Raw genomic sequence first — 70,980 nt, forward strand, 5'->3', positions numbered from 1 at the left:
AGCATTTGCTTTGGAGTCAAAAAGTAAGTTTAATCATATCACTTACCAGCAAGTCATTTCACCTTGCTGGGACTCAGTTTCCTCATCTGAAAAACAAGTCTTCTCCAGCTCCAAAAGCCTGTAAGTGGAAGTAGCCTGCTATTTTTATGCACTGCATTTAAAAGGTATTTTGAATAAATAGGCTCCTGAAAAAAAATAGTGCATAGATGTGTCTTGCAACTGAAACTTTAGTACACTCATATACAAAGTTTAAAGATGGCACACATGTTAAAGTAACTTAGCAATAAGTTGTTCTAAAATATGTTGTGGAGAAAAAATATATAAACAATTATAGACAAAATTACAAAGTGCCTGGAGTTTTAAAAGAATGTACAGTGAATACAGCAACCACTGCAGAGTCAGGAAGTCTAGTGGTAACCAACCTATGATTTGCAGTATTTGTAAAATTTTTTTAAACTGTCTAAAACTTCTCCATTTTCTTTTTATTTTACGTTTTTACTACATAAACAGTAGTACAAGATGATTCCACAATGCTTTGTCATTGTATGTACTCGGAACTTTTAAGTGATTGGTCTAATATAGCCCTTTCATAAAATACAATTCATTTTGGTCTCCTCATTGGCAGTGCCACAGAGTTGAAGATATTGGAATCAATATTATTACATATAAAATCCTGAGTATCTTAATTTTAATGTCTTTTATAACTACCTTGCTCAAATTTATGATTTACATCAATTTAAAGAAACTCTGATAGAAGCTTACATCTTCTGTTTTCCAGGTTCCCAAGCTAATGGGGCCTTGGCTATATGAAAGCTTCCTATTTTAGCCTCTTAAGATTGGATGTACATTTAGAAAAGGCTCTTAGCTCTTACTACCCTGTACACTTTAACAAAATAATGTACAGAAATAACTGTGTTTTCTTAGGTTGTTCAAGAGTTTTTTAATAAAACCATAAACTCTATGTATAATCTTACCAAAAGTCATTTGCGTGTATGTGTGTGTGTAGACAGTTTCAATCTATTGCCCAGGCTGGAGTGCAGTGGTGCAATCATGACTCATTGCAGCTGCGACCTCCCCAGGCTCAAGCTATCCTCCTACCTCAGCCTCCCAAGTAGCTGGGAGCTTAAAAAAATTGGTTAATTTTTTTTTTTTCTGTATTTTGTAGAGACAGGGTTTCACCATGTTGCTCAGGCTGGTCTCGAACTTTTGGGTTCCAGTGATCGCTCTTATCCCCCAGGCTGGAGTGCAATGGTGCAATCTCGGCTGACTGTAACCTCTGCCTCCTAGGTTCAAGCAATTCTCTTGCCTTAGCCTCCTGAGTAGCTGGAATTACAGGCGTCTGCCACCACACCTGGCTAATTATTGTATTTTTAGTAGAGACGGGGTTTTACCATGTTGGCCAGGCTGGTCTTGAACTCCTGACCTCAGGTGATCCGCCCGCCTCGGCCTCCCAAAGTGCTGAGATTACAGGTGTGAGCCATAGTGCCTGGCCTGTAGGGCCTTCTTTATGATGAGTTCCCAGTGCTGGAAGGGCCAGAACATGGGCTGCTACAACATGGCTCAAAGAATGAATGACTATGCTGGTATTCAAAGATTCATGTGTACATCCTTTTACCCAGGTCAGTTTTAAGGGCAAAAACTATTTTATTATCTTGTGTCATTTATTTCACTATGGTCATGACCATAATGAGCTAAAGATTAAACTATAATTCATGAGTATTGAAAGACTGGGGTTCCCTGTGCCTAGTATCTCAATCAAAAAAATGTTAGATTTATAATATTGACTGCTGTTAGAGGGATCACTGTGACCAATGTTTCATCCTTGGTAACTTTTGTTTTGTTTTGAGACTGAGTTTTGCTCTTCTTGCCCAGGCTAGAGTGCAGTGGCACAGTCTTGGCTCACTGGAACCTCTGCCTGCCGGGTTCAAGCAATTCTCCTGCCTCAGCCTTCCCAGTAGTTGGGATTACAGGCACCTGCCACGACACCTAGCTAATTTTTGTATTTTTAGAAGAGATGGGGTTTCACCATGTTAGGCTGGTCCCGAACTCCTGACCTCAGGTAATCTATCCGCCTCGGGCTCCCAAAGTGCTGGGATTACAGTCGTGAGCCACGGCGCCCAGCTGGTAACATTTTAAAGTCAATATACATGGCCAGCACGGTGGCTCACGCCTGTAATCCCAGCACTTTGGGAGGCCGAGGTGGGTGGATCACCTGAGATCAGGAGTTTGAGACCAGCCTAGCAAATTCTGTCTCCACTAAAAATACAAAAACTAGCCGGGCGTCGTGGCACACGCCCGTAGTCTCAGCTACTCAGGAGACTGAGGCACAAGAATCACTTGAACCTGGGAGGCCGAGGTTGCAGTAAGCAGAGGTTGCACCACTGCACATCAGCCTGGGGGATGGGGTGAGACTCCATCTCAATCAACCAATCAATAAAGTCAATATACATGATGGAAAATCAGAGTAAAAATTATCCTTGAAAATTCTTTCAGTGGGTCTCCCCAGTAATATAGCATACATGGTTGTGTACTACCTCACTATGTCTCAGAAAGCATAACGTAACTTTGCATAATTTCCACCAGAAGTTTGATGGAAACAGAGCTGTTTCCTCCATTCAGCATTGTGTAAAGCTGTCATTTTTAGGGGCCATGTACTAGAAAAAGATACTTTTTCTTTTTCCTAGTAAGTGTATATAATTGAATTAAATGAGCATTTTCTGCAACAGCACTCAACAAAGCATTGTGAAGATAATGAGCTAATTCTACAAATAAAAACTGCAGGCCTGAGGGTAGTGACAAACGCTAAAGAGTCTATCAATTCAGGAACTATCATAATACATCCTTGAATGTCAAGTCTCTAGTAACACTGGAAAACTGCCCTCAAATTTCCCAAAGTCGCCTGTCAGCTTTGCAACATCTTTCCTAGAGTATATATGTGTCTTTGATTTCTTTACATAGGAATTGTTTGCCAATAAAGCAATTTTTTCAAAAGTATTTCTCTAAAATAAGAATAAAGTCTAGATTCTGGAAAAATCCTTTCTTATATTTGGCTACAACTTATGTTAAGATTTTATGTTTTAAAATCATAAACAAATCTAGTTAAAAACACTACAAAAATATAGAGTTTCTCCTTGCCTCTCCCCTCACAGACACAAAGTCAATTCAAGTCTCAAAAAAAAAAAAAAAAAAATACTCTATGTAATTACCATATGACTCACAATTTTCACTCCTGGGCATTTGTCCCAGGAAAATGAAAGTTTATGTTCACACAGAAACCTCTACATGAATATATATAGCACTTTTATTTGTAATAATGAAATACCAGATACAACCCAGAAGTCCTAATTGATGAGTGATGTGGTACACGCATACCATAGAATATTATTGAACTAAAAAAAGGGAACAAACTATTGACACATATAAGCTGAATCTCCAGAAAATGATGCTGGGTTTGAGTCAAACCCCAAAAGGTTACACACTTTAATTGCAATTATATAACATTCCTATAAAGACAAATTTATAGAAATGGAGAATAGGCTAGCGGTTGCCCGGGTTAAGGGAGGAGTGAGATGGTCTGGAAGTAGGGGTGGCTATAAAAGGGCAGTAATGAGGGATCCTCCTGGTTATAGAAATGTTCTCTATCTTGACTGCATCAATGTCAATATCCAAGTTGTGATGCTGTACTATACAGTATATTGCAAGAAGTTACTATTAGGAGAAACGGGGTAGTGTTCAAAGATTTCTGTATGATTTTGTACAGCTGCATGTGAACTTATAAATCTGAAAAAATAAAGTTAGATCAAAAACAAAAAAGGAAATCTCTCTAGCCTAATAAATTTACTTTATGACTCTGAGATCTAAGCTTAGAATTCATCCTAGCCCTTGGATTCTTTGTCATCATCAGCCTTTGTGGACCTTCCCAGTTCCTTCCCTAAGCACTCCTTCCCACCAGACGTACCCCTTCACAGTGTCCACACCAAAGAGGCTGGAGACCTGTCTGTACAGAAGAATTCTTCCATCTGCCTGTAGCTGCTACAAAGGCCACAACAAGGTATTTCCCAATGGCAAGGTAATCTGTCATTACTCAATTACCCAGATGCAGGGATTCTGTGAAGGAGGTGGATGTCAGCCTTCTTTACAGAGATGAAACTCTGCCAGTTAGGGCAAATTTTTCTCATATATGAAATGAGCCAATAGATTTGTTTGAGGAAGAGACATTCTATTCCAGAGGGACTACTACTACAGAGAATTAAAATACACACAGGAGTATCTTTCAAGTCTTTTTCCTCCCATAAATGTAAGAGTCATATTAGAAAATTATTTTAAACCGAGTCTAATAATAACTGATTGTCAAAAGAATGACTATGATGGTAAAAGGAATTTTTTGAACCTTTTTTTTTCAGGCATAAACATTCATTCAATCCAATAAAGACATTTTTAGAAAAAAGACATTTTTAGAAAAAAGTCAACCTACACAATTTATTTTTCCTATTCTTTGGCTAAACAAAATATATTCAGTGATACTGTAAAATACTAAGCATTTTCAGTAAAATTGGCAATCAAGTAGAGCTTAACCTTCTTCTGCATGACAACTGAGGATTTTAATTGGAAAAGTATTATAGTCTATAAACAGGAACATCCAAAACATATTTAAACCACTCGAGCACTTTGATTTTTCCATGTCCTTTGCATCTAGATTGAAACTCATCACAGGAAATTTCAAAGACCGATGGCTGAATCTAAAATTAAAAAAAAAAAAAATCCATTTAGTTACCATGATCATTGTCACCATCAATCCTTAATATCTTATACTTCACTGGCCATACTTAACTCTGCTATGCTGTTTTATGCTTGGGAGAAGACAAATTACTAATCAATTATGTATACTAATTTAAAATGCTACTTTAGGAGGCATTTTAATAACTTAGTCATAGGGGTGAAGTGCTTCCTCTAACTGCTTACGTGAAAACACCTTCAATAACACATTAGCCAGGATGCACTGAACATTTGGGAACAATTAATGCTATAGTCTACATAAACTATCAAATTGCCCCCCAAAAGTGGTGGTACAATTCTGCAACTGGTTGAGGTCACATGGAAAATAGAATTATATGCTAATTTGTTCCCATATTAAGTTATCATAAAAGGTCAGACTAAACACAGTAAAACGAATTCTGGAAAAAAATTAACTAAGTAGATTGGTATGTACCGTATCAAAGCAAACTGTTTATCTTAATAGATACAAATACAAGACAATCTTAAAGCAGGGGCATTTTCTCCTTTTTAAAAACAAATGTTTAGCTAATCCTAGGCAATGACTTACATGATTTAAAAATACTTTATAGGAATAGATTTTCCCTAAAGGACAACAGGGGCAGGGTACTTTTTTTGCTTTCAAGCAGAGAAAAGCAATGGAAAAGGGCATAATATCCAAAAAGGAAAAATTTCCCCAGAAAACTATTTCCTCTACTTTACATGTTTCTTAAATTTAATTTACATAGTTCTACATATGAACTATAAAATGAACACACAAACACACATGCTTAGTTTAGTTGAAATTAAAAAGGGGTCAGGAGACGGTGACTATAATACATTTATGATTTTACTCCAAAATAAACTAAACAATAATATAGGTGTTTTTCTTAGCATACATTTGTGTTTATGCTTTATTTTCCATATCTAACTTTATTAAGAAACTATTGAGGAAAAAAATTTGTATCTTTTCTTTTTTTTTCCTAGAAGGCGTAAGTAATTCTATGGTTACCATGTTGACTTAAAAAACTGTAAATCAAATTAATGGTTGATGAATTTGGGCTACTAGTTTCACATATGATGATCCCTCATATTTCTATATTTCAAAGGTCCTTTTAAAGAAAAGGGGAAATAATTTGGAGGGGAGATGGAGAAATGAAATATTACAGCATATGAAATCACAGGTCTAGTATTTTATAAAGCATCCAGTTTATTATAGGACACAACTAAGTGACAGAGATCATCTGTCACACCCTTAGGCAAACTCCTAAGAAAAAAAATAAAACAATAATTTTGTGTTCTAGAGACTATCCTTTTTTCCATCAAAAGATACACTTGTATTTTTCATTTCAACATTTCCAGTGGCATCCTACAAGAGAACTAGCACTCACAATGAGTCATCTGAATTTTCTTTAAATCATAACTCATTTTTAATTTCTAAACAGGTTTTACTATTGATTTAAATAAGATTACTATTAGTTACCATAAAATGAGTTAGGTTTCCATGAAATATCAGTTTGACATCTTGTTCAAATACTTACTTTTCTGCTATATATTACCAGCATTGTTTATCCTATTTTCCTTCCTTAACGAGTTAGATATGGAGATACCTAGGCATAAAATCTTCAGATACCTTGATGGACTAAAAATAAATTTATTTTTATGAAAAATACAAAATTTATTATTCTTGTTTTGAAGGATTTTATGTATTGGAAATAAATCCATAAAAAGTTGAGAATTATATCAAAAGGGGGTAAAAGTCTGACAAAAATGAAAACATGCATTGATGCCTAAAAAATCAGGACTGAAGTAAATTAATCTTCATTCCCACTGAAAGCAATCTGATGTCCAGAGACTGAAAATTATTCTACCATAAAATACGGCACATTAAATACCACAACAGCCCATTTGAAATGTCTTAATATAATTATGATATCATCTACAAATGATTGTACATATATTTTAATATTCATTACTTGAGATTCCAATGCAAAATATATTGAAATTGTAAAAATATTAAGTCAGTTAAAGACCACATCAAATCAGTAACTATTCTATGACTAAAAGTAAGACTGAAAATAAGAAATGAAAAAAAACACTAAAAGCAGGGTCAACATATTTGGATGTTGCTTATCAGAAACAACACTATCATTCCTGATGGTTTGCTTATAAAATTCTATAATCCTACCAGCTAGCTGAAAAGAATGAAAAGCTTCTTATAACCAGCTAAAAAGAAAGACTTTACCATGCCCCTTGAAAAAGCTCATTTTCACATTACTCAGGCTTCATTATGCTAAATCAATATTCGTTTAGTCACTGGGGTTATTGACATATTTTAAAATAAAAGTATACCCTTCAGCTACTGCACTCATTACAGGTAATTTGTCTTGTCAGAGAGCAGGGAATATTATCCTAGTCTTTCAGGGGCTGACAGCCCATGGAAATACCTCCCCATGGTTACAACTGTAAATAATTTTAAGGTAAAATATTGAAAAATCAATGACTGTTTCCTGCAATCTGTCACAAACAAATCAATCATAATCTGTACTGCCAGAGAGTATGATTTGAAGGAGATGGGAGCAGATGTAATTCTTGGCTGGAATCTCTCATTTCAAAATCACTTCACATAATGGTGTCATCATTTAAACACTTAACAGTCAGTGCAACTGCCACTGTAACATCTAGTTGGACAAAACCACAAGGAGGGGGAGGAGAAAATGCCATCATTATTATGTTAACAAACATTTAATTTAAATGGTTGCTGCATTAGTAAATTTCAGCGGAAAACAGTTTTACCTGCCCCCTTTCACAGTTCCAAATTAATCAAGGCTGCTTTTCTATAATCTGATGCTTAGTAAATTAGCTCATGATTCAAATTTTGCCCTCTGAAGCACATACACCTTTTATTTTAAAAGTCCATTATAGAGAATAAAATTTGGAATTAATATATAAGATATCTGAATTGTAGAACACCCCTCTAATTCTGTTAATATAGCAAAGACAAAACAGTATCATATATGTAAACATCATACTTTTAAAGTAAGTTTAAAGGTCTCAATTGGCCAGATATTAAATTTATATTTTCCTTCTATTAAAAAATATTACATTTCAACTTTGTAATATTGCAACATATTTTAAGATGACCAGCAAGACCTAGTCAATTCAAAAATACCCTTGCATTCCATACACAAGCTATCCCATAATCACCCAAGTATATGATGTGTAAAAGTTGGTGAAGGTCACAATACTGAATTTTTTTGCAAATGTAAACTGCTTTCCAAGTAGTAATCACTTTGATATCACCATTTTTTACTAGACTACATTTTAATTGCTTCCTTAGCTGCTTATAACCCCTACTTAGGCATGAATAAAAGAATCTGAAATTGGTATATTTCCCCTTCCTGCTGTGTTAACCAAAAATACTATTTGACTTAAAGATTAAAGAATCTTTTTTCCTGAAAGTTTTTGTTTTTAAATGTACACTAGTTCTTTTAATGAAAGAAACTGGTTTTAGCCATGTTTCTAACCAATTTCCTAATTATATAACTAGACACCATGAAGTCCTTCATTGTTTTATTAATAATATTCCTCCCCAGATATAGTTCAGGGGGCAGATTTTTTTAAGCCAGTTAAATTTAGCGTTGGGGGTTGGGGGAAGGTGGTATGTCAACATTAGTGAAAGGGGCAGATATTTTTGATGCCTAGAAAAGTATATTATTTCCCTTAAAAAGGAAAACAGATATAAATACCATTACAAAATTTCAGCCTGTATAAACATTCCTAGATATAGTAATTGGCCTATTATAAAAAGGTTTTTCTCTGTTTTTAATTTAGCCTGCATATTCAATGTGGCTACATAGCATCAGAGGATTGAATCTTTTCTCACAGATACAAATTGAGCCCAACTTTTGTTCTTCAAGAATCTTTGATTATTAAACACCACTGGGTTTTTGAAAATGAAAAAGCACATGGGTAAATTATCAAATAAATAATCCACAATAAAAGAGAGCCCTCCATTCCATGTGAATCCCTGCAACAGCTACAAAGCAAGCAGCAAGCCAACCTAGGAAAAGATTACATGAAAAATGGAAAGGCACCTAAGGCTCTGAACCAGGAAAAGACCCTGTGCAGGAGCTCCTGGCCTCCAGGACACTACAGTGCTCCACGCTGGGCCCAACTAACTTCTCAGCAGAGCACTGGAACCAGTTGCCAACCACCAAGTCTTCTACTCAGAGTTTGGTCGTGTCTGGCAGTAAATCATCCAGCAGAAAACACATTCCCCCCAAAATGAAGGCAACAAAGAACTGGGAGGCAAATGAGGATGGTTAAGCAACATGCTAAATGCATGCACGTCAACCACAAACTAAAATGACATCTACAAGAACTGTGCAGGACACCTTCGCAGATCTAATTCTCAGAAAGAAGCTATTTTAAGGGTGCTGAGTATGGCAAAATGGTATTTCTCAGCTCTACCAATGCAGTCCATAGCACTAGAAGAGGCAGGCTCAAAAACTCAGCAGAGGAAAATAAAATTGTTTTCATATACCAAATTTAAAGAAATTGCTGTCTACTGCACAAAGTTCTTACATGTAATAAAGGTTCAGGATTACAGAGGACAGTATTCTTTTAAAAGAGATAACATTACCTCCTTATCTTCAGAATCTCCTCTTTCCAATAGCCAGTACAGTAGCTCCATTATGAATTGTAGACTCTTAAAAAGAAAAACAGGAATAGTTAGCTTCATCTTTTGCACCACTTCCTTCCTTCATGGAATTACAATTTAATTACCAATACTCCAATTGATTTTATTCCTAGATGATACATTTCTCAAAAAGCATGCTCTTTAGCCATTTCCACTAGAGAACATTTAATACAACCTTCTCAATTAATCAACCAAAACCCATTACTGCTGAAAGGACATGTTTTCTTCATATTTTCAAGAGTGGGAACCCCCTACATCTATTTTACATAGAAAGAATATAAGAATTTTAATACATTTGAATACCTTTAATATACATGAAATATGAATCTTAATAAATGTGGCCGATAACAGATATAAAACTCAACCAATCTGCATATGTGTTTAGATTTTCCCTACATTTACCCTTAGGAGGAAAAAAAAAATCACTCAATCCTCTTATGTTTTAAATTCAACAATTTTATACATGGTTTAAAACAAAGTAAAACAAAAAACTAAGCTTAAAGGCAAACAAAAAGGAATCAAATTGCTCACCGCCTAACACTTTCTTTATATTTGTGTTTTGTTTTCCAACTCACTGTAATGCTTTAGCTCTCAGTCATACATGAAACCCAATTTCCATAAGCAATCAGTAATAGGAAAACACGAGGATGTTATTTTAAAATTATTATATATCACTTCATATTAGTTAAAAATCACTGTAATGCCTCGGAAAGTATTCAGAGAAACATTTATTTTATTGGAGGCTATATTAACTACTGCCTTCTGTAAAATTAACTTTTTATTTTTCCGATTATAAGAAGCCATTTTTTTTATTTAAAGTGTTCTGAGTCAATAAATTCAGTTCCTAGATCTGACCACTAGACAAATATTCTGCAAAACAATTCTTTCTCATAGCTTTTCTTATCTGCCTATATTCAGCAGTCTCTATTTGATGAGAAATGACAAGTTTTACATACCTGTGTGTACTCTGTCACTAAAAAAGTTTGGTACCCCTGACTGGAACTGATATTCCCACTAAATTTGTTCTTAAAGGAACTAGGTAATTGAAACGATTAAAAACTCTAATTAGGCATAAACAGGTTATTTCTCTTAAATAATAATTCTATTTGTATAAAATATCACAACCTTCCCTTTGATTTTCATGAAAAGCACTGAGTTTGTAAATTTTACTGTCCAATTATACCATTAAAAAAATTATTCAAAGTAATTCCATGATAAATAGTAAGTAAAAATGAATTATTCAGTTTTATTTCATGAATCTAAAATTTTTCTATTTATGGTACCCTTGTTTAATGAATTAATAAAAATTTTTAATGATCAAAGGCCTCAAGTAATTGACATTCTCTACATTTTGTACTTAGCCTCTATTATCAATATAAATACTTTGGTAAAACCAACATTGATGCCATTTTGGACTGACTCCACGTACAAGCAAACTGTGTGCAGACACTCACTTGCAGACGAGCCTTGGGATGTGCAAGGACAAATTTCAGCCAACATGTGGAGGAACCCCTTAGTTCAGAAGTGAACTTAGCTGACAACATCCAAATGTATTACGGAAACATCACACTTATCACCTGCACAGAAAATGGAAATGATTCTGTTTAAGGAAACACAGAAAACTAAGTGATACTTTTGGGATATTAGATTCGAATATCCAATTTTCTCCAAGGTATCACTCCATATTATGGCAAATAAACAAATAAAAGCTGTATCAAGGTGTGGAATATCATTAGCCTGAGAAAAGACTAGAAAAATGGATTATATAAATGACAACTGCAGGAGAAAATTACATTCTCTTCTCCCGAACAAATGTTAAGTGCATGCTTACTAATAAAGACTTAAACTCAAAGTACATTAGAATATACTGGTTTTCAATTTTGAAGCATCTAAGTTAATTTGCTAAGCTAAATTGGTGTTTAGGTATACTACAGCTATAAAAACACTGCAGATTTATGCAGAAATAAGTCTTCAGCATCACACTTTGGAGTAGTGCTATGAAAGCAAACCAGTCATTGAAAAAGGAAAAAAGAATTCCTAGATTTGACATGTTCTTAGAGTTGCACCAGCTGCTATTCTATTAAGAAAAATTATTCCCTATACACAGCTAACAAATACACCAAAAAGATGTTAAAATACAGGAGTCAACACAAAAGAGATATTGAAGAGAAATATACAAAGATAATGAGATACTACCACTAAAAACAGGCTGTACTATTCCAAAGTTAAAACATTATTCCAAAGTATGATGCTATGTTCATAATCTATTGTGAAGTGCATATTTAATTCACTCAGGATTACATGATTTAATTTACTTTCCTGTTATCAACTAAAGAACATTTTTTCCTAAGATTTCTAGAATGTATACATATAGTAATAATTATTGAGTTATTCGTTAAAATGGACAATTAGTTCATATTCCTATTTCATCTCTTTTAATGCAATATATCAAATTTGAAAATAACACATGGATAACACCATAAGAATGCTCATCATAGCTGCCAGAGGGGAAAAAACTTTTTGATTGGGGGTGCTATGGGAGATAAATAAAGCAATTATCTCAAAATTAATGGTCTTGTTTTAGTTTTAGCAAACAAATCTACATAAGTCTTTCTTTTAGTTTACTATGTAATTCTAACCAGCTAATTATCCTTGGAGTCAAGAATGAGCTGTGACTACACCTGGCTTTTCCGATCATATGCCTATGGTCTCCTCCACTTTCACTTCCTCTTTCTACAATGAGTTTTAATATTAAAGAAAAACATACACACTTCTTACATACACACTGATAGACAGCCAGCTTCCAGGAAATCATGAGTTACAAAGAGAGGGGGAAATCTTAATGCAATACTTATGTTAAAAGGTATTAGGTGCTGGGTAAGCCAAGGGTAATATAATTAACAGCATCCATCTTGCCAGTATTTTTGCATTCCAAGATTTGGAGTAAAGAACAATAATATTATTTTAGTGGTCACCCAGGTTATGACTCAGATCCTTAAACGAATAAGAGACTAAATGCACTATCTTCACTTACTCATCAATTCAAATGCACAGAACAATATTTTGGAAGAAACAAAACAGTTTTCTTCTATTTTTAGAAATAAAAACAAGGCTTTCCATAAACATTGTAGCTAGGTACTTGATATGAAAAAGAAATTGTTTTAGATCATTAAGGCACCCCAGGAGACTGTTTCTTTTCCAAAAAAACGAAATAGCATAAATTTCTCAAATATTTACTTCTTATTACATTCCTGTTCCTGCACATTAAGCATGCCTTCCTCTACAGATTTATTCTGAACTCTAATAAGTGTTTGCTTAATAAAATACTGCTCTATTTTATGCTTTTCTTTCAAAATTAGAAACCATTATTCCACAAAGATAGAGCACAAAGAAAGCCGACACAGGCATTACCAAAAAGCCACAAGTAGTATTAGTACATGCCAGAACACTTAACATTAAACTATCATTTCTCTCTAAAACTTCTGTTGCCAAAGTGCTCACAAAATCTGGAAGCTCAAAGACAGGTTTCAAGTGCAATTAAATTCTCCAAAAGCAAAACTGTACAAAAATATGCCGCCCTTCTTATGTCACCATTTATAGACAACATTTTCTCAGGATCTTAATTAAGATAACGATGCACACCTGTGTCAACATTCTCTGGCAAGACAGCCTTATCAATCATAATCCTTTAAGTACACTCCAAAACAGCAAAGCGATATGACAGAAGCAATCTGTTGCCTTTCCTAGTGTTGGTGTTGTGTCTGTCCCACAAGAATGATGAGATCTTTAAAATACAGCAGACCTACTTTTATGAGTCTTTAAAGTTTTAACTGTAAATAGCTATTACACTAAATAAACAGGAATAACCTCTTTTGCACTTGACTGAAACAATGACAACTGTACAGCCAAAACTTGAAGAACAAGCTCTAGGGCCATGTCTTGGCAATACAACTGCGAATCCTACTTTAAAGCTTTAAATTTTAAGAGTTATGCGAAACTGGATCCGTGCAGACATGACAAACCAATAAACCTTTAGGAAGTTTTAAAATGAGAATATTTAATAGTCCTACGTTAAAAACAACCCGAGCAAACTTATCCCTAGTGTAAGTTTAAATGTTTGGAAAGATACAAATGCAATAGAAAGCAAGGGGAGAAAAAGTCTTCTTGGTAACCTGGGATGGGAGGGATACAGATCCCACCTCTGCTGGAAGAGAAAGCTTCAGAGTCAAGGCACCAATTAAACTACCGCTACCAAGTATGCAGCTTTCCAAACGGAAAAGCTGATGAATAGGAAGTAAGAAGGAGGGAACAGTGAAACAAATGGTCTCCAGTATCCAGACAAAAAGTTAAAACCTCGTGTTTACCAGCAAAAAAACGAACGCTTTCATATAAAAACGGAGAAAACCCGCCAGATGCTATCTGCATGCAGTCTGCCTGCTAATCATGATCCGCCCTTCCCTTTCTCATATTAAGACAATTCTATCTCAGACGCCGGGTGGCCGTGGCCAGCTGAGCAGCAGAGCCATCAATGTGCAAATAAAGCAGAAAATAGAGACATCCTTAAGAAATGAGTCTTAAATTTGACATAGAGCGGAGGTGACAACCACGGCAACAGAACCATACATTTTAAATGCCTCAATATCTTGCAGGAGTCTCTCCAGTCCTTGACACCAAAAATAAGACAGTACAAGAAAAGGGGTTAAAAAAATTAAAAAACCAACCAACAAACAAGCCACCGGGCGGGGATGGGGGGAGAAAGAGCGGGACGGCCGGAGTGGCAGGATGATGTAATGAGGATGTCTGTGTGACAGACTCGGGTTCTCGGTGGCACAAACCTCCAGGGCTCTACTCCGGAAAGCCGCGTCCCGGACGAGAGCCGCGGCGACTGAGTGGCCACGCGTGGACTGAGGGGCCACGCCCACGCGCGCCCGCCGCGGAACGCCGACACCCAGAGAGGCTCGTTCGGCGCCTACGCGGCCCGAGGCCCAGGCCCTCGCCCACGGGACCTCTGGTCGCGCGCTGGGCACCGCCGCGTCCGTCCGGCCCACCAGGGGACGCGGCTCGAGGGGCGGACTGCACGGCCAGGGGGCCTGGCCCGGGCGGGGGCTCACCTCTCCTCTGCCGCACGGGCGCGCGGGCCGCGGACGCTCCCTCGTGGCTGGCGCGAGCCCCCGGCGGGCGGCGCGCGCGGGCCGTTATCGACCGTTAGCGCCAGGGGCTGCGGCTGCGGCGGGCGGAGCCGGGGGCGGGCGCTGAGGGGCCGTGGGGCTGCAAGAGGCGGGAGCGAGGGCAGCAGGGCGGGGACGCTGCTCCCGGGAGCTCCCAGCGAAGACTCGGGCCTACTGCGAGCCCGGGAAGAGGCCACCGGCGAGGCCACCACTGGCCGGCTCCACGCTGCCCCAGGCTCGGGCCGCCCGGGGCGTTCCGCCTCGCTTAGGCATTGGCCGGCTGGAAGCCACCTCGGCCCAGCTGTACCCGCTGCCGCTGCCGCCAGCTTCCCGTCTCCATGACAATAGCGCGATCGAGGCCCCGCCTCGCCCCGCCCCTTTGGCGCCGAGACTAGCAGGAAGGCGGCATTACGTCACCTGGGGGGCGGAGCCCAGAGAGGCCAGGGCCCAATCATAGGTGAAGGAGGTGTCAGGCACTGGGCTGGGCGGACCCAGGGTTTCTCGGAGAATGTAGTCTGAACCGGTCAGTCCTCTTGGTGGGCGGTGTCTGGGGGAGGGGAGCGGAGGGAGGGGAGGAGACAACGCGTGTGCACGAGGGTGCACTGCCGAGAGGGTGCCGGTGCGGCGGGTGGGTTAGCGTGAGCTAGCGAAATAAAGTACATCTCGCCCGTCAAAGTCAATGCGAGAAACTTTGTATATAGTTATGCTTGGGCTTGCGTGTGGCCCCATTATGCGAAGTTCCCGAAATCCCGAGCTTCCGCGGCGTGCCCAAACCTGTGCCATCCTCTGTCCTGGTTCACCAGCGCCCCTGTCTGTCCCAGAGTTCGAGTGCGTCCGTGGCTTGTGGCGGCGGAAGGAGGAGAGGAGAGGGTCTGTTTTGTATTCTAACTGTGTGGCCGTCGTGGGCAAGGGCTCTGCCTCTGACTCAGTTGTGTGTGTTTGCCTCGCCAGCGCCTCGCTGAACAAACAGTGGTTGGGTTGGGCACTGCTCTGCCCAGTGTTTGCAGTGGAGCGTGGGCGGGTGCGAGAGTGCGTGCGAAGGGGAAGGCGACTTAGTTGAACAAAAGGGAAGGGGACCTGCTCCCTCCACCACCACTGACTTGGCGGTGCGAGCTGCGTGCGATTGGAAAGCCGGGAGAAAGAGGCGGAGAGGCGTGGGAGTGGAGCTGGGGACAGTCCCGAGACCTCCTCGGGTGTAGCTGATTTTCTGGCAGTTCTTGCCCACCACCCATACTCTAGAAAAAGGCTACCCCGGTAATTCCAGGCACCAGTGTCTTTTCCCTCGCCGTCCGGCGGCGTGTCGGTAGAAGGAAGGCTAGACGGAGACGTGCAGACGTCTGAGGCCTGTCTCTCGCCCACCTGCTGCTGCCGGCGCAGAGGGGCAGTCATCCCGGACTTCCAGCGCCCTGGGCGCGGGCCATCCATCGGCTCTCCCAGAGACTTTCATTCCGGATCTCCAGCTGGCTCTCGACCTCCCTGTCTTGGGGAAGACGCCAGAGAGAGGTGGGCAACGAACGGCCTCGGAGCCCAGCCTGCCGGAGAACAAGAAATCCGCTAAGTCCGCAATCTACTGTGGCTAGGAGAGCGCAGAGCGTTCGCCGGCGCACAGCCCGCGGCCTTCTTCCCTTTGTGCTTCGGGGCGGCGGGACCCGCTGCAGGGCCGGCCGTGCGTCGGGACTGCCACTCCGCCCCAAGTTAGCAGAAGAGGAAAGTTGGAAGAGATCGGCGCTCCTGGGATGTGATTGTCATCCTGGGGCCGGCGCTCGAGAGTCTGAGAGAAAGCGAGAGAGAGGGAGAGACCGGGGAGGGGAAAAGGGGAGGCAAAGAGGAGGGGTGAGAGGGGGGCCGCGGAGGGGAGGCGGGCGCTAGGGAGGGGCGAGAGGAACGCCAGCGAGCGGGAGAGGGAGCCGGGGAGGAAGAGGGAGAGGGCGAGGCGCGCCTGGCGGCCGGGTTGGCTGCGGCCGCCCAGAAGCTCCTGCCAGTCCTCCCACCTACTACACCCCGGGAAGGAGGAGCTTCGGACGCGCACAAGGCGTCAGAATCCTCAATTTCCAACTTAGCATCTTGGCAGGACCTTTGCAAAGCCAAAAGCAGAGCCCCCCGGTGCAAAGAGCGAGGGGAAAAAAGAGAAAGCAAGGGAGGGGAGGGGAAAAAAGCCCAGCTGGGGCGAGCGAGGCGCGCAGAGGAGCGGGCGCGGCGGTCGCAGCCGGAGGCGCGCGGGAAGCCAACGAGGAGGCGCCGCGGGCCGGAGCCCCGGAGCCGGGGCCAGAAGAGCTGCGGCCCAGGGCAGCCAGAGGCCAGGTGCCCGCCCGCTCGCCCTCGCAGGGCGCCGCCCGGCTCGTTGGCGGCCGCGGCGCGGCGCGCCCCATGCCCGTGTGTGGCCATGTCCTATCCGCAGGGCTACTTGTACCAGCCGTCCGCCTCGCTGGCGCTCTACTCGTGCCCGGCGTACAGCACCAGCGTCATTTCGGGGCCCCGCACGGATGAACTCGGCCGCTCTTCTTCGGGCTCCGCATTCTCGCCCTACGCTGGCTCGACTGCCTTCACGGCGCCCTCGCCGGGCTACAACTCGCACCTCCAGTACGGCGCAGACCCCGCGGCCGCAGCCGCCGCCGCCTTCTCCTCGTACGTGGTAAGTGAGCGGGATCCGCGGCTGGCGAGGGGCAGCAGGGGCCCGGCGGGAGGACGGGGGCGGAGGGGGACACGGGCCTAGGCGCCAACACCGACCTCCCCCGCCAAGCTTCGCGACCCCTTCAGACTTGGGCGATTGTCTCCCCCGGCTTCGTCCAGGCCTCGGACTCAAGAGTTGCTCGGAAAAGAGAGCCGCGTCTTGCTCGAATCGCTGAGCTTGCGGGAAGGGGTTCTGTGGGGAGAGGTAGCTGCAATTAAAGAGCAGCATTTGGTGTAAACGTAAGCTCCGGGCTGCCCTGCAAATTTTATATTTTTGGTTTTGCCATTTTGGAAAAGTAGTTCAAAAGAAATAGACCCGAAATTTGAGCAGAAGCGTGCTAAGTTAATGTAAATGTGTTTGGCCTAGCCTTTAATTAGTCCTCCAAAATGTTGCAAATCCGTAATCCTATCTTCGCAATCCGATTTGCGGGTATTAAATTTCAGAAAAGTCGGTCGAGTTGCGGTGCATCCGGGATTTTTCGGTCGGGTTGTAACTTCGGTCTGGGTTAGTATTTTTGGAGGGTGGGAGTGCTTGGGCATGGCTCAGCTTTTTGTTTGCATTTCTTAGCGTGTTGGAAAAAAAAAAAGAGCAAGAGCCTTTACTTCCCTTGTTTTCCCCCCTTGCGCCCAACGTGCGGCCGCTCCCGCGCGGGACCGCGGAGTCGCCTCAGTTGCCCAGGCCTCTATCTGGATGGAGGCCGGGCCGCCCTGGCCAGATCTACGCACGGGGTACGGACGTGCCCGGGCAGATGGGGGCCTATGGGAGGCACCGAGGCCAGGACAGCTTCAGGGGCCCCAGAAGGACCTGACCCAGGAATTGAGGTCCCCGCTGCCTTCTGAGGAGGGGGAGGAGTTGCTCCTAGGTCTGAACCCCGCCAGCGTTGCCCCAGAGGAAGCTGGAGTGCGGGCCTCGTCCACCCACAGACCCCGGGGAGCGCAGGGTGCTTCCGTCGTTCCGATGGCAGTGGAGACCAAGGCCCACACTCACCTCTGCGTCTCCACCGCAGGGCTCTCCCTACGACCACACACCCGGCATGGCGGGCTCCTTGGGGTACCATCCCTACGCGGCGCCCCTGGGCTCGTACCCTTACGGGGATCCAGCGTACCGGAAGAACGCCACAAGGGACGCCACGGCTACGCTCAAGGCCTGGCTCAACGAGCACCGCAAGAACCCCTACCCCACCAAGGGCGAAAAGATCATGCTGGCCATCATCACCAAGATGACCCTCACCCAGGTGTCCACCTGGTTCGCCAACGCGCGCCGGCGCCTCAAGAAAGAGAATAAAATGACGTGGACGCCGCGGAACCGCAGCGAGGACGAAGAAGAGGAGGAGAACATTGACCTGGAAAAGAACGACGAGGACGAGCCCCAGAAGCCCGAGGACAAGGGCGACCCCGAGGGCCCTGAAGCAGGTTGGTGGACACGGGAAAGGGCGTGTTGGGCGGGAGTAAAAAGGAAAAGAGAGACCTAGAGGGGGCGCGCACGGGGCCTGGAGGTTGGGGGCAGGGGTCTCTACCTTTGCGGGCTGGAACCGGGTCCCGCCGCGTGGCCACTGCGCCTCTGACAGCCTGGATTTCACCCGCAGGAGGAGCTGAGCAGAAGGCGGCTTCGGGCTGCGAACGGCTTCAGGGACCACCCACCCCTGCCGGCAAGGAGACCGAGGGCAGCCTCAGCGACTCGGATTTTAAGGAGCCGCCCTCAGAGGGCCGCCTCGACGCGTTGCAGGGCGCCCCCCGCACCGGCGGGCCCTCCCCGGCTGGGCCAGCGGCGGCGCGGCTGGCGGAGGACCCGGCCCCTCACTACCCGGCGGGCGCGCCGGCGCCGGGCCCGCATCCAGCCGCGGGAGAGCTGCCCCCGGGTCCCGGCGGGCCCTCGGTTATCCATTCGCCGCCTCCGCCGCCGCCTCCGGCGGTGCTCGCCAAGCCCAAATTGTGGTCTCTGGCAGAGATCGCCACATCCTCGGACAAGGTCAAGGACGGGGGTGGCGGGAGCGAGGGCTCTCCATGCCCACCGTGTCCCGGGCCCATAGCTGGGCAAGCCCTAGGAGGCAGCCGTGCGTCGCCGGCCCCAGCGCCGTCGCGCTCGCCCTCGGCGCAGTGTCCTTTTCCAGGCGGGACGGTGCTGTCCCGGCCTCTCTACTACACCGCGCCCTTCTATCCCGGCTACACGAACTATGGCTCCTTCGGACACCTTCATGGCCACCCAGGGCCCGGGCCAGGGCCCACAACCGGTCCGGGGTCTCATTTCAATGGATTAAACCAGACCGTGTTGAACCGAGCGGACGCTTTGGCTAAAGACCCGAAAATATTGCGGAGCCAGTCTCAGCTAGACCTGTGCAAAGACTCTCCCTATGAATTGAAGAAAGGTATGTCCGACATTTAACGCGGGCTGCGTCGGTCCCGGACTTTTCTAATTTATTAAAAACATGGCCTTGGCAGTTATTTTTCCATCACTGAGAAAGAGAGAGAAAAAAATAAACTACTCCTCCTATTCAAAAGTTTATAGTTTATGGAGATGGATGACATAAAAATGTAAACATCTCCACACACACACACAAAAGTCTTAACCAACCGAAAAGAAAAATTAAAAAAGGATTTGTATTAAATCTTATTCTGTATATTTAATGTAGCATTTTTGTATTTAAATTGATAATTCATTATCTTTGAAGTAAATTATGAAATCAAGACACCTGTACAGGCATTTAATGTTTTTTTGTAATATAAATATATACATTTGTGTTTCCCCAAAACTGTTTCATAGTTTAAAAATACAAGTTTAATTTAATTTTTTACACCTATTGATTCTGCTGGGTATGAGCTAAAGTATTATTACAGAAAGGAAACAGGTTATACTCTTAGATTTAAAAAGTGAAAGAAACTGCAGGAGCCTTTGTAAAATGCAAAATATTTAATTAAAAGAGATTTTAACATAATGAGAGCCACTCATTACTTTTTAGAAGCCTCAATAAACTGTCCATTGCCTTGGTCAAAAGGTGCAAACTGCAACTTTTTTCAAAGTGGGGATTGAAAGGTTCCACAGACCTTCAAGTGTGCCAGGGGAAAAACATAATTAGGTTGCAAGCCCCGGGGAACATGGCCCTGCCCAGAAAGCAGATCTGGATCACTGATGCGGGCTGTATGGGAGAGACTGGACCCTGGAGGAAGGAGAAGAGAGACCCAAGTGTGTGCCCAGAAGGGAGAAAAGATGGCAAAGCCAGTTAGGGACACACACCACCCGAGCGCCATCGCTTAACCTAATTACTTCCAATCAGTGTCGTGTTTTATGCAAAGCAATCAGCTGGTGAACTTTGCTAATGAGTTCGATTTTATGCCGGATTTAGCCCTTATTACTATTTCAAGGGTGCTTCGGGCTAATGCGGGCGGGAGTATTCAGGATTGCCAAGAGGAAGGCTTTCCCAAGTCACCGTCTTCTTCTCTGCCCCTTCAAATTTGGGCATTGATCTCTTTGGATTTGATTAAATTATGAACGTTCCATCCCAGACGGTGCGGGTGGCGGGCGGCGCAGGAGTGCCCACTCAGCTACGGGGCTGGGGTCGAGCGGGACGGGCGAGGGGACGGTTTCCCCCTTTCACAGGTAGGTGTCACACTTGTCCTGAATTTCAAGCCTGCACTTTGCAGAGTCGGAAATTGCAGAGTGGGCGGAGGGGGAGGAGGGAGCGCCACAGCCACTTGGGGGAAGCGAGGGGAGCCCCTGAAAGGATCCCTCCCCCTCACAACGGGTCTCTTTTTGGACAAGTGGCCTTCAAAAGTTCGAGGCCATTTGCCTAGATAACGAGGCCGTTGTGGACTCCATCAGGCTTGTCGTCGCTTTAGCACTTTTCCCAGCTTAGATGCAAGAGTCCGAGCAGCTACAAAAATATTTTTGGGGTTTTATTTTCTCGTTTTAATCCCGCATACTTCATCTCAAAATGAAAAGTCGGGATGCATCTGAATCTCTAATGAGGAAGACTCAACGCCCTGCGCCGGAGGCCGGCCAACGATGTGGGTTCGGGCTTGGCTGCAGTGCTGGCGGCTCCATTTTGCAGCCGAGATCTGGAGCCCGGACGCGTTTTACTTCGTGGGAAATTTTCAGTGGTTGGGGGAGGGAGTTGGGATGGGTGTTATAGCAAAAACATACCCCAGTGAGGGTAATTAATTTGCTCTATTAAACCCAAGCCTGAGTGTAGAGAGGGAATGTGTTTGCACATAACACCGGCTTAATTAGGCTAAATCAAAATGCACATATTTGCATTTCTACTGAAGATGACTTTAACCTTAACTCGGTGTTTTAAACCCACCCCGAAGTTTCACTGGAGTTACTTTTGCTGTTTCTTTTTTTTAACCTGCCACGGGGCTCCTTTAAGCTTATTCGAATTTAAACAAGTTTGAAAGCTGCATTGTCCAGATGTTTTAGCAAACAGCGGTGGACTTCAGGGTTTAAATTAGTGAGAAAATTCACGCAGGGAAAATGGTTTCAAAGCTGGAAGTGTGAATGATTAAATATGCATGAGACGATCGCATTTTATTTTGTCCCTTTAATTATAAATGATTTTTTTAAACAATTGAATTCCAGAGATGACTTGCCCTCCCTCCTTCCTCCCCCACCCACCCCGCGCCTCATCCCCCTCTACTCTCCCCTCCCTCCCCCACAGCCTGGTTCACAATCAGCTTTCCCCCCTGTTGAATATGCAGCCCCAGGAGTCACCTTTTCTAAAAAAGTCAGAAGAATAGGCCAGTCCCCTTCTCTTAAGGGAGAGTTTAAGGACATCAACTCGGCGGGGTTTTGGAAGCATTGGCCCTAAACCCTGCCCAACGATTTTAAAAAGAAAATTACAGGCCTCCCAGTGTTCCCGGGAATATGCAAATGGCAGGGCGCAGGCCTCCCAAATCAGACCGCGAAGGCTCGGGGCTGGGAGCCGAATGCCCGCCGAGCTGCCTGGGAACGGGAACCGCGCACCCGGGAGCGCCAGGCGTTTCTCTTCATCCAGGGGCTGCGCGGGGAGCCTCCCGGCTGAGGAGCTAAACCGCTGGGGGCTCGGCGGCTGCTTCCTGAGTCGCTGACCCCTGCCCGCATCCTCCCGGCCTGGGCCTCCGCAGGGTCTGCGGTTTTCTATGCGCACTTGGTCTTCAGTACTAGCACCCAATTACGTCTGGGTTTTTCTTCTTTACAGAGCTGGGTTTCAGCGGTCACCAGCTTTTCTGGTGTTTAGCGACTTTGAGTTTGGAGGTGGCCTACCAGGCAAATGGGGGGTTCAGGGCATTTAGGAAATGTCTTCCTCGCTTAACCCCAGAAGTGGTTTCGTGTCTGTAGATCCCAAGTTCCTCCCGGAGCCTCTCCTTTGCGTCTCGGGCCCTCCAGCAGGCGAAGCCTCCTAGACGCTCTGGGGAAAATTTCCAGCGTGTACGGGGTTCAGGGTTTGTTATCAGGCATGGATTGGGGCGCAGACGTTGCGTGAGGCAGAGCCTAAGGTCCCGAGGTGCTGCGACTGTGCTGGCGTTTGCCACCTGCGCCTAGCTAGACCGTTTCTGGGCCTCAAGAAACGCCTACCTTGGCATTTAGGGACCAGAAGCCGCTGGATGTCTAGCAACAGGGGTCACGGGATCACTGCATGGGGTCTCTGTAAGCAGTCCCCTGAGGCAGTGCAAAAACGGGAACCTGCTCTGTGCGGGGCCGAATCAGTTTATGGCATTTGGGAGTCAGGAGAGACGTCTTTCTTCTTCCCGCTCCTACACTCCGGGTACCAAGGCCTGAAATGCTGTTCCCCCAACCCGGGTGCGGGGTCTGCAGCAAGGCCTCCTGGTTTGCAAACCCGTCCAGGCCGCTTATTCCGGGTGCCATGCGCAGCCCTTGGGACCTAGAAGATTGAGGGTCAGGGAGGGTCGCGCGTAAGGTTTTGGAACCGGCCGTGCCTCCTGGTCCACCTGTCCCGCACAGTTAGCTGCCGACTCGGACAGAAGCGCGGAACAGCGCAATGCAAACCGCCCAAAGTGAAAGGAATGTAATTGCGCTCCCATGACGGAGCCAGACGCTGATGCAGTTTAGGAAGGGCGCCGCCTACCGGTCCCCGGGAACCATGCGATTCGCAGGGAGGGGGACCTAGAGGAGACCCCCGCTATCCCCGCACCCACCGTGGGGCCTTAGCTTTGAACTCTGGCCCGGAGAAACTTAAACTGCTTCTCCACCCCAACGCGCCACAGCCCTGGACCTAAGACCCAGTTAGCATTCGGGATTTGGGGAGCAGGGCCCATGACTAGAACAGTGTTAACCCTACCGGTTCCCGCCACAGCTTCGGCACATTTCAAAAAAACAGGCGTAGGCAATTGAGAAATATGCCACCGGCTGAAACAGCCTGCGGGTGGGGGCTGCAACCCTGAGCGCCCGGCAGCTCCCGCCCTGCATCAGGTGTACTCTCTTGCACTCCTGCGGGCCCTTACACGTTCAAACTGTGGACCCCGCGCAGTTTTAATTTGCGGTTTGGAAAATGGAGGTGCTACCGTGCAACCGCGCCCCAAAGACCGTTTTGGTCTTTAGAGCTTTTGGCCTGTGGGTGAACATCTGTAGAAAAAGGAAAAACAAAACAAAAGTACCCTCCCATTGCGTCGAACCCTCCTATTTCGAAAAGAACTTTCATGAGGTCAGCGTGGCAAGGCCTGCGGTGCTCACCTCGGCTTCGCCCTACCCCGCCAGAAGCCCTCATAGGTTGTGTTCACTGTTCTCCCTCAGGTGCAGGGTTGTTGGGGAAAGCCGGGCGCGCCCTCAAGGCTGGATCTTTGTTTCCCTCGTCGCCCGGCCATCGAACAGGAGGGAAATCGGGCCCGACTGGGACCTTGGCGCCCCCCTTCCCCTTAAACTGGCTAAAACTTCAGGACTGTCCCTAGACCCACCCCGCGGGTCTTCCTTTGTGTCCAGCGCAGAGCGGATCTCCTTTTCGTTTTCAAGACTACTGCGACTTGGGCCCCGGGCACTAGTCGAGCCCAGGTTGTGGCCTAACAGCAGATCGCCTCGGGGGCTTGGCTGCAGCTCTGGCCGCACCTCCAGCGCTGGGCGGCCTCGCGGGGCCAATGGGGGTCTCTGGCCTCGTGTCAGCCGCGGGCCCCAGCCCTGGGTCCCCAAGGCCGCTCGCCGGGCAGCTCTCGTTTCCGGCACCGGGAAGAGCCCAGCGCGCCCAGACACCACTTTCCCAGTGAAATCTGCTTTTATTTGCTCGGAGCAAACCCCGGGCTCTCAGCGCTCCCGCCTGATGGATGCAAATGTAAATGTGCACTTATTTAATTGGATCAGGCCCCAAGATAAAAGAGATAAACGGCTCCCCGTTTGCTAACTTATTTTCCGAGGCATGCAGCGCCGCGTGGAGGGGAAGCTAATGAAGGAGCAGCGCAGCGCTTGGCACTCGAGCTCTCCGAAGCGGTGGCACGCCTGCCGGCCGGCTCCGCGTGGGCTGCAACTCCTTGTCGACCTGCTTTGCACTGGACCTGCCCGCTAGATAGGGTCCCCGCGGGACCTTCTGTGCGCCAGGCTGGGAAAGTGAGAAGGCGTGATGTTGGCATCTCGCTTGCAAATACCTCACCCTCGCCACAACTTCCTCTTTTCTCCACCTCGGTTTGTCCCCCTTCCTTTCTTACCCAAGTCCCCACGCTTGGGTCGTACTGGCTGGGCCCATTCCATAGAAAATCCTTCCTAACTTCTTTCCCAGGCATCTTCTTAATTCCCCAGGCGTCATCTTCCACCCCAATTGGAGGTTTCAGAAAAAGACACGAGGGCCATGAAAAAGACCAGGTGCGACCCTCCAGCCTCCAGGGTCCTGCGGAGCCGCACTCGAGAAGGAAGGACCCCCTTCTCTGTTCACACAAGGCCCTTTTTTGGAGCATGAGATTTCTTTCAGAATCAGCTGGAAGACATGGATTAACCCCTTTTCTCCCAAATAATGTAGGAACACAATACACAGAGCACTTAAGTCGTTGCAAGGGGTCGCGGAACCCCGAAAACCAGACATTAGGAGAAAGGAGTGCCTGGCTCTTGCCTCCCCGGGGCGGGAGTTCGAACCTCAAGGCTGGCGCATCCTCCTTCCCAACAAGTTTGTTTTCCAATTTGGGGTCTTGGTTTTTCGTTCCCGCAGTTTCTTTCATGTTCAGAAGGGCTGCGAGGAGGTCGGGATGGGCTTGGGAGAGAGACCTGATGAGACAACCTGCCAAGAATGGGTGCACAACAGTCGGTGGTGAGGGGCGCCCTAGGCTGAGACACTGTGGGCGGGAGGGCTGGACTGGCGAGGTTGCGAAGGGCTGGGTAGGAGGGAGGCCAGGTCGGGCAGGGCGTCCCGGCCACGCCCCGTCCCCAACGCGCTGATGGATCGGCTTGTCAGGAGAGCTCTGTGCACGGAGCCCATCAGAAAGCACTTACCGCGCTAAACTGAAATTACTGTCTTTTCAGGGGCTAATTTGTGTAACTCCCATGGTGGGGCTTGGAGGGGTTTGATGAGGCATAAAATGATGATTAATGAATTTATTGGCCGCTGCTCATCAAACAAGGACTGGAGAGTTCGCGTCTGTACCGGCGGCCTGGCGGCGGCGCTCAACACAACTGGGGTTCAGCCTCCAGGGGCTCAGCGCCTGCTCAGGTTTCCCCAAGTGCCCGGTCCTGAGGGGTTTCCTTAGCTGCTTCCTGCTGGCGGTCTCCCCTACGACCCCAACCTAATTCGGGGCACAGGCTCTAGCTGCCGCCATCGCCCCCTGCGAACCAGCTGCCCAGGCCTGAGGGGAGGTCCGCTGCAGACCCATGGGGGCAATGGCTTCTCCAGGACTGAGTGTGACTGTGGCACCCGAGGCAGCCTGGAGCTGGGGGACTGGAGTTGTCTTCCAAAAATGTTACAGTTTACTGGGTTGGTACATGGGCTTTGGTGGCTCAGCCCTGCCTCTGCAACTTACTAGCTATGTGTCCTTGGACAGATCCAATACCCAATCTGAGCCTCAGTGTCCTCATCTGTGGAATGGGGCTTTACCACTCCTGGCTTTGTGAGGATTCAAGTGCATGACGTATGGCTACCCTTCAATACAGTTAATAAGTCATGCTATTTTAAGACTTCAGTTCACTGAAGATGCTAGCTAAGGCCTGGGAACAAACAGAGGGTGGGAGACAAAGGCTTGGGTTGTGACTTGAGGGAGAGAGAATCCTGCCTGAATGCCTGATCTTTCTCAGCACTTGCCTCAACCTCCCCACCTTTCCTGGCTCTGGCTTGATAGCCGGGACAGTGAGGGAGACCTGAAGGCAGTTCAACCAGGGAGTGACCTGCTCAGAGTTGAGCTTTCTGGAGCTGAGTGGAGATGCCACGTGGCTTGTTTACATGGCAGAATCTACTTTCAGGTTAGTCTGCTGGATGGTTCAGAACTTCTTCTTCTCATAACCCACCCTTTGTCTGTAGACTCCTGTCTTTTGGAATCTGTCCACAAGGACCTTTTGGCTATTTCTGCTGGTTTTAATCAAGAACCTGCAGCCCATGAATTTATCATTTCAACTTGGATTATTTTCTCTGATTGAATCACCTCCCCTGCCTATCTCATACCACCTCACGCTGTCTGTCCCAGATCTCCCAACAGTGGACTTCTCCCTTGCCTTCCCAGGACATCCCGTGTTCCTGCAACAGAAGACAGGAAAGACCTTGACATTGACCTCTCTATCCTAGTGAGGAATGCCTAGTGATAGTGGAATGCCTATCCTAGTCTCTGTGTTAATACAGCCCCACTTAAACTGTTCCCTTCCTTTCTTCTAACCACTGTCAATTAAGCACCTGTGATATACCAGATGTACTGTTCTAGTCATTGATGATGCAGCAATGAACAAAACAAAGTCCCTGCCTTCCTACACTTGAGAGAATACGACAGAAAATAAACAAATGAGTGAGGTAATGACTTATTACCATGTCCAGGTGATGAGAGTTATGAGAAAAATTTAGTAGGGTAAGGGGTTAGTGAGGGCAGTCTGGGAACCCTCCCTTAGGAAGCTTTCTTAGGTGTTTGCACAAAGACCTGGAACAAGTTAGAGAAAAGGCCATGCCGATATTCGCAGGACGAGAGTGCCAGGCAGAAGGAAAGACAAATGCAAGGATCCTACAGTGGGAGCAGGTTTGAGCAGCAGGGAGATCTTTGTGGAAGGGGAAGAAGCCTAGGTAAAGCTAGGGTCAGGTTATATGGGACCTTGTAGGTCCTGGTGGGATATTTGGGATTTATGAGAGAGGGAGAAAAGGAGAAGGTGTGGGAGGATTTTGAGGGGAGTAACAAAATCTAACTTATGGGTTTTTTTTTTTTTTTAATGGTGGGTTTTTTTGTTTGTTTTGGTTTTTTTTGACAGTCTCACTCTGTTGCCCAGGCTGGAGTACAGGGCGTGATATCGGTCACTGCAACCTCTGCCTCCCAGGTTCCAGTGATTCTCCTGCTTCAGCCTCCTGAGAAGCTGAGACTACAGGCACATGCCACCATGCCCGGCTAATTTTTTGTATTTTTAGTAGAGACGGAGTTTCACCATGTTACCCAGGATAGTCTCCTGACCTCGTGATCTGCCCGCCTCGGCCTCCCAAAGTGCTGGGATTACAGGTCTGAGCCACCAGGTCCAGCCCAACAAGATCTAATTTATGTTTTAAATGCATCCCCTGGGTGTGAGGAGCTGAAAGTCTGATAGGGCAAGAGTGCAAGTAGGAAACAGTTAGAAGGCCGATGGAGAATTCAGGGGGAGGGAATGTTGCTTTGCACCAACCTCTACTTGGTGGTACCCAGAGAGGCAGGGAGAAGTGCTCACATTTGGGCTATATTTTGAAGGCAGAGTCAGCAGGCTTTACTGATGACGGATTGTATATGGGCAAAGAGAGAAGAGCGGGGAATGCTAGATGCCTCTAAGGATTTGGGCCTGAGTCCCCAGGATAATAGGGGGTGTCATTTGCTGAGATGCCTAACATTAAGGGAGGTACAGGGATTTTTTTTTTCCTCCAGAAAGAGGGTAGGTAAAATACTCTTTGCCCTGACCCTCAAGCCATTGGGCCAAAAGGAGCTGCTTTTGTGGACACATGAGGCATCTAATGACAAAGCACTCAAATGCCCAAGGCAGACACACAAGTCCAGGGAAAACTCAACAGATCCTCTCTCCTGAAACCATAGACCTTACAGTTCTTTGACCACATCTCCTATTTCTTTTCTTTTTTTTTCCTTTAAAAAATAATCTCTCTATCCATCCCCTTTCTCTCTCTCTCTCTCTCTCTCTCTCTCTCTCTCTGTCTGTCTCTCTCTGTCTAGTAAAGATGGGGTTTCACTATGTTGCCCAGGCTGGTCTTGAACTCCTGAACTCAAGCAATCCTCCTGCCTCAGCCTCTCAAAGTGCTAGGATTATAGGTGTGAGACACCAGACCCTGGCCTCCCTGTTTATTTCTTTTTTCCTTACCAGTGGAGAAACTGAGACTGAGGAAATGAAAATGACTTCTCCAAGCTCATGCCATGGGTTTAGAGACAGGGATGGATCCAAAACCCAAGTCTCCTAACTCCTAGGCCTGCATTCTTCCCTGCCTCATCCAAGCTAAATTCTCTGGGATATCTGTATTTTAACGGAGAACTCCTGGAAACAAAATGCTTTAACAGAGAGGAATGAATTTATAATGGCAGAATCTCAGACACTGTGACAGGCTGTCAAGGGAGATATACTTAGGCTGGGCCGGGAAACATCTTAGCCCTCCTCAGACACTGCTGGAGGATGACTGCCTCCTCAGGACTCCGTGTGTGAAGTACAGATGAAGAAAAAGCTCGGGATGTGCTGTCTCTCCCAGAGACTCAACAACAAGGAGGAACTGGGGCCTTTTCGCCTACCAGGGAATGTTTTCTTTCCTAAACAATTGCTGTTTGAAAGGATTTACTCATTTCTTCTGTTTGAAGTGACGTCTGCCCACCCACAATTATCCCATGTGATGCCAGCAAAAATTAATGTTCCTTTGCCCATCATTTCACAGCAACTCCTATCAAAGACAGATTGGAGTTGGGGGCAAGGCCCCTCATCATGGGTCCTTCATGCATTTATTTTGATTTTTTTTTTCTGACATTTCAGCTTCACTGTTTTTTTTTTTTTTTTTTTTTTTCAGTTCTTTACTTGACTTGGGGATTTTGTTTTGTTTTATTTTTTTCTGTAAATGATCGATAGCTTTGTCCCCAAGGGAATCCACAGGCCCTTAGGAACAGCATCTCAACATCTTTCAAGCAGAGTGAGATATCTGTCATCCCTAGATTCCAAATCCCCTCACCATTCCAGAATGTTCCAGACACCTTCCCGACTAACATGGTTTGACATCAGACATCACATAGTTGTTTCTGAGACTGTTTTTTTAGATCCAAACCACAAGATTTTTTGTTTGTTTGTTTGTTTTGTTTGCCCTCTATTTGTATCCAGTATCTGAGTCCAAACCCTGTGTAATAGGTGTCTTTTTTCCAAATACTCATCTGTGCAAAGATATTCATTGGTCGCTGAGGGCCAATTTTCCTGGATCACATAAAAGAGAAGATTAGTGGCAACGTGGAGAAAAGGGCTCATTTGGAATAAATACCACCTCTTTGCTCTCATGAAGAGTGTGGCAGAAAAGTCATTGGCCTGGTTTATTTTGGTTGGTGGAGTTATTTTTCTTTCTGGGTTGTTTTTTTCTTTTTAATTTTCCCTTTCAATCTGGCTAAGGCCTGACAAGTTCTAGAGCATGTAGGAGGAACATCTGGGGCTCCATAGGGCTGGAGACTAAAAGGAACCAGAGCCCTGTACTCCATGCTCTTCAAACTCACTCACTCCGGGGCTGGAATGAGTGCAATTTCTATTGTGATTACTATTTAGAAAATAATTTCCTTCCAAGTTTTTCATGATTTACTTATTTAGGAACATTTATAATGCTACTGAAACTGAAACAGAAGACACTTATAAAAAAATTAATTCAATGAAATTCTTGACCCAATGGGTTTGAAAGTGACTGAGGTTTCTCAGGGCCTCTGATTGCTTCTAGAGGCTTCCCCTGACCCTGTTCTTTCTCCTTTGCAGGCTGCCCTCAAAGTTATATGGGCTGCATGAGTATCTCTTCATCCCCACCTAAAGTCATGTCATGTCTTTCCAGAGATGTGCTTACCACACTTTGGAAAATAGCAACTGCTTATTTTACAGATATGGAAACTGAAGTCCTGAGAGGTAAAGCAACTTACTCAAGATCAGTCAGCTGGTTGGGGACAGAGCCAGGGGTGTCTGCCTTCCCTTCCCCACCCTGCTCCCCCCACTTCCTCACCGGTTCCCTCTGGGAGCTCTTTCTTATCAAATCCCTTGCACTCAAATTCTCATCTCAAATGTGGTTCTATGGCGCGGGATTCAAATGGGAGCGGCCTTGCAAACCCTTGAGATTTCAATGCTTCTGTCCCACTGGTCCTGCAATACCTGAACCCTTTTTTCCCATCTGTGGGTCACTCTTTGGGGGTAAAAAGCCAAGACCAATAACCAAATATGCTCTTTGACATCATAAAAATCCCTGCCCTTCTTTTCTTCTGCAGGGACAGGAGAGGTGGCCAGAGTTTGCACCTGTGAGAAAACACAGCGGGGCAGGGCGTTGGGGTTCTCAGGTAACGTCGCAGTGAAGGGGTAGATGTCATCTTCCATCCAGAAGTTTCTGCCCCAGGAGCCCCTCATGTCCTCTTTCTCCAGTTACCCACAAATGGTTTCCCATCCCAGTCCCCTCCTTCCTAAAGCCAACCACAGTGACATGTGGTAATTGTTGAGTGTCAACAAGTGGGGGCTTTGGGCTGTAATGTCACTCAAAGTCAACTCCCCCTAGCTTGTCCCTTTTCCCTTCTTTTCTTCTCGGGTGGGGGATCAGATAGGCCCTCCCCTACCTGCCCTGGAAGGTCAGCCATGCCCCTCAGTGCTGCTACTGCCCACCTGGCTTAGCACTCAGCCCTGCCTCTCACCCTTGCTCTAAGCCACACATCGACTAGCTGAATTATATACAGGTTGGGCATCCTTAACCTGAAAATCTGAAATCCAAAATGCTCCAAATTTCAAAAATTTTTGAGTGCTAACACGATACGGGGAGTGAAATATTTCACACCTGACCTCATGAGACAGGTCACAGTCAAAATGTGGGTAAACAACACATGGTGTATTCAGTGTCCCCAAGGGGAAAATAAAATGACCTTCAGGATATATATATATATGTAAGGTGTATATTAAATATAAGCAAATTACATGTTTAGATGTGGGTCCCATCCCCAATATATCTAATGATATATTTTGCAGTATTCCAAAATCCCCCCCAAAATGCAAAATACAAAATACTGCTGGTCTCAAGCGTTTTGGATAAGGGATACTCAACCTGTATCTCCAACTAGAGGGACCACATGCAACTCAATTTCAAAATGCTGCAAACTGAAGTTATGCCCTCCCCATTCCTCCCCTTAGCCCTAGCTTCATATCAGCTTCTCCCCCTGTCCTGCACCCAGGGGTGAAGGGAATGTAGAAACCTCCTGGCACCTCTCTTTCCCTCCCTTCCATACTCTAATTGGAGCCTTTGTCCTCTGTTGCATGGACTGTCACATATCCCTGGAGCATCTACCTGCCCTTACCAGCTTTGTACCACTTACACCAAGCCTAAAGCTTGATGTGTCCTGGGTATTCAATAAATGCAGATGGAAATGAAAACAAATGAATGAATCCTAGGCCAATGTATTTGTACTTTCCTATGCAATTTCCCTATGAATTTTGAAAGCGAGCTGGTGTCAGACAGGTGTGGGTTCAAATCCTGATGGCCCTCTGTTATTTGGAGTATATTAGTGAGCTAGATTAAATGCTCACGGAATCTAGACAGAGATGCCCAGGACACGTGGGGAGTGAGAAGGTGAGCTCCAGAGTGTGCCTGCCTGTGTTCCATTCCGGTTTGTGACATGTGCCAGCTGTGGAATCCCAGGTAAGTTCTTTCACCCTCTAAGCTTCAGTGTTCTCATATGTAAGATGGAGATAACAGTATACAGTTCATAGGGCAAATGAGATAGTGCCTGCAAAGCCCACCAAAGCACATGATCAACAATCAATAAATGGAAGCTGGGCCAGGCATGGTGGCTCACGCCTGTAATCCCAGCACTTTGCAAGGTCGAGGTGGGTGGATGGCTTGAGCTCAGGAGTTTGAGACCAGCCTGAGCAACATGATAAAACCCTGTCTCTACTAAAACTACAAGAATTAGCCAGGCGTGGTGGCGCACGCCTGTAATTCCAGCCACCCAGGAGGCTGAGGCACGAGAATCGCTTGAACCAGGGAGGCGGAGGTTGCAGTGAGCCGAGACCACATCATTGTCAGCCTGGGCGACAGAGCGAGACTGTCTCAAAACAAAACACAAAAAAACAGAAAATCAACAACAAACAAAATTAATGGAAGCTGTAGCCATTATTAACTGATAAATATTGCTTCATGTTATTGAAGATGTCTTCATCTGAGAATTTCTAAAATTGTATAGTGTGTTTTCTTCAGTTCTTAACTACTTCACATCTTTTTGCTGACCAGCAATGTTTAAGGTGTCTAGAGTTAAAAAAAAAAAAAAAAAAAAAAAAAAAAAAAAAAAAAGCTTATTTTAAGAATCATGCCTTGGAACATTATTTCATTACTTAAACTTGCTGCTGACTCATCTGTCCCTTGGTAACTGAGTCTTTCTTTACCAATAACTTTAATTACATCAATCACTCATTTCAAAAACTGCTGAATAATGAGAACTCCTAGAGGTGACACCATGAACTTCTGTCACACAAGCAGGGACTTGGGGAAGGAGAACAGGTTTTTCTTTTCTTTTTTAATAGCATTCAGTACTTCAAACAGGGAAAATACATTCAGTCTTCATGATTTACTTTCTGTCTATCTATAATTAGCAATCTTCATAGCAGGGGAAAATGACAATTCATAACTTCTTGAACTGAATTGAATTTGTTTCATCTTCTGACATTTCTGAGTCATAAGGCCCAAGTCTCTGCCTCTGGGGTAAAATAAATGTTTGATAATTCTAGCACCGATTCCTTTGCTAAAAGCTGCTAATTACATAGTTCATGATTTAACATATTACCTAAATAATTATCTTGTCATTAATAACAATAGCTACCTTATTAAGCTCTTAGTATATGCCAGTTATTGCACTGAAGCTTTTATGTACATGATCTCAGCAGAATCTCATCAAACCCTACAGAATAGGTGCAATTATTATCCCCATTTTACAGATGAAGAAACTAAGGCATTGCAAGATTAACTTGCCTGAGTAGGTGTCAAAGTAAGATATGTGTGTAGGAATGTCTGTCTCTCTTTCTGTGCCTAGACACAACCACGAGAGAGCTGCTGGCTGTTCTTTGCTGCTATAGGCATTAAATGCTTCTCTGGCTATTCATGGCTCGGTTCTACTGTGAGTTGAATAAGGTACCTGCTATTTGCTGAGCTTGAAATGCTATCAGACTACAGGGAAGCAGTAATCCTCAATGTGGTGAGAGGAGTAGGTGGATGCCTAGGCTAGGCATCTCTCAAAACCCTGCCCCAGAGCACACAGTCTTCCTTCCTCCTCTCCAAGCCCTTGTCCCCTGGCTCCCAGACTGTGACATCAGCCTCCTAATAGGTCTCTCTGACTCCAGATTCTCCCTGCATCTTTTCATCTGCAACCTCTTCCCTTGTTAGCCAGGAGACAATGGAGCTATGGAAGGTTGTGGAGCAGGAGAGTGACAAAATCAAAGCTGCGCTTCAAAAAGAGTAAAGCCAGGCCAGCCGCAGTGGCTCACATCTCTAATCCAAGCACTTTGGGTGGTCGAGGTGGGCAGATCTCTTGAGGTCAGGAGTTCAAGACTAGCCTGGCTAACATGGTGAAACCCTTTGATAAAAAAAAAAACAGGCCGGGCGCAGTGGCTCAAGCCTGTAATCCCAGCACTTTGGGAGGCCGAGACGGGCGGATCACGAGGTCAGGAGATCGAGACCATCCTGGCTAATATGGTGAAACCCCGTCTCTACTAAAAAATACAAAAAACTAGCCGGGCGACGAGGCGGGCGCCTGTAGTCCCAGCTACTCGGGAGGCTGAGACAGGAGAATGGCTTGAACCCGGGAGGCGGAGCTTGCAGTGAGCTGAGAGCCGGCCACTGCAATCCAGCCTGGGCGGCAGAGCAAGACTCCGTCTCAAAAAAAAAAAAAAAAAAAAAAAAAAAAAAAAAAAAAAAAGTTAGCCGGGTGTGGTGCCGGGTGCCTGTAATCCTGGCTACTTGGGAGGCTGAGGTGGGAGAATCACTTGAACCCAGGAGGTGGAGGTTGTAGTGAGCCGAGATCATGCCACTGCACTCCAGCCTGGGCGACAGAGTGAGACCTTGTCTCAAAAAACAAAAACAAAACCAACCAAACAAACAAACAACAACAAAAAAAGGAGTAAAGTCTCAGCTCCTGTATCTGTCATTCAAAGCCCTTCTTCAGTCTGACCCTTCTCTCCTTGTAGCCTCATGTCCCAAGACTCTTAATGGGTATCTTGTGGTGAACAGTCCCTGCCCACACCCTTTTCCCAGGCTCTTCCTCTGCTTCAGTGCCCTTCATCCAGGTCATCTGTCTAAATCCACCTGCCCTTTTGAGATTCATCTCAAGCCCATCTAGAGGTCTTCCTCAATGGTTGTAGCCCATAGTGCTTCTGCCGAGCCAGAGGCAATGGAGTTCACAGGCTCTGGGGTCAGGGGAATCTGGGTTTGCATCTCACCTCTGCCACGTATCAGCTGTACGACCTTGGGTAAGGGCTCAACCTCTCAAAGCCTCAATTCCACAATAGTAAAGACATGAATCTCTCTGTCCTGGAGCTGTTAGGATGAGTGTGGGCACTTCTGGGGAATGTCTTACGAACTCACTCATTCTAGCACTGCCTACAGAGCCAGGTGTGTTCGTTGGCCACATATTGAGTGCCCAGGTAGAAGACTGGAAACAAGATGATTCCAAAATGCACACACTCCAGTGAGCTCTGAGCTGGCTACTGTGATCTTTTCATGTATGTTCCCTTGAACACATAGATCTGGCTCTGGGCTTTCCTGCTCTGTTTGTCCTGAGCCAGTACCATACTGTTTGTCTTAACTATGGCTTTGTAATATGCTTTAATATCTGGTAGGGCAGTCCTTATATCTTGTTTTTCTTCGTCAAAACTATTTGACTTGACTATTTGGGGGCATTTAGTCTTCCACATAAATTTCAAGATGAGTTTATTAAGTGTTCAAATCATTATATTTGTACCCTTTCTGCGCCTGACACAAAGTTTTAGCTTCAAGACTATGGGCGTGAGAATATCCAGGTGATTCTCTGAGGGCACAGGTTGAGAAAGTAATAAAGTGTTCTGACAGGACCTGTCTCGTGCACCCTGATGGTTCTCAGGTGAACTGGAGGGCCCAGGTGCCTTGCCTTGGGTAGGTAGAGGGGAAAAGCAAAGGCCCTTTGTTGCTCTGAGGCAGTATGACAGAGGAGTGCATGCCCTGGCCCTGGAAGGCAGCACTCCCCTGTGCCTGCTGCTCTGGGCAGGGTGCAGAGCTGGCTTCCTGAGTACTTGGGCCTTCTGGTGCACCCATACCCAATGAAGGAGGTTTCCTTATTTCAATCAGGTCTCCTTTAAATACCCTTGGCCCAGTCCTGACTCTTTCCTATCAAATGACAAGTACCAGGGATCCAGGTTATATGGTGACTAATAGCATGGGCCCCAGAGTCAGGCTGCCTGGGTTCCTGTCCCTCTATGATAGATCCCTCCTCCGCCTATCCGTGCCCCCACCACCCCCACCCTTAGCAAGTGGCAACACTGCCATCTAAAAACCCAGGAGTCAGCCAGCTCTTCTCATTTTCTCCAAATTGTCACATCCAGTAACCAAATCTGGTTGATTCAACATTCTCGACTTTTTGCTTGAATCTCTCTTGTTCTCGATTCCCATGGCCACCACTAATCCAGGCCATGGTCACCTCTCACTTCCTCAGTGACCTCCCAGCTCCAGTACTGCTCCCTGCAGCTGAAATTCCCCACTGAGGATGGCTGCAGATGTAATGATATGATTCCGCTGCCTAGAATAGTCAATGGCTCCCTATTGCCCTCATACAAGGCCCAGAGACTCCTAAGTATGATGCTGCTTCAAACTTTAAGCTCTGAACCTGTAAAACAGTTTGTCATATCTGTACTCTACCTTGCCTCTGAGGCTTTGCACACGCTGTTCCCTTTGCTTGGCATGCTCTGTCTTTCCCCCTTTCCTGCTACCTTCCTACAGTCAGCCCCTGCATAGTGAAACATCTATATTTGAAGCCTCCCCTCCCTTAGTGTCCTGCCTCTCTCTATGCTAAACACTGAAAATAATGGATAAGCATGAGTTAAAAACCCCACTTCTACCCTTTACTAGTTGCATGCTCCTGGATACTTAATTCACCTCTGAGATTCAGTTTTTCCATCTGTAAAATGAGGCACAATCATAATGTTAGGAGTCCATCCCGGGCAGACACTTTAAAAGTCAGTGTCTGCTTTCCTGGCTCGTAGGATTGTTGTGAGAATTAAAGGAGATTGCTGCAGGCAAACTTTCTAGGCCTGTGGATTGTTGCAGGCAAACTTTGTAAACAGATGCATAAGGCTCAGTCTTACCCTAAGGAAATTTCATTAAGGTCAGACTCATAGCACAATGATTAATAGCTTCTTGAGAACCATTTTTTCTTTTTGTTCCCAAGGGGACCCCAGTCTTGTTTGGGGTGGCAATGTGCCCTGCCCTAGGGGAGGAACCGATTATATCTAGGCCTGTTGTAAGAATTCCATTTCGCTTTTGCATGATGGTCCTTTTCCAGCCTTCCTTGCAGCTACATGGTCATGTGACCAATTCTGGCCAATAAGATATGAAAAAAAATCTACTAACCTTTCTGAATCTCAGCTTCTTATTTTATAAAATCAACGTGCAGTGATGTTTAATCTCCCCTTTTCTTTTTTTTTCTTTTTGAGATGCAGTCTTGCTCTGTTGCCCAGGCTGGAGTGCAATGGCATGATCTCGGCTCACTGCAACCTCCGCCTCCCAGGTTCAAGTGATTCTCCCACCTCAGCCTCCTGAGTAGCTGAGATTACTGGCATGCACCACCATGCTCAGCTAATTTTTGTATTTTTAGTAAAGACAAGGTTTCACCATGTTGCCTAGGCTCATCTCAGACTCCTGACCTCAAGCGATCCACCCACTTCGGCCCCCCAAAATGCTGGGATTATAGTCGTGAGCTACCGTGCCCAGCCTTTTTTTTTCTTCTTCTTCTTTTTAATGCAGAAAATCCTCTTTTTGTTGTTCCAAAGAAATCTTACATGGAATCCTAATATATAACCAACAAAACACAATTGCTGTAATTGAAATGGAAATTGGAGAGTGCAGGAGTCCTCTCCCAGTCTTTCTGGGAAGTCCCTGTGGATGTCTACAAAACAACACTTAGAAATCCTCTGGGTTGGAGAATATCTGTATTCTATAGTGGATATGTGTTATCTAGTTTAATTTTTGGGACACCCAGATTCCATTCCTGCATCCTGAATTTCTCCCTGAGAACAACCATTCCATTCCCCCAGGTCCATATGCTTTTAATGAAGTTAATTCAATTTGGTTCCAGGGCTGGACATATGATTTTGGCATGCCCAACATTTCATCCCACTGGACACAGTGATTGGTTCAGGAATGTGCACATGACCCAATTTAGCCCAGTGAGATTAGATCTGCGATTTTTATTAAAATTGAAGAGAGGTGGAATTTTTTTCCCCATTAAACTTGAACCCTGGGACTATGAAACCTGAAAATAAAGTCTACATGGAAGCAAACAGAGCTGAAAGATGGAAAGAGACCAGATCTCAGAGGTGTTAAGCCATTGGATTAAGATTTGCCTGAAGACAGAGAGATCTGCCACTGGACCTTTGGTTTTGTGAGCCAATATTTTCTTTTATTTAAGTGGCTGGAGTTTCACCTTCTATTATTTGCAACCTAGAGTCCCAACTAGTACAGATTCCTTCCAGATCCAGAATCCCAGCATCCTCAGGGAGGTAGATTTTGGGGCTGTTCACCAACTTTCCACTTTTTCTTCTCCTGGGCACATGGTAGGATTGCACTTCCTCACTCATTCTGAGTGGGGCATGACATATGACTATGGTGTATGACTTTCCTTGTCAACAAAATGTGAGTAGACGTGATATGTGTCACTTCCAGGTGGGCTCTTTAAAGTCAGCACGTGATTCACTCCTCTCTCTTTCCTTCCCATAATAATGTTCCAGATGTTGGAGACTCCATCATCCTGGGTGCCAGATTGAAGACAACGAGGAGCACAGATCTCTGCTGACCCTTGATGGATTTGTACTGTGAGCAAGAAATAAACTGTTATTATTTTAAGCTATTGAGATACTGGATCAGTTGCTAGAGTAATATACCTTAGCCTACCCCAAAGGATAAATGAATAATTCTTTTTCACCTCCTACTCCTTCTCTTCTTCATCTTCTCTTCCTCCTCCTCTTTTTCCTCTTCTCTTCCTCTCTCCTCCCTTTCTCCGTCTCTTTTTTCTTGCAGCCTTGTTCTGGCCAGCAGTCTTATAACTCTATTTCTTAGTTTACCTTCTGGCAACAGACCATTAAAAGGGTTCCATGATTGCTCTTCTCCAGCCTTCCCAGTGACATCCAAGTGGACACTGGCAGGAGATAATCCGTTTACCTCAACAAAGTCATGCTGGTGGCATCCCCACTAGTGCCAATCAATTACAGCTGTCAGTCATTCATTCTTCCTAATACTGGTCTCAGTAGGGGCCAACTTCCTGATTGCATTGTTGGACACACAGGGCTCTGAGTTCTGGAATAAAACTTTCTCCAGAAATTTCCATTCATTATCTTATGAAAATTAAAAAGATTCTGAAGTCTGTGGCATGGTATTCACAACATAATGCTCTGCCAAGATAAAAAAAAATGGACAGGCTAGGCACAGTGGCTCACGCCTGTAATCCCAGTTCTTTGGGAGACCAAGGTGGGAGGACTGATTGAGCTCAGGACTTCAAGACCATCCTGGGCAACAAAGGGAGACCTCGTCTCTACACAAAATTTAAAAATTAGTTGGGCATGGTGGTGCACACCTGTAGTCCCAGCTACTTGGGAGGCTTAGGTAGGAGGATCACTTGGACCCTTATAGTTGAGGCTACAGTGAGCTGTGATCTTACCATTGCACTCCAGCCTAGGCGACAGAGTGAGACTGTCTCAAACAACAACAACAACAACAAAATGGACAATTAAAAAATTGTATGAATCAGCTTTAGTTATTAATAAGTAATTTTTAGGGCTGATCAGCTAATTAAGCCAATGCACAAGATTCTGCATCTAGGGTGGAGGTTTGGAAATGACTAAGTTCTTCCGAATGAAAAAGTAGAAGTAAATCATTCCTGAAGTTTGAGTGTGATCATCATCATTAACATATGAGATACTGTACAGCTCAGGAGTCTCAGATGCATCTGCTAATAGGGACCAGACAGACCATGGCATTATTAGAGCAGGCCAGTGGGAGTAGTTGGGACCATGGGGACCTTCACAGAGATGCTTCTTCTACATTCAGCTCTGGCTGATTGTCCCCATGTAGGAATGTAGGCCCAATGTTGCTAGTTCTTCCTTTTTTTTTTTTTTCCAGGAGACTTGAAATCCATCTGGTTGTCAACTAGATTTTTTTCTAAAATACTGTGAAGTTCAAACTTTGTCGGCGACCACAAGTAGAACATTTGATAGTGTATAACACATAGTCACCCTTATTACATCTTGCCATCCTACATTGTCTCCATTCTACAGATTAGGAAACAAAGGAGTAGTGACTCCCCCAGTTGGACATAGCCAGGTTCTGAAACTTGAACCTACACCATTTGGCTCCACGTCAACTGTCAATGGCTTTCTCTTCCTCCTCTATCATAGCTGTCTCCTCGTGACTGAATATGTAATGGAGAGACTGATTGTGCACCAAAGATTCATGCTTCCATTTCCATAGCACAGGTGGTGAGTGGGAAGTGGCTATGAGCTAGTGACTGCAGTTCCTAGCCTCTCTTCTTTTTTATTTTTTATCGTTTTCTTTTCTTTTTAATTTTTTCTGCAGCCTCTCTTCTAGATCAAGTCATGTGACAGGTTCTTGCCAATGAATGGAACATGACAGGAAGTGATATGTGTTATTTCCGGGCAACAGCAATTAAGAAATGGGTGCGTCTTCTCCACCCTCTCTTTCCCCTCCCACAGCTTACTGCAGAGCAACACAGCAAACTTGGAAGCCATGTGTTGGAGATGAAAGGACCACAAGATGGAATACATCCGGGTTCCTGATGTATTTTCCTCCAAGTATGTCATTTGGAGGAAAGCCAACTCCAATGCGTAGCACTCATTTTGGACTTAATAAATAAACTTTCGTTGTCTTTAAGTCATTATGTATTTTTGGTTTTGTTATAGCAATTAGCGTTACCTTAATTGATACGAATACGAATGGACTTTAAAACATTTTTCCTTTTTCCCTTCCATTGTAACAGGAGGATTCATAATGGACAGGGTTATCCACTTGAATCCAGTAGGTCTTGGATGAGAAAATGACTCAAATTAGGTTTGATTTCTAGGGATGGGAATGTAGACACTGAGAGTCCCAGTGTCACTGCCTCTTGACCCTCTGCTCTCTTCCCAACCTGGCTTAAAGGGGGCCTCTTCATGCTTCAGCCTGGGGTGAACATATTATCATTGCTCTCTTCTGGAGGAAGGCAACAGACAAAACAAGCATTCGGCCTGTCTGGGCTGCACACCCTCAACCAAGATAGGAGTCAACATGTTTGGGAACATCAAAGACAGTGTGGTATCTTAAGCATAAGGAGATTAACATTTACAAAGGTTTGCCCCTCGGCCTATTCCCAGGAATCCAGCAGACAGAGCCAGAAGGGACAATTAACATCGCCCATCCACAATGGGGTCTTCTGGCATCTCAGAAGATTTTCTTTTGAGCTTTCTGCTAGATCTGGGATGGAGGAGGCAAAGTCTAGTCTCATATTTGAGCAAGAACCCTCTGCACTCAAAAGCGATGTTAAAACATGCTGGGCATGACAGCATAGGTGTGAAGTCCCGTGGGAGAATTTTGCCCCTCTAAGTACTGTGCACTGGCACTCAAAGGGAGAGAGTTTTTACTCAGAAAGTCAGTACCCTCCTAAGCCAGCCAGTCAGTACAAAGGGACTGAGGTGGGCTGTGTGGCCAGAGGAGGGGTGAGGCACTGGTTTGCCTCTTTGAAGCAAGAGGTCAAGAATATCCCAACACTCTCCAAGCACCAGGAACAGTAGGCAATAGATGGGGGAACTAAATCCCTTACAGCTGTTGGAAACCATACCCTATTCAGAGATAATTGGCAATTAGTTAAACAACTCCTGTTTAAAACACTCCTCCTCACCATCCTTAAAGACAGCTGTGTTTAAAAAGGGAAGGGGAGCGACTTCTCAGGAAACCTAATCTTCAAGTCGATAAAAACATAACAGAGCTCTGGGAATCAATGAGTTAGAGAATTTAAAACTATGTCCAGGCAATAGAACATCTTTCTAAGACCTATTGCTCCATTTTTCTCTTGCAGTACAACATAGCGACCAAGAGCACAAACTTAGGCATTAGAAAGGCCTAGGTTTGAGACCTACTCTGCCACTTACAAGCTATGGGAACTTGGGCAAGTTGCTTAAACTTTCTAAATCTCAATTTTTTCATCTGTAAAATGGGCATGATAGTAATTGCACTGTGAAGATAAAATGAGATGGTGCCTGGCACAGAGTCAGTACTCAGAAGTGTCAGCTCATAGGCATACAGGCATATTCAAACCCAAATTCCTTAGCCTGGTATTCAAGGTCTTTTATGGTTTATCTCTAATCAACTCTTCCTAACTCTGCCCCATCTCATGTCCCCTATTATCTAGCCAAAAAGAACCAACCCACCAGGCTTTAGTTTCCTCTTCTGTGAAATGAGATCAATGAATTAGATTCTCTCTGAGGTTTCTACCAATTCTACTCTTCTAGGCCTTGGGAAAGCCCCACCCCATGCCTTTGACCACACCGTTCCCTCTGCCTAGGACTCCTTTCTTCTCATCTTCATTTGTCAGTCTTACCAAGCCTTCAAGAAACCTTCCCTGGGAAGGGATTTGTTTCTTCTTATAAATCAGCTCAAACCAAAGTTGTCAATTGGTGCCTTTTGTTTGTCCTGGACGGTTTTTTTTTTTTTTTTTTTTTTTTAATTTTTTTTAATTTTTTTTGGATGGAGTCTTTCTCTGTCATCCAGGCTGGAGTGCAGTGGCGCAATATTGGTTCACTGCAACCTTACCTCCCGGATTCATGCAATTCTCCCTGCCTTATCCTCCCAAGTAGCTGGGATTGCAGGTGCACATCATCACACCCTGCTAATTTTTTTGTATTTTTAGTAGTGATGAGGGTTCACCATGTCGGCCAGGCAGGTCTTGAACTCCTTACCTCGGGTGATCCACCCACCTCAGCCTCCTAAAGTGCAGGGATTATAGGCGTGAGCCACCATGCCCGGTCCTGTGCTGTAGTTTTTAAAAGCAGAAATTATTACATTATTTTAAATTTTCAACTTACTTTATTTTTATTTTTATTTTACTATTATTATTTTGAGACACAGGCTTGCTCTGTTACCCAGGCTTCAGTGCAGTGGCACCATCATGACTCTCACTGCAGCCTCAAACTCCCAGGTTCAAGGGATCCTCCCACCTCAGCCTCCTGAGTAGCTGGCATGCACCACCACGCCCAGCTAATTTTTTGGTAGAGTCTGTGTCTTGCTATGTTGCCCAGGCTGGTATTGAACTCCTGGCCTCAAGTGATCCTCCCATCTTAGCCTTCCAAAGTGTTGGGATTACAGGCGTGAGCCACCACACCCAGCCACAACCTCTTTTAAAAAGTCAGGCTGGACACGATGGCTCACGCCTGTAATCCCAGCACTTTGGATCACCCGAGGTCAAGAGTTCAAGACCAGCCTGACCAACATGGTGAAACCCCATCTCTACTAAAAATACAAAATTAGCCAGTCACGGTGGTTCATGCCTGTAATCCCAGCAACTTGGGAGGCTGAGGCAGGAGAATAGCTTGAACCCAGGAGGTGGAGGTGGCAGTGAGCCAAGATAGCACAATTGCACTCCAGCCTGGGCAACAAGAATGAAACTCAGTCTCAAAAAAAAAAAAAAAAAAAAAGGAAAAAGAAAAAAGAAAAAGAAAAGTCAGAAGACTTGGCAATCTGGGAGCTGGACCGTTGTCTGGAGATGGCAAACTGCTGCCCCCTACAGGTGGGGCAGGTGTTCCTGAATTGTTTTTCACCTCTGATGCTTTCCTAATTGACTGATTTTCTGCCTGGGACCGGAAGGCAATTTGCCTCCTCCTCTGCTCCTCCTCCTCTCCCTCCTCCTCCTCCTTCCCCTCCCTCTCCTCCTCCCCTTCCTCCTCCCCCTCCCCCTCTCCTCCTCCTCCTCCTTCTTCTTTGTCTGGTCCTCCTATTCCTTTGTGTGTGTGTTGGAGTGGGTTATTATTTTTTGTCTCCCAATTTATGTTGGAATATTGATGTTTATAGGCACCCTCATCTCCTCTACTGGCCTGTGAGATCCTTGAGGACTGCACTCTTATTCATTCATGAAGCCCAAAGGACCTGGCCTGGAGTCTGACTGCAAAGAGGGAATGAGCAGGGCCCCTGCATGCCTGTGAATGGAATCCCTGCAGTTGTACAACCCAGCCAAGTGAGTGAGTGAGCTCGTGAGTGAGTGAATAAGCTAATGAATGATGAAGATGTGCACTTACATAGCACCTTTTATGTGCCAGGCACTGAACTAGTTACAGATGTTAACTTATTATAAAATGAATGGACATGGGAGCAAATATTGAATGAATGGGTCCCTGTGCTTGGTTCTCGGTTTAGGGCTGATGACCTCTTTTCTCTGGGAGATATGAACATACGTTCTCGGTTCTGAGGCCCAGTTGGCTTGGGAGATCTGTCCATATTCTAGACCTTGGTTCAACAAGCTTTACTCACATCAGTGGAATGGGGATGAGGAGATTGTGATTGTCCCAACCTGATAAAGTCGTTGATTTTCCAAAGAACTGCCCCATCCCCTAGTGGAATTCTAAACAATAGACAGAGGTCACTATAGTTGCAATCTAGACAGTCTGCTTGGTTTCGCTTTCAATGCTGAGTCTCATTCCCTGAGAGTAGGGCATTCTTTGTGTTGGCACAAATGTTTGCATCAATCTGTTTCATGTATATGACATTTTAGAGCTTAGTATTTCTTAATTCATTATCTACTTTGATCCTGAAGAGTTACTTATTTCTCCCTCTTCCCTACCTCCATTATAAGGTACGGAAAACACGCATTCCTTTATACTCATTTTACAGATGAGGAAACACAGGTCAAAATGGAGAAAAAGGATTTGCTCTAGGTCTTACTGCAAGGTAGAGATTCTAACTTGCACTTCTGGCTCAACTCTTTTTCTGCTTCATTGCAAAAATGTATGATACTTAGATGGAAAAACATCCCAATCCATTGGTCACCATTGTGATATCAACAGAGATGAGGACATGCTGGTTCTGTCGATTGAGGGTGGTGGAGGGAAAGTGCAGGAAGGAGAGGCCTGATTGGAGGTGGCTGGGGAAGATGTTGAGAAAAGGCTTGGGGACAGGGACAGACGAAGCGAGAGTGGTAGCAGGGGAGATGAGGGTGCAAAGGCCATGGAGACAGATCCTAAGAGAACTGAAGAGGTGAAGAGCAGGGGTCTCGGGAACAACAAAAATAGTTAGCAAGGTGGAACCACTAGGAGCATGGCCTCTGGAGCCAGATAGGCCTTGGTTCAAATCTTGCTCACTTCTAGCCGTGCAACCCTGGGCAACCAACTTAACCTTTCTGGCCTCAGTTTGCTCATCTGTAAATTGGGAGTGGGATTGCCCATGCCTAAAGGTTGTTATAAGGATGACCTGAGACAGTATATAGCGAGTGCTCAATAATTGGTCACCGTTGTAAGTATGAGCTACTTTGATCTCCTGGCTATACATTTGAGGGAAGAGAACAAGCTTGTTTCTAGTTACACAGTAACTGGGGCACAGGGATTGGGCCTCCTGCATTCCTGCCTACTATTCTTTTAACACATCATTCAGGATGGGTGTTCAGGAGGCCCCTAAGTGAGGAAACCCACTCCCCAGCACACCCACTGTTTCCACATCCATGACTTGACCCAGCCTCAGCAAAGTTCCCTGTTGGTCCAAAAGTCAGAGTAGAACACCCAGCAGGAGATGCTATTGTATGCCACCTTAATCTCTCCCTCTCCCCCCAGAAATATGTGTCTTCTTCCTGGGCTGGGAGGGGGGTTTCTGATCCAGCCCTGTCCCACTGAGAAGGTCCCAGGACCACAGGAAGCAGTTTAGCTCTCCTGAGCCCATTTTCGTGGTCTGCAGCTAATGCCTTCTCTTCTTTCTCCGCTGCCCCCATGGCCCCTCTTCCTAAACCTGCTGCCCCTTCTCCATGTCCTCACTAAAGTTCAACTGCACCCTGCCTCTGAGCCTGAGCAAAGTCAACCATCGCAGAGCCATCAACAAACGCAGTAAAAATTAGAGCGAGAGAGAGAGAGATACATAATTTATGATATGGTGGAGTGTGAGTGACAGGCAGCCGCAGGAGGCCTCGGCACCTTATCGATCCTTTCAAAAAACCCGAGAAAGGGCCCCGTGCTGAGGGCCAGGGGAGGCATTGAAGGTGCAGGCAGGGGCAAGGCCATTAAGGACACAGCGCGACAGGGCGGCCACCAGGGGGGATGGGCAGGGGGCTTGGGCAGGTGGGGCACACACATGCGTGCCTCCGATCAATGACACCATGTCAAAACATAAAATGCATGCTTTGGCTCTTAAGCTAAATGTGGGTGAGATTTTTTAAAAGCATTGATTCAGGATGGATCGATGAAAATTGAGGCATATATATTCTTTTCCCCTGTGCAAAAACGGGGTAAGAACACTGCAGAGAGATGCCTGGCAGGGGTGGCAAGGATAAACGTTCCAGGAGGGTGCCTTCTCCTCTGCTGGCCACCAGAAAGCTCTGGAAGGAGGTTCAGGTGTTAGCTTCCCTGCCTTTGCTTCCAAAGCAGAGGCACCCATGGGAGCTGTGAAGGTCTCACCCCCCGGGGAGAGCTGCAGACCATTCACTCATACTCACCTTGTCATCACCCAAGGATGACACTAACTTTCTCCATTTCCTAAGCAAATCCAACTCTACCTTCAAAATACATCCAGGATCCCCCAGCCTTACTGTCTCCACTGCTTCCACTCTGCCAGTCTCCCACCCGGAACATTGCATCAGCCTTCCTGCCTCCGTCTTGGCCCCTCTACCCGTGGCCACCACAGCTGGAGGGATCATGCTGATCCTCTGCCCTAGCTCCCAACTCACCCAAGGAAAATCTAAAATCATGTCCTGTAGGATCCCATATCACTCCCCATCCTCCATCCTGACATTTCCTTTTACTACTTTTCCCCTCATTCACAGACAGCATCGGGGCACCTTTCCTCACTGTCCAACCTAATATGGATACCCCCACTGCCACTTCTCCAGCCAACACGATGACACTCCTGCCTTACCCCATGACACTCCTGCATTTTTTTCTTCATAGCACTTAACACTATTTAGAGTATTGTTAGTGGTGAGTCTGTAGTTGATTGTTGATTGCCTGTAGTTTCTTTATTGAATGTAAATCACATGAGGCCAGGGACCTTGTCTGCCTACCTTGCTGCTGTACTCCCAGAATGTAGAACAGAGTTTGACATAGAGTAGGTGCTCAATGAATGTGTGTTGAAGAAAGGGAGGGAGGGAGGCAAGGAGGAAGGGAGGAAGGGAAGGAAGGAAGAGAGGGAAGGAAGGAAGGAAGGAGAAGGAAGGAAGGAAGGAAGGAAGGAAGGAAGGAAGGTAGGAAGGAAGGAGGGAAGGAAGGAAATGAAGGGAAAGGGAAGGAAAGGAAGGGAAAGGAAAGGAAAGGAGAAAGGAAGAAGGAAGAAGGAAGAAGGAAGGGAGGGAGGAAGGGAGGGAGAGAAGGAAGGAAGAAGGGAGTGGGAAGGGAGGGAAGGAAGGAAGGAAAAAGGAAAGAAGAAAAGAATGGAAGTAAGGAAGGATGGAAAGGAGGATGGAAGGAAAGAGGGAAGAAAGGAAGGAAGGAAAGAAGGATGGAAGGAAGGGGGGAAGCAGGGAAGGAAAGAAGGAAGGAAGGGAAAGAAGGGAAGGTAGAAAACAAAGCAAGGAAGAAAGGAGGGAAAAAAGGGAGGGAGAGAGGGATGAAAGAAGGGAAGAACAAAAGTGTTACACGTAAGTAGGAGACAACACCACACCGTGAAGCTACCATCAACACTGTAAAATATAAACAAAAAGAAAACCACCTGTTACGATCTGCAAAGACTTCCACAGAAGCTGTCCATCCTTAGCTAGGAGCTCTAACCAGGAGCTCTGAATATAGGCCTCGGAGTCATCAAGGGAAATGTACCTCTTCTTGGGAGGAACAAGTTTATCTTTCTGCCTGAGTCAAATGAAACACATTCCCCCTCCCAGCTCTTTTGGGGTGGGGGTGGCATTTGGGGGTGAGTTTTGCTTTTCCTGGAGTGCAGGAGGGTGACAGGCTCTTCTGCCCTAAAACCATGGGGCAGAGGACTGCAGATTTTGCTGGAGTCTCAGGGGAGGCCTGGGCTCCCTGTCATTCTGGGTGCTGGCATCTGGGTTCTACTTAGGGATGGAGGCTGCGGCCTGCTTTATGTCTCTAGTTTTCATTATCTTGAACACTTACCAGGCTGGGATAGTCAGACATGACAATGAAATACATCTTCACTTGTGAAAGAGACAGAAACAGAGACGGGGAGACAGAGCAACAGAGAGGCAATTCCACCAGCAGGTCTGTGACCTGCTCCCCACCTCTCCCTCTCTGGCCCCATCTTGGAAAAAAAAAGGAACCAGAATCGTTGTCTTTGGCCAGTGCTATGAAGACAATTATTTATTTCCTGAAATCATTTTTCAACAAGCCAGTTCCATTTTATTTGTTATTTATATGATAACTTAATCACCAACTTAGAGGTGGGAGGCAAAAAGGAATGGAGTCAAGGGTGTGGGGGTTGGGAGATGAAAAAGAGCCTGCTGAAAATTATGCTGTCTTCTTTGACTTTTTTCCGTTTGCTTCAATATGTCTCCCTTCTCTTCCCCTTCTCTCTCAATCGCACTCCCACTCCCTCCCCATCCCATCTCCCCTCCTCTCTGTCTTATTAATAGCCATCTCCTCTCATCTCCCCACTAGCTCTGCCCTGGCTCCCAGCCTGGCTCACAGACAAACTTGACCCCTAATAGTTTCTGACACTGGGATCTCCTCTGTGCAAAGCAAGGGGCCGGCCTTCCCAATCAGCAACATCCTTTACTGGGCATATCCTGTGGGCTTCCATTAATGAGAACCCAATGAATTCCCCAGGCTGCCAAGCCTCTGGGGAGCATCTCGTTGTCTCATTCTTGGGTTCTCAGCATCTCAGCTAAGGGTGCCTCCCAAACCCTGGACTGGGCTGTACCAGAGAACATCAGCTTTTATTCTGCTGCTTTTCAGAGTGGAGGAGGCTGATGTTTCCCTGGATACAACTCTCCCTTACCTACATACTGTTTCTGCACAGTGTTTCATGTCCCTCAAGCCTAAAATGGGCCTTTGTCTAGCACACAAGGCAGAAAAGAAGAAGGGCTCTGGAGTCAGACTGTATCTGTACCACCTACCTGCTGTGTGATGCTGGGCAAGCTACTTAACTTCCCTGGACCTCGGTTTCCTCATCTGTATAATGGGGATAAGTTGTATGTACTTCATAAGGCCCATGTAAGGGTTGCATGTGTGAATACTCACAAAACACTTAGAACAGCAGCTGACACATTATGCATACACATTCAACGCTAACTAGGGTCAGAATCTATCATCTCCACTCCTGGGGTATGCACGTGAAGGAGGTGCTGTCTGGCCTGGATTCAAACAGAACAAGGCTGTTAGTTTACCGCTTGGGCAAATCACCTTTTCTCCTTGAATCCCTGTCTTATTATCTCTACAACGCAGGCACTGATAGTACCCTTATCACAGGAGCATGGGCAAGATGAAATAAGCTAATACATGTTAAGAGCAAAGACTCTAAATCCAGGCCTTGTGAGTTCAAATCCCAGCTCTGCCACTTATTAGCTGTGTGACCTGGCACAGGTCACTAAACTTCTCTGATATCGCATGTTATAATCTTGTCTCTCTTCCATATGGCTATTAAGGTTTTGAAATAAGTTAATTCATGTAAAGCCCTTACCACACAGTGTCTGTCACAGGGGAATATCCTGTCGGGTATTAGTCACTACCATCAACCAAGTAACATAGTCCCTGAAAACTGTTTTCTCACCTGCCTTCTGTCTCTGAGGGATTTCTTTTCTCCTTACTCTCTTCCCATTTGGTGGCTTGGGGCAGAAATTCCTAGTTTTTAACTAAAACCCAAATCATTCTGGCAGACTCTGTCAAGCAAGTCTTACCTCTGGAGGCAGAAAGGGGAAGGTGAGCCATTAGGAGGGGAATTAATGTCAGTAAAACCTGGAGAAGGTGATGAGAAACTGAAACTCCTAAAGTCAGGCCTTGGATTCTGGTCCTGGCTAGGGCAGTATCTCACAGCATGACCTTGGACAAGCCCCTGAACTCTTTTTGGCCTCAGTTTTTTCATCTGTCAAATGGGGAGGACTCCTTGCTTCCTTCCCACATGATCACAAAACTCAAATAAGATAATCAGCAAGATGGCCTGAGACGGGGAACAGTACCACGAAATCCAAGTTGCCTGTTCCATTTTGTTCTATTGGCAGCAAGGCTACTCAGGGACCTCATGGAATAGAGGGCAGGGGACAGGACCTAGAGGAAGAAGGACAGCTGGCCTCCAGAGGGCAGGGATGGGAGGGTGGCTCTGGCCCTAAGGCAGGAGTATGTGGATTACCTGCCTACATGGGCTTTACCAAGCTCAGTGGTTTGTGGGTGGTGGGGGTGATTGGCTTCGTCAGCTGCCCCAGGAGTACCTTGTTCCTCTACTTTCACACCTCTTGCTTCCTTAGAGTTTTGCTCCCTTAAAACATGAACTTGCATGTGGTCTTGCTTGGGTTCCAGGTCCTCTGTCAACATCATGGATCAGAAATGTGCCTGCCCACGGGCCCAGGGAGCTAACACATATGGGTATAGTGGGTCAGGTGACACAAGGGACAGCATCTGTGCTATCTGAAGGATAGTGGTCATCCACCTGTTTGTTCTCAGGTCCATCCCCTTCCCATTTCTTGCTGCGCTCTGCATGGCAAGGGACAGACGCCCCCATATCACGTTTCCCATGCTCTTTTAACAACTGGCTTCCAGCTAGGTTCAGCCAATAGGAGGTGCAGGTTGCAGACTGGGGCGAGCAGGAAGAAGGGAGAAGTCAGGATATTTCTCCCCACCTTGCTGTTGTGGGTAGTGTGGCTCCTCTGTAACTTCTCTTCCCACCACTCGGCTCCTCCCTCTGTGGTTCCAGCTTTGGCAGGGTTGGCCCTCCATGGCTCCAGCCTCTGCTGTTGGCCTCCAACAACACCATCTCTACTCTTTGTCCCTGTAGTCCCAGTCACTAATGTCTGGTTTGCCTCACCTCCTCATTGCTTTTTCAGCTCCTCTGACATCTTTGTGGACAACTGTCTGAATTCACTTCCCTCTGTTGAGTTCCTGGAGTGGGTTTTGTTTGCCTGGATGCATTCTGAGTGACAGATTCAAGGGGCAGTCACTATTCAGTGCTACCCAGCTATTGCTCATCAAGAGCAGCCTCGTGGGCCTAGCATGGCCTGCTCTTCTAATCTCTCAAGCAAAGCCAGGTGTCTGGATTTTTATACAATGCCTCATTTTTACAGGTTAACACCAATTCAAGCTTTAAAACAACATTCCGAAGGCTGAATACAACCAGTCCATGGGTCCCAGTTTGCAATTCTGCTCCTTATCATGACTCAATGTTTTTTGTCACTGTTTCCTTCTCTCAGTACTTCTTGGGTCAGGTCCTAAGGAGGGGAGTAGGTTTGGTCAGCTCACGCCTTAGGGCTAGGTCAGTCACTGACCACTCAATGAATTCTCTGCTTTTGAGTTGGGTGCCCTCCCTTGGCCAAGCACCTAAGGTTAAGGGATGATCTCATGGGACAAAATCACATTGATTAACGCTGTCTATTTGGCAAGATGGCTTGCCTTTTAATCCAGTGTTCTTTCCATCTTACCACTTAGATGTCCTTTAGTTATTCAGTACTTTGTTTTATTTTGTTGAGAATCAAAGCCAGGACTATAACCTAGATCTCCAGGTTCGGATGAATCTATTAGGACTTCAGCTTATTTTTATGAAAGACGAGAGGCTCAGACCTTCTTTCTAATGATCCTTCTAGGCCTCGTGGTCTGCAGTTCTAGAGATGTCCTTTCTGTGGCATCCATTCATCCGTTCATCCATCTGGCCATCCATCCATCCATCCATTGATCCTTTTATCCCATCTATCCATCCATTCATACATGCATGCACTCATCTATCCCTTCACCCATCTATCCATTTATCCATCCATCCATCCATCCAACCATCCATCCATCCATCTATCCATCCACTCATCAATTGATCTGTGTATCCCATCCATCCATCCATGCATGCACTCATCCATCCATTCATCCCTCCATCCATCCATTCATCCATCCATTGATCCATTCATTCATCCATTATCCATCCATCCAGCAAATATTTATTAATTATCTACTATGCACCATACCAGGCACTCTACTGTGTTGTATAAAGTAGTAAATGACACAGATAAACACTGTCCCCATAGAACAACATTCTAGTCAGAAGAAAGAGACAATAACTAAGCAAATAAATACACATATCAAGTAATTCTAGATAGTGATAAGTGCTATAAGATAAAGAAAACCAAATAGAAAAATAGGACCAAGGGTGAAGGGATACTGTGGGGTGGCTGGTTAGGAAAAGCCTGTTTGAGGATGACATTGGAGTTTAGATTTGAAAGTAGATCTGAGGAGAGAATATTCTAGATAGACAATATTCTAGATAGAGGGTCAGTGAGTGTAAAGACACTGAGAGTGAAAGGAGGAGCAGGATGAAGGCCAGAGTCGTTGGATCCACAAGGGAGAGAGTGATAGGAGATAAAGATGGAGATACAGCTGGGCCCAGATCTTCCAGAGCTTTTTAGGCCATGAAAAGAACTTGAAGCTTGATTCTGAGTACCTGGGAAGCCATCTCTGACCAGGGGAGCTCCTTTGCCTGTCATCTAGCTGTGACCACTGCTTGGGTATTGTGGCCAGGCCAGGTCCCAGAAGTGAGCCTGTGTCATGAATGTGGGAGGCTGGACATCCCACTTGGCCTGGATGAAGCTCTGAGACCTGTGCTGTTAGCTGCACCTGTGCTTCAGGATTCGGGTGGGGAGAAAAGTCATGAGGTCAGGCAATTCATGCTGGCGGCTAGGGGTCGGCTAAGCTGGGGTTAGATCCTGACTCTGCAGCTTGCTACCTGATGACCTTGCACAAGTTACCTACCTCCTTGAGCCCCAGTTTTCCCATCTGTTAAAAGGACACAATCACAATGTCCTCCTGTGGCTGTTGAAATGATTAAGTGAGATAATGTACAGAAGAACTGAGCACATGGAGCTCAAAATATTTTAGTTATTTTTTTCCCCATCATCACACTATATCCAGAGCAGAACTCTCTGAAGTTTGGGTTCTTGAGGAAGGAGGCAGGGCAGGGATCCTGGGTACCATTTGTTTTAGTCCAGGGCTCTACTAGAGGCAGAACTACTGTCTGAGACAGCTGTCTCTGCCCCCAGCTTAGAGTGTAACCTCGGGATCCTCATCTGTAACATGAGGGAAGTGGGCTCAGTACCCTCTTTGACCTTCCCCTCTGACATTCCGAGGCTCAACTCTGGCCACTCCCAGAGGTGGGACTGAGTCTGTCTTGTACTGTGGGGAAGTTGATCAGCCCTTGAGGCTCAAGGTTGGCTGAGGGTCATCTGCGGGCTTGAAGTGATCGAAGGTAGGATCCTCAACTCCTAGTCAGCTGAGATAAAGGTCCTTGGCAACCAACTGAGAAGAAGCTGGTTAAGAGCAAATAATGCTTCCCATTGTGCTTAGACTATATTTCAACCAGCCAACCCAGCGTCCATCCATCTGCAAAAAACCCAAACTTCTAGCACACACTATGTTCCCAGCATGGTGCATAATTACTTTCTGACAACTATTTGAAATAGATTTCTTCATTTTATAGATGAGGAAACCAAGAATCTAAGAGGACAAATGGATTAGCAAAGGTCACACAGCGAATGCATGTCAGGATTTCAACTCTATCCTGTTCTCCACGCCTTCACTGCTTCCCAACCAAAGTCACCACTGTCTCTCATCTGGAAGACATCAATAGCCTCCCTATTGGCCTTTGGGCTTCCACTCTGCCTCCCTCCAGTCCATTTTCTACCATAAAGACAGAATGATTTTTTTTTTTTTAAGTAGAAACATCATACCTTATATGTATCAGGCACTATCCTAGGTGCTGGGGATATAGCAGTGCAAGCTGTTTTCATGCTACTCTGGCTTCCTGTTGCTCACAGGATAAAATTCAACAAACCAAGTGTCTTGACTGTGGTAGGGGCAATGGGAGTGGCCTGCCCTAGGGTCAGGCAATAGGGATTTTCTCTAGAGAATGTAAATGCAATAATAAAACCAACTGAAAACTGATCTTTCTTTATGATCATACTGCACCAGCAATTCTATACAATGTTAGGAATAAAATACTCCTCTCTGATTGACTTGTAAGTGGGTAGCCATATAATTGATCACTACTAATAATTACATCAAGACAATAGGCATAAACAGGGACATCTAAGGCCCTACCTATAAGGCCCTATAGAATTTGGTCCCTTCCTACCTCTTTAACCTGATATCTTTAAAGTTTTTACCTCATTTAAGCAAAAAGGCCCACTTTTGACTCTATACACATTTCCAACTTCTCCTTACCTTAGGGCTCTGCCAAAGACCTAAAGGATGGCACTTGTCCAGACAAGGTGACTGGCACTGCAGCCAGAGGGAGGGACAAAGCTCAGGGTTTTGCAGCAGCTCCCTTGGTTCTCATCCAGGATCTGCAGGCCATGGGAACTAATTAGGGTCTTGGCTGAAATATTGCATCCTCAGAGAAGACCTCTCTAAGTCTAGAAAACCAGGAAGTCTCTAGTGCATGGTTCTTTCCCTTTATGTCTTTTATGACAATGGTGATTGTTTTGTTACTGTTGTGGTTACTATTTTATGACCCTCTCTTCTAGCCGTCTCTAAGTGCCATGACATTGGAGACCATGCCTGATTTGCTCATGGTTATACTCCCAACACCTAACACAGTGCCTGGCACATGGTAGACACTCACTAAGCATTGCTAGAATGGATGGATGGATGGATGGACAGATGGATGGATGAATGGTGAAGCTGAGCTCCAAATCTAGACTGACTCAAAAGCCCATGATCTTCCCACCACCTTAATTCCAAGGCTGCCAGAATGGTTGAAAAAGCAGATTATATCCAGGCAGGAGGGCCTTCGTGTCAAAGTCAAGGCCAAGATCGGTGGGAAAGGATCAGGTAAAAGCAAAGGATCCAGATGTGCAAATTCCCTTCAATGAGGCAGATGTGACCCAGTGATTCCATGCCAGGCGTAACCGTTGCATCTGGTTGCTCATTTCCATTAAAGGAATTGTAGCAGGTGCAAAAACCGGAGATTATCCCAAGAATTAAGATATGAAAAGCATGTTAGATCACTAAATTCCAATTAGGGAAATTAAATTGTGCACACTCCCTTCCTGACGCAATATTGGGAGCTTGCATTAGCTCTGGGCTCCGGTTCTAATAAAATTAGAGAATAACACTTTAATTGAATTGTGCTTAAAAGGATCATGCTGACAAATGTGATTGTATCTGGCTGGGATGCACACCTTCTCCAGCAATCATTAAATCCAATGAAATGCAAGTCTCAGGATCTTGACAGTTTTCTGAAACAATCTGTGAACCGTGCTGTATCTTGGAGTATCTAATCAATTTAGAGCCGCCTCATTAGGACTTGGCTGCTAACGGATACTTAAAAATCAAAGCAAATTACTGCACTCCATGGATAACTAGCTAATCATATCGATACAACATGGCTGGATTGTGTTGCAACAATTCATTTCCTCTTTAAGAAGCCACTGTCACCTATAATTTAGGGATTGAGATTCATAAGCCTGATGCAGACAGCTCCGATGTCAAGGATTTTCCTGAGCACAGGGTCAAGGGGTGCACATCACCCCGGCTAATTAGGGTAAGCTAAAGCCAGCCTCTGACTCCCATCATTCACACCCTACCTCATTCCCAGATATTGAGCCCAAGACTCTGTTGTACAAAAAAAGAATCAGAGGTTCCGAGATGGGTAGCATCTTTCCCAAGATCACACAGCAAATGAGCGGCAGGGCCAAGATTTGGCCCTTCTTCACATCACATCAGACTTTCCAATATAGTTTCAACAGCAAATTAGAACAGTGATTTCTCTTTCACTGATAATTTACATAGGTCTCATTTTAATGATCTTACTAATAATGAACATCATTATAATACCAATGGCCTATCCTTATATGGAACTTATTAGAAATAGAATTCATTTAATCCTCTCAACAGTCCTAGAAGTATGTTCTGTGATTACTGTGATAGGTGTTAATGCAGTCTACTAAATATGTCTGGCTCTCCTGCTCCAGGACACATGGTAGGTCTGTACTTCTTGGCTTCCTGGGATCAAACTGGCCAGGAGGCTGGTTCTAGCCAAAGGGTTGTGAATCAGAGGACTGTGTGTTATTTACAGGCAGAGCATTTAATTGCTGTTTCAAGATCTCTACCATTCTTTTTCCTTCTGCTTCATCAGGCTAAAGTATTTGAGTCAGTGGCTGCCCTGAATACAGTAAGCAGAAACTCATAGCTAACCAACAATGGTGATGTAGCATGAAAGTAAACCTGTACTTTTGGAAGCCTCTGAGATTTGAGGGTTGTTTGTTACTGCAGCATAATCCAGCTTGTCCCTACTGATGGAATCATCATCCCCATTTTACACATGAGGAAACAAAAGCACACAGACATGAAGTGGCTAGAACTAGGTCATATTCAGACACTGTCGGTCGATTTCTCTACAGCCCAGATGTCTCTTTGGGCCCACAGAGTCACAGTGAGTGGTGGGTGCTGGGAGCTGCTTTTCAGAGACTCGGGTCAGGCATGTTGAGAGCACTTGCCCCTGCCACTCAGCTCATGCTTGGGCAGATGTACTTTTTAATCTGCTTCTTTTTAGGCATGTGAACCACTGGCTGCTCTGAAAAAAGTCCTTTTGATATCTTCAGAGATAAACTCATCTCATCTTCAAAGATGTGAGTCCATGCTATACCAAAAGGACTGGCTCTTTGATGGAGAAATTCCAGGCACAGGGAAGGCCTAAGCAGGAAGCTACATTCCACAGGGACCTTTCTGCGTCCACCCTCTGAGCCTGACTATACTGGCAGCCATGGGTTTTAGTTATGGATGAGGAAGACTCTGCAGCTATGCTCTCCTGAGCATGCTGTTCCATTGGCCTTGCAGAACCTCTGAGGTGTTGGCTGCTTGGAGTCTCAGGAGCAGTTTGAGGGGTGGGGTTGGGGGAGGGAACCCGAGACCCCAGAGCTTGAAGAGGGAGTGGAGGAGAAAGTTTGTAGAAATTGTATACAGCTTCAGGAAATGTATACCCTTGGCGAGCCATATCTGAGTCGGTTAAGACAATAATTGCAGGCCTTCCCAACACAGAGAGAGGGCAGGATGGCAGGGCCTGCTATTATCATGTTCTCTCAGGCACAACAGCTTGTTTACAGGAGGGCTGTGGACTGCAAAGTGATTGTCTGGTGGCTCCGGAGGCAAAGGCTGCTCCCCACACCCCCTGCTTGGGTCCAAGCTTGGCCATCAACCTCAGTGCTTAATCCTGGGGTGCCCATTGCCAGGATGCTCAAGGGAGCAGCCGCTGGGGTGCAGATGGTTAACCAGGTGCCATTTTCAGTGCCCATCCATACCTCAAGTCTTCTCCACCTGCCAGAGGCCCAGAGAAAGCCAGCACTGCCCTGGCCGGGATGTTTAGTTGGAAGGCACTTAGGACCTAAAGGCAAGAAATCCAAATTCTGGTCTGAACTCACTGCTCACCCACTGTGGGACCCTGGCTGGGTTCTTCTCTATCACATCCTCCATCTTCTCATTCTAAAATAAAAGAGTCCCAGCAGATCAGCGTTTTTCAAATTCAGATTATATTTTCAACTCTTTGAGGGTGTGGGTGTGTGTGTGTGTGTGTGTGTGTGTGTGTGTGTGTGTGTGTGCATTTCTTGTGGATGCCAAGGTTTGACACGGACTATTTTTAGTTTAATGTTACTTCCATACTTATACGTATGTCACAAACAACAACAGAAAACAATGGTGGCTAATTTAAGCAGAAAACATATTAATGAAAGGATATAGGGTTGATTATAGATGATCCCTGAAGATCACAGAAAAAGAATGGAGGCTTCAGCACATCAAACCACGTGGCAGAATGGGTCCTGCAGAGCCTGGTGTGGGGCTGCCGCTGCTGTCGATACCAGTGCTATCTCTACAGATACTACTCAGGCTGCACCCTAGATACTGCTGCTGGAGTAGCGGTAGCAGCCACCCTGGCAACCAACCTTCCCTAAAAGGTTTTCACATAGCCCTGCTCCTTTTTCTTTTTCTTTTCTTTCTTTCTTTTTCTTTTTTCTTTTTTTTTTGACAGAACCTCTCTGTGTCACCCAGGCTGGAGTGCAGTGGCGCCATCTTGGCTCACTGCAACCTCTGCCTCCCAGGTTCAAGCGGATTCTCTTGCCTCAGCCTCCTGAGTAACTGGGATTACAGGCGCCTTCCACCACCTCCAGCTAATTTTTGTACTTTCAGTAGAAACGTGTTTTCACTGCGTTGGCCAGGCTGGTCTCAAATTCCTGACCTCAAGTGATCCACCCACTTTGGCCTCCCAAAGTGCTGGGATTAGAGGCATAAGCCACCATGCCCAGCCTGGTTTTTTTAGTTTGCTGAAGGCCTAGTTGCCAAATCTGATGGTTTTCAGTTCTTATCTTGCTTGCTCTCTCTGTGCAAAGAACAGTGTCCCTCGTTGCTGGGTTCCCCCTTGGCTTCTGCCTGTGTTGCTTTTGCTGGCCACCTTGTTTGGTGTATCCCTCAAAGGTAGCTCCTCTCTGGAGCTCCGTCTTCCACCTCAGTGCTCTCCTTGGCCCAAGCCTGGGTATGGGGAGCTCAGTTGTCTACTGGGACAGCTCCTCATTGCCCCTCGTCTGGCTCCTCTTCCCCAAGCCTGTCTATCTCCATACCCTCCTCCTCATTATGTCTTGGGTCATGGCATTGCTCTTGCCCCAGTTACCCAATCAGTCTGTGTTCCTCCCCATCGGGTTGGGCCAATTCTCCCCTCCAGCTCCCTCAAAGCTCACACCTGGGTCTTTTCCACCACCAGAGATACTTGAACAAAGGGCTGGGGACCCAGGGTTGAGGAATCAACCTCTCCTCACCTAGAAGGGCCACAGTCCACAGTGCAACTCCAAGTGAGCTACACGGACTGACAGCCCTGCCTCTCCTTTTTCTATCACAAGCTTCCAATCAAAGTCTGGTGAGAGCACATCTGATTGGTGGACCCAGGTCAAGTGATTGTTTTCTAGCTGCACGGGAAGATGCGAAAGCATATTGCTGGCATTTCCAGCTCTTCCATTAGGAAGTGAACCCTGATTCATTACGTGGGGATTCCATAGTCATAGAGGAAGAGAGTTCAAAGGTCATGAGGTCAGCAAGGGTCCCCTACAAGTTACAAATATAAAACCAGCTTATAGCCCTTATAATGCTATAAAATGCAAACATATTGATGAATAAAATGCAAATTTTAATTAAAGAAGCAGTAACACTCACATTAAAAACACTTATTTAAGATGAACAACATTGTTTTGCTGAAACCAAATTACTACTTGAAATAAGAATATGATACTGATTGCGACATCAATGCTCTTCTGAGTTGTGGAAACATTATGTAATACATTTGTCAACTGGTCTTTATTTGGCACTAAGACTTCTTTCCATATTAAGTTTATCTCTGTTCTTTTCTCCTTAGCCCTTAACAATTATACTTGTACTTCTTCTTCTTTCTTTTTTTCTTTTTTTTTTTTTGAGGCAGAGTCTCGCTCTGTTGCCCAGGCTGGAGTGCAGTGGCGCAATCTCAGCTCACTGCAAGCTCCACCTCCTGGGTTCACGCCATTCTCCTGCCTCAGCCTCCCCAGTAGCTGGGGCTACAGGCACCCGCCACCGTGCCTGGCTAATTTTTTTGTATTTTTAGTAGAGACGGAGTTTCACCATGTCAGCCAGGATGGTCTCAATCTTCTGACCTTGTGATCCGCCCGCCTTAAACTTGTACTTCTTGATACCAATGTGATTATAGGCACAAAAGCAGATATGACATTGGAAAGTGTGGTAGTTCTCAATTACGTGGTCATCCCAGTGGCCTAGAATATTCTGAGATAGTAATAAATGTGAAAATTATTTACAGTCTCCAAAGTATCCTACAATGTAAGAAATTCTCTCATATGATCCTTCTCAAATGATAGACATCAGTCTTGCTTCCCAATATTTCCAGATTTTCTTCCCTTCCATATATACAGGGGAGTTACATTTTCTTCTCTCTTCAACATTAGGTGTGGTTTTGTGACTTGCCCAAACCAGTGACTGTGTCACTTTTGCATGGAAACATTTCTGAGTTAATTCGTGATTTTCAACTTCCCCTTCACACTGTCATGATGGCTAGTGATATTCCAGGTGGTGCCTCTGCTATCATAGGTGAATGAAGATGACATGGAATAGAGCCCTTGCCAACATGTGATGACATGTAGTATGAATGAGTGAATAAATCTTTCTTATATTAAACCACTGAGGCTTTTAAAGGTATTTGTTTTGCAGCATGGCCTAGACTGTCCAGACTGACACACTTAGTAAGGCATGGATTACAATTGCTTTTATCTCCTTTTTATACAACAAATACTTCTTCATAAGCACAGAGAGTTTGAGAACCTTGCTCAAAGTCAGACAACTGGAAAAATTCAGATATAGGACTCTAAACCCCAGTCCAAGTCATTCCAAATCCCATGCTTCTCCTAGCAATTCTAAAAGTTGAGAAGACAGAGTTCCAGCAACCAGCAAGCAAGGCTGATAGAAAACATGGCAAGTCTTAGTGGCTTGAGTCCCTGTTTTTTGAGCCACCGATGTAAGCGATCATTTTGAGTGCCAAACACATTTGTACTTCAGAGCTACCCAACTTTAACAATGGGGCATTCTGAATCTTTGGATTTAAAAAGTCATAGTTCTCAAATTCCCCTCCACTGCCGGGGAGGTCGACATGATGATAGATGCATTTGGAGTGGTTGAGCTTCCGTTCCAAGAAGCACTCTGAGGCAGTAAACCTGTTCACAAGAGTGATGTGTGTCCCTGGGTCTGTGGGTGGTCATGTAGTTTTCAAGAGAAGGGCTTTACTTTCTGCCTTGAAGGCTCTACCCACCTTCACTTGAGAAACAAGCCTCTCATCTGGAGGCAGAAAATGTGGCGTATAGGACAGGTGGCTCAGGAAAAACACCAGGACTGATTGCAATGCTCCCAGTCATTCCTCACAGGATGATATTAGGGGGAAGTAGGCAGAGGTTGCATATTTTAATCAACATTTTCTCCAAGGGAAGTAGCATTTACTGGGGTCTTAGAGCTCAATTTTAGTCACATGTTTTGAGAACCAAGTGCTTCCTGTGGGTTCCTGAGCATTTCCAACTTGAGGCTTCTTGCCAAGCCATCTGGGCTGAGACCAGATATAATAGTCAAAGATCTTCAGAAAAACAGAACTAATGTCCAGATCTACATCTATATATCTGGCTTCTGTTTTCTATATATATGGAGAGAGAGAAAGAGAGAGAGAGAGAGATTTACTGTCAGAAATATCATGAGGCTCACACCTCACAAGATTAGGGTTGGCAAGATGCAAATCATCTGTAGGGCAAGTTGGCAGGCTGGAGATTCAGGTAAAAGTTTTTGTTGCTATCTTGAGTCAGAATGCTAGTGTATTAGTCTGTTCTCACATTGCTATAAATAGCTTCCTGAGACTGGGTAATTTGTAAAGGAAAGAGGTTTAGTTGACTCACAGTTCCGCATGGCTGGGGAGACCTCAAGAAACTTACAATCATGGCAGAATGGGAAGGGGAAGGAAGGACCTTCTTCACATGGCAGCAGGAGAGAAAAATCAAGCAGGCAAAATGCCAGATGCTTATAAAACCATTAGATCTCATGAGAATTCACTCACTATCATGGGAACATCATGGGGAAAACCACCCCCCGTGATGCAATCACCTCCCACCAGGTCTCTCCCTCAACACCTGGGTATTACAAGTCAAGATGAGATTTGGGTGGGGACACAAAGCCTAACCATATCACCTAGAAACTCAGGTGGGATTTCTACGTTGTAGCATTCTTTCTTTGGGAGAATTACAGGCTTTGTTCCTCAGGCCTTCAACAAATTCCATGAGACCCACCCACATTCGAAAGGGTCATCTGCTCTAGTTAAAGTCAACTGATCGTAAATGTTGATCATATCTTAAGAATATCTTTACAGAAACATCTAGACTAGTCTTTGACCATACAAAGACTAGGTTACCACAGTCTAGCCAAGTCGACACACAAAATTAACCATCATATCAGGATTAATCCTAAAAATGTGCATTGCAGAGAGGCTTATCTATGAACAATGAGGCCAGCTAAGGCCTTATGGACCACAACTATATTCAAGAAATTCTACTTCCTTTAATCATTATCAAATTATTTTTATTTTTGTTTTTTAGTAAAGACAAGGTCTCGCCATGTTGCCCAGGCTGGTCTTAAACTCATGAGCTCAAATGATCCTCCTGCCTTGGCCTCCCAAAATGCTGGGATTACAGGTATGAACCACTGTGCTCAGCTTTCCTTTTTTTGTTTTTTCTCCCAGAAATGGTGTTGCTCCGTGGCCCAGGCTGGAGCGCAGTGGTGCAATCATAGCTCACTGTAGCCTTAAAACTCCCACCTCAGCCTCCTGAGTAGTTAGGACTACAAGTGTGTGCCAGCACTCCTGGCTATTTTATTTTTATTTTTATAGAGATGAGGTCTCACTACATTGCCTAGGCTGATCTTGAACTCTTAGTCTCAAGTGAAGATTTCCACTTCTGATGTCTCCAAACTCCCAGGTCCAACTCCAGTTTGGGGCTCTTCTGATGAGTGATAACATTTGATAAAAGTAATAATAAAGGTAGCAGATAGTATTTATTAAGCCCTATGCTTTACATACATGCCTCCATCTAACAGAACAGCCCTGTGAATTGGGGACTATTACTATTCCATTTCACAGATATGAAAACTGAGACACAGAGAGAGATGCAGTCAGACCAGTAAGGACTAGAACCTAAATTCCTCTCACCATCTATTCTTCCCCTCATGAACTTCCTCTATAGTTCACTGCGGAGGGAGCTGCCATTTCATTTTCTTTTCATCATGGAGCCAGAAACACCAATGATCTAGAACTGTGTAGCCCAACATATTCTTTCTGTCTGTCTAGGGTACAATTGGCCCCAGGACCCTATGAAACCAGGGTTATTCTAGTTCTTTGCTGGGAAGAAAACACCTATCTCTTTGCATCTGCCAGAGCTGTCAGCTCTTCCTTTTTCTCATTTACACAGCGTCTTACTCATTCAAAACATTTGTTCAGTATCCACTCATTCCAGTGTTAGGATGTAATCATGAATAATAATGTTGATAATGGTGGTGGTGATGCCGCCGCCGCCACTGGTAATGATGATGAGGGCAAAGGTGGTAGCGATGGTGATGATGACAGTACAGTCTCCTGGGTGGGGTCCGATCAGTGCAAAATTAACATCTCTCTTGCACTAGACATTATACTTCTACACATATATCCTGTGCTCACGGTCAGGGAAGCTGATTTCCTGCTCCTTGTTAATTTCATGGCCCTGGCAACCTGTGAAAATACACAGCTGTAAACAGGTGCCATCAACCTCATTACACCCTGGGGACTTCCATGTCTGTGTATGACAGAGCACAGGAGGCCCTAAACCACGGCAGGGTGGAAATCAGGGATTCGGTCTCAGACTTCAAGGTCTTATCTGCTTATTATAGGGGCATGAGTGACAATGAGCGGTGACTACATTTATTCATCTCATAAGGGTAGGTTCTCACCCAGTCTCATCTCTGCTAGAGCCCGCTTAAAAGAGAAGCAGAAGTGGGGGCCACTTCCTCTGGCCATGCCACCTTATCAGCCTCTGCCGGACCAAAGGCTGGGGACTACAGTAAGTCCTCACTTAGCATTCATATGTTCTTGGAAACCACAACTTTAAGCAAAAACACATATAACAAAACCAATTTTATTATAGGTAGTTGGAATAATCAAGAGTGAAGTTTCTATGGCACATTTCTGGCCACAGAAATATCACCAGACTTCTAAATAAATACCAAAACATTCCAACATTATACATTGAAATACATGTGAGCTACACATACACTTAAGAAAGGTTAATAAAAACACATGAGATCATAATTTACCTGCTTATTCTTATTTCAGTTCAGGGTAGAGGGTGGCTGGAGCCTATCCCAGCAGCTCAGGGTCCAGGTAGGAACCCACCCTGGACAGGATGCCTTCTCATCTCAGGGTGACTCCTACACGCATCCACACTTGTTCACACTGGGACCACACAGATGCACCAGTTCATGGAACATGCACAGCTTTGGAGTGTGGGAGGAAACCGGAGTACCTGGAGAAATCCCAGGCAGACATGGGGAGAACGTGCAGACTCCACACAGACAGAGGCCCCAGCCAGGAATCCATTTATTTTTCTCATCAACGTTTTAACAAAATGACATTGAATGGACCATTATTCGAGGGCCTGCTGAACGGTGAACATGTGGAGCTCCTTAATGAAGGGCCGGGTAGTTTCAGAAAGGTCAAGAAAAAGGAGAAGTAAGAGTTGTGTAGGATCCCTCGCTTGGTCATTCCCTTGTTCCAGGAAGGCCTCTGAAGACTCAGATATCAGCAGAGATAGCCCCTGATTTTCCTTCCACCCCACAAAACCATGGATGAACTTTCTCTGCCTGATTCTCTCTCTTTCTCTTTTTTATACCTTTTCACATCTCTCCATACAAGGCATTTTCAAGCTCTTCAAAATGGTGACTACAACAGGTCCTCAAGAAACTGTGATTCCCACAGACCAAGAGAAAGGGGTTCCACCCACAACTGTTTTCCTGTGTCTCTCACAGAGCCTCCAACTTTGGCCAGACCCCCAGCTCTCCCAGCTCAGCCAATGCAAGCCCCTAAAGGGGCCTTGGGATGGGCTCAAGTCCCATGAGTGAGGGTGAAGGTGGACACTCCATTCCACTTCCATCTCCCCATTCAAGAGATACACGCCAAAGTTCTTACTAGGTCACCTCCCAAGCCAGCAGAGCCCATTGCAGTGAGCATCTGGCTTCTTTGGAGACGGCTCAGTGACTCCCATGTAGAGGAGGGACTATTTCTCCTATTTGTGTGGCTTTGCGGCTGCCCACTGGGAAATGACTGCCACCTCCACTCTCCACTCTTATCATGCTAAGAAGCATTTCTGCTCTTTCTTCTCCTCCCTGAGGCTGGAGTCTACAACCCTTCCTGATAGGGATAAACACCAGTACATTCTGCCATGTATGTTTTCTTACTTTATTCTCCCTTCTATCCTGTGAGACCCATTTTGTGCATTTGAGGAATCCAGGGCTCAGAGAAGTTAAGTAACTTTTCCAAGATCACCCAGCAAGTAAGCTGGGAGCAAGATTTCATACCAAATATGCGAAGGCTGCATAGGGTAGAGCAATAGCAGATGTTCCAATAGATAAACCTGAGAATCTCAGTGGTTTGACAAAGAAAAAAGTGTCTAGTATGTTATGGTCCAGGAACTCACGCACCTTCTCTCTTGTGGCTCTGCCCGTGGCAATACTTGATTCCTGATGTCACTCTAGGGTCATTTCCAGTTCAGCCAGCTTGAAGTGGAAAGAGCATACAGGATCACACAGGGGAGGAGTTTTGGGAAGGGTTATATGCACCCCTAGCCCTTTCCCTCCAAGACCGGACCCCTCTTCCTTCCCGAGTGGCCTTAGAGCCTTTCAATAGGCTCCAGGAAGCCTCTACAGATGAACTGAAGCTAACAGCTAAGATGCAACTTCATTGCCATCTTGATTTGAGTGGTCTCAATCAACACACATTTCCTGGCTACTTTGTTTTACCACAGGGAAGGGGAGGAGCAGAGGGGTGGGTAGAGGACACTAAAACTGTCAGGAAACATTATGAAAGGCTTTGAAATGGGCAGAAAAAAAGTTGCTGGTTGTCCTGTTTAGATCACCTTTCTGGATTATCTCCACATTTCCTAGTCTTTGAGCTGTTTTATAACTGAAAATTGTAGGAAAACAAAATGCAAATAATTTTTGTCCATGGGAATGCAAAGACATTTTATTTGGTCAGAGTGCAACTGATTGATGTCCTGTGGATAGGTTATTTTTGTATCTGTTTGTAACTCCATTTCAGTTTTCTCATTTGCCTGTGTGTGTGTTCTTTGAATTCTCCTTTGAAGAGATTGTAACATCTTATTAGTTGCCTCATTAATTAATGAGTTAAATAAAATCTTTGACACCTGTTCATTTTATATTTGTATGCGAGTCATGATTTTACTCTTTATATACATCTTAAAAATCCTTTAACCACTAACAATTCCTAGAGGGAGGAGGAAAACCTATAAAACATTATACTTCCCTGCTTCTCAGGAGCCTCACACCCATTCTGGAAGACAGGCAGGGCAAGGACTGCTAATTCCATTTTGCAGTTAGGGAAGCTGAGACCCAGAGAGGGGACTGCCAGATACCAAAGACAACACAGTGGGAAATGGTGGAACCGAGAATTCAGACCCAGGTGTGTCTGATTCTAAAACCTGTATTCTTAACCATGGTGCCTTGTTTCCCAACCAATTCTTCCTTGAGGCAAATGGCATATTAGCAGATCAAATATCCATACTTTACCCATTTGGAAAATGATGAAACTGAGGCTCAGTAAGTTAAATGACTTAGAGAGAAATCTGGGTGCAGAATCTGGTCCTTGAACCACTGTTTCCTGGTGTATCCTTAGGTAATCCAAGTGAGTGTCTTTTTCTTTTCTTTTTCTTTCTTTCTTTCTTTTTTTTTTTTTTTTTTTTGAGATGGAGTCTCCCTCTGTCACCAGGCTGGAGTGCACTGGCATAGTCTCAGCTTATTGCAATCCCTGCCTCCCGGGTTCAAGTGATTCTCCTGCCTCAGCCTCCCGAGTAGCTAGGATTACTGGGGCCCACCATGCCCTACTAATTTTTGTATTTTCAGTAGAGATGGGGTTTCTCCATGTTGGTCAGGCTGGTCTTGTACTCCTGACCTCAAGTGATCCACCTGCCTTGGCCTCCCAAAGTGCTGGAATTACCACACCCAGCCTTAAGTGAGTATAATTTTCTAGCTAGTATGTTTCTTGAGAATCTGTTCTAGCTTTTGTTTTGGGGTGTGTGTGTGTGTGAAGATTACTGGGCAGTTTTGATTCCTAAAATGCTCTCTGAGCCTTTATTCATAGACACATAAGAGAGGTGGAACCCAGGCCAAAGCAGGCAGTATCTGCCTTGTTCGTTTCAGGCTGGGCCCTGGAGATGGACAGGGGTTGTAGAGCTGGCACAGCTGCTCTTCTGTGGTCATGGGAAGGTCATGGCCTGTAGAGGTTTCCTGCTCACAGGGCTCTGCCCAGGACTTGCTAAGGCCGAGCAGGGTCAGGCTGGGGAGGTGGAGGTGTCTGGAACTGTGAAAGACTCACGGGCTTTGGGGTCAGGTCAGCCTGGATTCAAATCCTGCCTTGGCCACTTATGAACTGTATGTTGGACCATGTCACTACCTCTTTCTGGATCTCTGTTTCTTCATCTGTTAGGGCGAGATCATCACCCTAACCTCACAGGAGTTCACAGTCCAGCCTGCCTCCCACTCCACCAGGCCCCATGCCTGTGGCTGCTTCTGCCTGCAAGAGGTGTGTTTGCCAGCCACACTCATCATATGCGCCTGCAGCCTCCTGGGCAGTGGTTGGTGTGGAAAGTGTGCAGAGGTCTCAGAACCATCTTACCATCTGTGCTTCTTTCTTCTCTGAGAAGAAACCTCACTCACTTCTGCAAGATGGCTGAGACTTGTCATAGCCAGCACATCAAGTGACATTGGTATTTGCTCACAGAGTGATTCAGACTCAGACAGAGGAACAGAGAATGGCAGAGCCAGGCCTAAAACCCAGGCCCTCTTGCTCTCAGGTTGGGGCTCCTGAACATGGGCTGGGACCCTTCCCTGATAAGGTTGGTCAAGTTGTGGCTCAACCATCTTATTTATTTCTATGTCCCAGAGAAAATCTACCCCTAGAAAACTCCAGGACCTGCCCCACCATTCAAGCTGGCTATTCTGGGCGGTTGCGTCACCTCTAGACCCTTGTTTTCGACTCCTGCAGGCCCAGGTCCTGCGGGAATCCTCTGTAAACTTTACCTCTCGTCAATGGTCTCCGTTCAGGAAAATTGGCTCCTTTGACACCGTTTTAGACAAACCATAATGTGTGTGGAGCTGAAAGAGGTTCTATTTGCAAGTCTGCAGGAAATAGCCCTGGGCAGAGGATGGTAATTGTAGGGTGAAGGTTCACCAGGGGCTCGGAAGGGAGAGAGGAGCGCTCCAGGGCAAGAGCAGCCCAGCCTGAGGAGGCCTCGGAAGCCCCTTCCCCAGAGCTGGGCGCAGGTGCAGTGAGCTCCAGTTAGGGGGTAGGCTTTGTGGAGTCAAGGGCATCAGTGGTGCTGTAATAGGCAAGAGAGGGTTCAGGGTCTGTCTCTGCCTGCAGGACCTGCAGAAACAGAAGAAAATTTGGAAAAGTTGGGGAGGTCTTTCCTGCTGTCTCCTTCACACTCTCTCCCCAAATCCTCTTCCCCAAGTATTTAAATGGTTCACACTCTCTTTTCATTTGGCCTAGTTGTAAAGGGACTTGGTCAAATCCCCTGACCCCTTAAGATTGCAGCTGGACTGTGAACGTAGGTTCAAATATGACCTTTCTGATCACCATTCTCAGCCCCGCCCTCCGCCCCCCAGCCCACCACCCTGGCCACCATTCCCCTAATCCACCTTATTCTTCTTCATGACATCCATCATCTTTAAACATATTGATTAATTTATTGGTGTACTCTCTGTCTCTTCCTTCTACAATGTAAGATCCATAAGGGCATGGGGCTTTGGTTTGTACATCGCTGTAATTCTAGTGCCTAGAACAACACCTTTATAAATGGTGCTCACTCAAGAGATAAGGAATGAATGAACCAAAGAACAAATGAATGAATGAATGGAGTGAATTACTTAGCTTCAATATCAAGGGCCCTTTAGGTTCCCTCCCACAAGGTGTACCATCTCCCAGGGTAGAGGCGAGTCCCTCATACAGTAAACCTTAACGTCCAGGTCATGTGAACCACAGATCCTGTTCACTTAGAGCTCCCAGTAGTAGAAGTCAGGAAGTCACCCAGACAGTTATCCGCAGGGTGATCAGGGTGAAAGTTCTGAGGCCCAGGGAGTGGGTGATGTGTCAGAGGTTGCCCAAGATCAAGGTGTGACTGAGGTGAGGTTCACAGCAGCCCTCTTGCTCTTGGTACCCTGAGCCAAGCCCCAGCATGGCTTCTCACTTAGCAGACAAGAAAACAGAGCAGCGAGCACACAGTCCACTGGGGTCCTTGCTTCAGAGTCCTGGGGGGAGGTGGCCTTAGGCTATGGGATTTAGATGTGCGGAGAAGGGCCCTTGGGGTCCCCTTGCAGCAAGGGAAGGGCTGGAGGGGGCCTGGGGAAGTGACATCATCATGCTGATTTCTTCCAAGCTGTATCCTCAGCAGGACATCACTCTAACCAGGCTGGTCTTCGCTCCACTTATGGCTGTGTGACCAGTGCAGGTTACTTAGCCCCTGGGGCCTCCCGACTAATGGTGGTCAGGACTCAAATTAGCTAAAACAAAAGGGCTCCTGGGTGCGTTTGAACCCTCAGCAGCCAGTCCCCAGGAGAGACCAAAGAACAGGCTCTGCTCACCCACAGAGGAGGCCAGGCCCGTGAGAGGGTAGAGGCCAGTTACCTCAGTCTGGCCTCAGTATTTTTAGCATCTTCCCTCCTTCCCTCCCTCCCACAAGCCACTAGCCCACTCCTTGCCCAAATAACAGTCACCAAAATAGACCTGGCAGTTGACTGAGGGGTACTGGGAGGGCCCCTTCCCTCCTGCCAGTCAGGCAGGCGTGAGCAGAGGCCCTGGGGCTGGGTGAGACCCAGGCGGAGGCTGTTAATTGTATCTTTGGCCCGAATTAAAAAAAAAATAGCACTCCTTGAGGCTGATGGCAGTGCTGATTCCGAGAAGCCAGGTTCCTGCACTTGCGAGGGATGCCTTGGCGTTTGGACTGCCCCAGAAGACAGCGACCAAGTAGGCAGAGTGATCAGAGAGAGTGTCACAGGGTTCCTACAGACCAGGAACCTGAGGGTCAGAGCCTATGCTCACCATCACCTCCTCAGGGATACCGTCACTGACCACTCTGGCTAAAACAGTGTCCGGCAACTGGCCCGTCACCTCCTTCTTTTTCCTTCATAGCACTGGTGACTGCTCGATGTGACATTACCTCTCTGTTTGAGCATTTATTTGTTGTCTCTCCTGCCAGGCAGGGAGCTGGTCTATTTGATCCCAGCCTTGTCCTCAGCACCTAGACTAATGCCTGGTGCTCAGGAAATTCAACATAATTCAGCGAGGAAGAAAATCACGGTGCCCAGTAGATCTGGCCAGTCCTGAACCTAGATTCAAATATGACCTTTCTGATCACCATTCTCAGCCTCCCCTTTGCCCCCCGCTGCTGCCCACTCCACTATTCCCCTAACCCGCCTTATTCTTCTTCAAGGTATCCATCACCTTTGAACACATTGATTAATTTATTGCAGTACTGTCTGTCTCTTCCTTCCACCATATAAGGAAGGAATGTCTCCTCGGCTTCCGCCATGCAGTGGAAAGCCAGAAGCAGAGAGGGAGAAGAAAGAAACAAGGTCCCCAACAGTGCCAGGCTCCCCAAACCAGCCCCCAGACACCAGGAAGAACAGCCCTTCCCATGTGCCCCTCTATCTACTGACTTCAGAGACCACCCTGTGTCCTCATGACAACCTGGGACAGCAGTGATAGTCCCTGTTTAATAACAATGAACAAAGCACTTTCTAATGACTCGATTTATGTAACTAACAGGTAATTCTGGTTACTATTGCCATCTTATTGATGATGAAACTGACACTCTGAGAAATAAAGTGACTTGGTCAAATCTCCTGACCCCTAAAGATGAGAGCTTGGATTTGAACCTAGGCAGCCTGGCCCCAGAGGTCCTGCTTAAAGTCTGCATGAACAGCCTGTTGTCTAACGAGAATGCTGAAGTTTAGATGTGTGG

At 45.8% G+C, this 70,980-nt stretch overlaps 2 protein-coding genes across 3 annotated transcripts; one reads left to right on the plus strand and one right to left on the minus strand.

Moving 5' to 3' along the window:
* Positions 1-3,287: 3,287 nt before the first annotated feature.
* Positions 3,288-14,982, minus strand: CRNDE (colorectal neoplasia differentially expressed). Its single transcript, XM_030924311.1, has 4 exons — positions 14,566-14,982; positions 10,909-11,031; positions 9,398-9,463; positions 3,288-4,739 (listed from the first exon to the last, which is right to left on the minus strand). Exons 2-4 carry the CDS (start codon positions 10,996-10,998, stop codon positions 4,617-4,619), a joined length of 279 nt encoding a protein of 92 aa, XP_030780171.1. The 5' UTR covers positions 10,999-11,031; positions 14,566-14,982; the 3' UTR covers positions 3,288-4,616.
* A 1,704-nt stretch (positions 14,983-16,686) lies between these two features.
* On the plus strand, positions 16,687-40,579 carry IRX5 (iroquois homeobox 5). Of its 2 annotated transcripts, XM_030924312.1 has the most exons (5): positions 16,980-17,254; positions 18,300-18,705; positions 18,879-19,658; positions 38,570-38,653; positions 40,410-40,579. In XM_030924312.1, exons 1-4 carry the CDS (start codon positions 17,006-17,008, stop codon positions 38,632-38,634), a joined length of 1,500 nt encoding a protein of 499 aa, XP_030780172.1. In that variant the 5' UTR covers positions 16,980-17,005; the 3' UTR covers positions 38,635-38,653; positions 40,410-40,579. The 2 variants fall into 2 exon arrangements, with proteins under 2 accessions (XP_010373289.2, XP_030780172.1); XM_010374987.2 differs by lacking the exons at positions 38,570-38,653; positions 40,410-40,579 and having other exon boundaries at positions 16,687-17,254; positions 18,879-20,284.
* Positions 40,580-70,980: the final 30,401 nt, after the last annotated feature.

The sequence above is a fragment of the Rhinopithecus roxellana genome, chromosome 20 (assembly GCF_007565055.1).
Source record: "Rhinopithecus roxellana isolate Shanxi Qingling chromosome 20, ASM756505v1, whole genome shotgun sequence".
Taxonomy (NCBI): Eukaryota; Metazoa; Chordata; class Mammalia; order Primates; family Cercopithecidae; genus Rhinopithecus; species Rhinopithecus roxellana.

What these genes read in the sequence shown, in the direction of transcription:
- IRX5 (XM_030924312.1), top strand. Translation starts at nt 17,006, where the DNA reads ATGTCCTATCCGCAGGGCTACTTGTACCAGCCGTCCGCCTCGCTGGCG. An exon ending in CCGCCTTCTCCTCGTACGTG is followed by an intron (nt 17,255 to 18,299) that starts GTAAGTGAGCGG and finishes TCTCCACCGCAG; the next exon opens with GGCTCTCCCTACGACCACAC. An exon ending in CCCCGAGGGCCCTGAAGCAG is followed by an intron (nt 18,706 to 18,878) that starts GTTGGTGGACAC and finishes TTTCACCCGCAG; the next exon opens with GAGGAGCTGAGCAGAAGGCG.
- CRNDE (XM_030924311.1), bottom strand. Translation starts at nt 10,998, where the DNA reads ATGTTGTCAGCTAAGTTCACTTCTGAACTAAGGGGTTCCTCCACATGT. An exon ending in ATCCCAAGGCTCGTCTGCAA is followed by an intron (nt 9,464 to 10,908) that starts GTGAGTGTCTGC and finishes TTTCTTTTTAAG; the next exon opens with AGTCTACAATTCATAATGGA. An exon ending in GAGATTCTGAAGATAAGGAG is followed by an intron (nt 4,740 to 9,397) that starts GTAATGTTATCT and finishes TTTTAATTTTAG; the next exon opens with ATTCAGCCATCGGTCTTTGA.